Source organism: Hordeum vulgare, chromosome 6H, assembly GCF_904849725.1.
Source record: "Hordeum vulgare subsp. vulgare chromosome 6H, MorexV3_pseudomolecules_assembly, whole genome shotgun sequence".
NCBI classification, from domain to species: Eukaryota; Viridiplantae; Streptophyta; class Magnoliopsida; order Poales; family Poaceae; genus Hordeum; species Hordeum vulgare.
The window spans coordinates 410,163,043-410,235,131 of NC_058523.1; positions in this window are offsets into that span (position 1 = coordinate 410,163,043).

Genomic DNA, 72,089 nt, shown 5'->3' on the forward strand with positions numbered 1-72,089 from the left:
TCTTGGGCAGCGCTGGGGACCGGCAAGTCGCGAGTTCATACCTCGAAGGCGTCATTCTGGCAAATTCAGGAAAGGATAACTTCCTCGTGCCTTACTTTCCCTGGTAAGTTAGCCCCTCATCGCCACGTAACATATGATTTCTTAGATTTTGATCGTCCTTTTTTTCTAGCATTCCGTGTTTTGTGCAGTGACACACGTTGCACACTCATCCTCTTAAGCCTGAAATATTCCACGGCCATGTATTTCGACTCGGACCGTCAGTCAAAAAAAGACTACACAAATATCAAGAAAGTTCTTGATGAAGCTCTTCCCGGCTATGCCATATCTAGAGGCACCTTCAACAGGACAAGTCTCAGGCACGGCAAGTGTGTTCACCCACAATACGACGTTCGCCTGCGTCAAGCAGCCGCCTGGCAGTCAGAAGGATGCCTACTACACCCTCCATCACATGCGGGCGATCATACGGGACAGTAATCACCTTCGGCTACCAAATAATCTCAAAGATTGGGCCGCACGCTTGTCGACAATCCAGGATGCGGACATCAGACAAGAATTCTTTCGCATCCAGTCGGAGTTTGCGGAAATCATCCATCAAGATGTCCTTCATACCTCGGGGCAGTTCTACCTTAGATCTCCACTGTCCAATAGTGAGATAGATAGAATGCTACAAATGCAGGCTGACAACGACCGCAATTTCATGACCATCACAAAAGACGGCGACTTCATCCACGTTCCCGTGAATCGCTACTAATTCATGTTGCAATATTAAACTTTAATGAACTGGTATGTCTCTTTGGTTTGGACAGTCGTTCAACTTATATATAATCGATGCTATTTATTAGTAGGACCATGGATCGTGTTGTTATAGTTGTAATATTAAACTTTAATGAACTTGTATGTCTCTGTGAATTGCTACTAACGTTTTGTTTGGCTAGTGCATAGAGATGCCGTCGTATGTCGTGTACAAGGGTAAGGTTCCCGGAGTCTACGACGACTGGGAGGAGTTTCGGAGACAGGTTCACCGATTCAGCGGTAACAGTTACAAAGGGTACACCACAAGGGCGGAGGCGGAAGTTAGATACGCGCGCTATCTAGCGGGAGAGAGGAGGGAGCGTTGGAGGAACCGGATGAAGACCAGTTTCATTGCGATTATGCTCATCGTGATGACCGCAGCTCTCTTCTATGTGATGGTAGTTTAGATGGTCGATATCGACTTGTAATGTGAAGAAAAACTCGCTACTCGCGGTCTCGAGACTTGTAATGTTCTAACTTTGTTCGGTATTTTAAATTCGGAGACTAATATGATGAATTGTATTCGGAGACTAATCTTCTATTGTATTCGATAAATCTGTTGTTTATATGTTGTGCTATCTATATTCTGTGCAATAATATATTTTGTAATCTGTGCAGATATAAGAAAAAATAAAATAAATACCTAATATTCATACTAGTGGCGCATCACTCAGCACACTAGTGGCGCATCACTCAGCACACTAGTGCGCCATTAGTAAGCCAGAGCATATGGGTAAATATGGCCCTGGGAGGCATACTAATGGCGCACCATAAGCTATACTAATGGCGCACCAGGATCTATACTAATGGCGCACCAGGATCTATACTAATGGCGCACCAGGATCTATACTAATGGCGCACTACTTGGTGCGCCATTAGTATACCAGATACTAATGGCGCACCGTGAGCAATCCTAATGGCGCACTACCTGGTGCGCCATTAGTATACCAGATACTAATGGCGCACTTGCGGTGCGCCATTAGTAAAAAAAATCTAATGGTGTGATGCTAGTGGCGCACCTATAGGGCGCCATTAGTAGCAAAAATAGGTGCGCCATTAGCAAGCCTTTTCCTAGTAGTGAATGCTATGGTTAGACTTTGTCTTAATTCTTCTTTCGTAGTTGCGGATGCTTGCGAGAGGGGTTAATCATAAGTGGGATGCTTGTCCAAGTAAGGGTAGTACCCAAGCGTCGGTCCACCCACATATCAAACTATCAAAGTAACGAACGCGAATCATATAAACATGATGAAACTAGCATGACATAAATTCTCGTGTGTCCCCGGGGGCACTTTTCCTCCTATAAGACTTTGTCCAGGCTTGTACCTTGCTACAAAAGGGATTGGGCCACTCTGCTGCACCGTTGCTACTTTTGTTACTTGTTGCTCGCTACGAATCATCTCACCACACAGTCATTTGTTACCAACAATTTTAGTGCCTGCAGATTTTTCCTTGCTGAAAACCACTTGTCAGATCCTTCTGCTCCTCGTTGGGTTCGACACTCTTACTTATCGAAAGGACTATGATTAATTCCCTATACTTGTGGGTCATCACTATCACACCACTTTGCTACTGATACTTTGCTGCAGATACTAAGTCTTTCAGGTGTGGTTGAAGTGACAATTCAACTGCTAATACTCAAGAATATTCTTTGGCTTCCCCTTGTGTCGAATCAACAAATTTGGGTTGAATACTCTACCCTCAAAAACTGTTGCGATCCCCTATACTTGTGGGTTATCAGGGAGTATTTGACCAATCCCATTCTTCTTATGGCTTGAGGAGGAATTTCATCAACTACATCACAAAGACCACTTTGCTCTACTTGGGAGCCATTATTTTGATCAAACTCCACGTTACACGTCTCCTCAATGAGTCTGGTGGACTTGTTGAGAACACGGTAAGCATGAGAGTTTGTAGCATAACCAACAAATTTGCCCTCTTGAGCTCTAGCTTCAAATTTAGAGAAATGAACACTTTCCTTGAGTATGAAACACTTATATCCGAACATCCGAAAGTACTTGATATTGGGCTTGTTCCCGGTATGAATATCATATGGAGTCTTGTTCAAGCCTTTGTGGAGGTAGAGCCGATTGGATGCATGGCATGTGGTGCTAATGGCTTCGGCCCAAAAGTTGTACGGAGATTTGAATTCTGCCATCATGGTTCTTGCCACGTCCATCAACGTCCAGTTCTTCCTTTCCGCCACACTGTTCTGTTGTGGGAGGGGGGTATAAGGTGCTGAATATTGACACTTGATCCCCTCGTCACTAAGGAACTCATTTAAGGTGTAGTTCTTGAACTCGGTGCCGTTGTCACTTCTAATCATCAATATCTTTGCTTCATGTTGACGTTGAGCTTCATTAGCAAAGTCGATGGAACTTTGTTGAGTCTCACTCTTCCTCTTGAAGAAATATACCCAAGTGTATATTGAGTAGTCATCCACAATCACCAGGCAATACTTTCTTCCCCCAAGACTATCAAAGAAGGAGGACCAAGGAGATCCATGTGAAGGAGCTCCAAAGGCCTTTTAGAGTAAACGATAGTTGTGGGACGATGAGTTGTTTCATGAAGCTTTCCTTCAATACAAGCACTGCAAGCACGATCTCTGGGAAAACTCACATTTTTTAGTCCACGAACATGGTCCCCTTTGAAGAGACTTTGCAAAGATCTCATATTGACATGAGCTAGCCGGCGATGCCATAGCCAACCCACATCAACCTTAGCCATTAGACAAGTCTCCATCTTAGTAGGTCGCTCCGAAAAGTTCACTACATAGAGACCGTTCTCAACATGTCCAACAAAGGCTACTTTAATAGTCTTGCTCCACAAAAGGGCCATGGTATCAAGATTAAAGAATGTGGCAAATCCCATAACTGCAAGCTGATGAACGGAAAGCAAATTGTATGCAAGGGACTCAGCAAGCATGACCTTCTCAATAGATAAATCTTGAGAGATGAACACCTTACCAAATCCCATTACCTTAGATGTTGAAGCATCAGCAAATTGGACATGGGTGGGCATAGATGGTATTGGACGCACATCCACCACCAAGTCCTTGATCCCGGTCATATGATTTGTTGCTTCACTATCGAGCAACCATGACACTCCACCGAAAGCAAACTCCTGCAAGAGATCAGTGCTTGGATTTAGGTACCCATTTTTGAATGAGTCCTTTGATGTTAGAAACAAGGGTCTTAGGAACTCAAATAGCCCACTCAATGTACTCATAATAGGAACCAATTTTTTTTGCATAAACATTCCCATCACTAGCACAGCATAAAACATAAGAGGGGTTAACATCGCCGTCAGTGTCGGTGGAGGTGGTTTTGCCCTTCTTGGCATTGTTACTCCCTTCCTTGTTCTTCATATTCTTATGAGTACTCTGACCCTCTTTGACAAAGATGTCCTTGAGAGGGTAAGATAGCTTGGTCTTGTTTTTATTTTTCTTCTTAGACTTGGGTGCAAACACAAGTCCTTTCTTTCCTGCAACTTCCTTTTGATTACTCAAAAGGTCATTTAGATTCTTCCCACCTTGGATGCACGTCACAAGGCCCTTTTCAAGTTGTTCTTTCAACTTGGCATTCTCCTTCACAAGATGCATATGCTCACAACAAGGGTTAGTCGCATAAGCATTATCAATTAAAATAAAAGGAGGACAAGTAGAAATCTCCTTGGTTAGTTTTACTTGGAGTTGATCATGAGTCTCCTTAAGAGAGCAATGATCACTCTTCGAGACCTTGTGGGCCTTGTCAAGTATGTCAAATTCTTCCTGGAGTCTATCGTGGCCAACCCCAAGTGCAACCTTCTCAGATTTGAGCACACGAGTAAGAACACTAGGATGATTAAGATCTTTTTGTAATTTAGCATGATCAACGTTGTGTGACTCCTCAAGAGCCAAACGAAGACCACACTCTTCTTCTAGAGCAGTGGATAGTTCTGCTATCTCATCGGCATAATCACGACTATGTTCTTGCAACTTGGAGGTAGTATTGTAAGTGCATCTAGTGCCCCTTAGTGATTTTGGTGTTTTTAAGACTTATAGGTTAAGTATCTAATGTGTTCTTGAGTGTACACAGGATCTATAAGTCGCTGAGGAGTTTGAAATATTCGATGAATATCGACCCCTAAAAATGTATATCTTCGGTTGAAGAAATTGGTCTGAAGATGAAGATTTGAATCGCGAAGAATTTGCGATGAAATTGATATTCCTCATGAAGATATTGAAATTGAGGAATTCAGTGTGTCGTGAAGAAAATCATTCCGAAGACTTTAAAGCATGAAGATTTACTCTTTCTGTTTTGTTTTCTTCACACTTGAGTAATAGGAACCCCGTACTGTTAAAGGGGGTCGAGGTAACACATTGGAATGAATTTCCTCATGATGCTCAACCCAAGCCTAATCCTACCAAAAGCCTCAAGTGAGGAATATGAGTGACATGAGACTCTCACAGTTGAGGGTCCCGACCGTTTCGATAGCCACGCCACATCACTGGTCTTATCCACACCAACGGTCATATTATTTAAGGGCATTAATGTCAAATCATGTCGGGATGCTCCCAGGTTATAAATAGCCGCCCCCACAACCATTAGCTGGTTGGCTGCTCCATTAGAAACTGACACTTGTCATAAGAGCAACCCAAATTCCTCAGAGTCTTCGAGAGTAATTCATTAGTGAGGAAATACCCCAAACACCAAACCACAAACCGAGAACCAAGTGATTGAGCATCACTGAAGAAGTTGTTCCCGTGTGGGACTAAAGCCTTTTACCTTTGAGGACTGTGAATGCTCCAGACGGTTAGGCGTCATGGTCTAGAGCAATCTAGCAGTCAATTGTGGATCGCCGGGTGACCAAGTTTGTGAGGGTTTGGAAGTCTGTCCTGAAGACTTACCACGAGGGTTGGGCGAGGACTGTGTGTTCTTAGCCCAAGGAGAATACGGTAGGGACTGTGTGTCTCGGGACTGTGTGTCTTTTGGATTCAATACCAAGCCGCTCCAAACCAGATGTACAACTATCACATCAGTTGGAACTAGGTCATCAACTACTGTCTTCGCTGTGAAACGGGTTCTAATTCCTCAACTCTTTACATTCCTCACATTATGTGTTGATGATTTTCACTGTCACTGTTTGAAGAATTTGCTGAAGACTTTCTCTGAAATTCCTCAACCCCAAATTCTTCACGCAAGTTAATCCTCATATGTTTTCTGCATGTCTGCTTACTGTGCAATCAGTTTTCACATTCTTCATCCTGAAAAACTGCTATAGTGAAACTTTGCATTCCTGATCCTTTACTGTTTTCGCTGTAAGTTAGTCATCAGTGAGGAATTTCCTCAAAAGGAATTTCCTCAGTGATGAAATTATAAAAATCTCCTATTCACCCCCTCTAGTAGATATAACGCACTTTCAATTGGTACCAGAGCAAGGTACTCCCTTGTTCTGTGTGATTTTGGTTTAACCACCTGGAGTTTTAGTTATGTCGACTGGAGGCATGATTAAGGTTACTGCAACATGTCCTACTTTTGAAGGAAAGAACTTTCCCTTCTAGAAGACCAAGTTGCAGATGCATCTACAAGCTATTGACAATGATCTATGGTATATTGTGGAACATGACGTCCCCATCATCTCTGCTAGTATCTCTGCTGCTGATGTGAAGAAATTCAAGCAACTTGATTCTCAAGCGAAGAATATCATCTGTGGCCATCTGAGCCCACGCCAGTTTGGCAGAGTGAGTGCTTGATACGTCCATTTTGCATCAGGCTTTAATGTTGAAATTTATTGCTTCTTGGGCTGTTATATTACTTGTGGTACCATATTTATGCCTTTTCTCTCTTATTTTGCAAAGTTTATTTGAAGAGGGAGAATTCAGGCAGTTGGAATTCTGGACTGGAAAAGGAGCAAATCCTAGTCCACTATTCTCCACATCTCCAAATGCCCTGAAAATTTACGTGGATTTTTTCTGGAATATATTAAAAATACTGGGCGAAAGAACTACCGGAGGGGGGCCACCAGGGCCCCACAAGCTTGCCCACCGCCACCACCCCCCTGGTGGCGCAGGGCAGGCTTGTGGGTTGCCTGAAGGCCCACTAGCCCCCCTCTTTTGCTATATGAAGCGTCCTGGTCTGGAAAAAAATCAACGGGCGCTTTTTCGTGGTTTCGCCGCCGCCACGAGGCGGAACTTGAGCAGATCCAATCTAGAGCTCCGGCACGACGATCCTGCCGGGGAAATTTCCCTCCCGGAGGGGGAAATCATCGCCATCGTCATCACCAACACTCCTCTCGTCGGAGGGGAGGCATCTTCATCAACATCTTCATCATCACCATCTCCTCTCCAATCCCTAGTTCACCTCTTGTAATCAATCTTCTACTCGCGACTCCGATTGGTACTTGTAAGGTTGCTAGTAGTGTTGATTACTCTTTGTAGTTGATGCTAGTTGGATTACTTGGTGGAAGAGTTTATGTTCAGATCCTTGATGCTATTCATTACACCTCTGTTCATGATTATGATTATGTCTTGTGAGTAGTTACTTTTGTTCCTGAGGACATGGGATAAGTCATGTTAATAATTATAGTCATGTGAATTTGATATTCGTTCGGTATTTTGATATGTTGTATGTTGTTTTTCCTCTAGTGGTGTTATGTGAACGTCGACTACATAACACTTCACCATATTTGGGCCTAGAGTAAGGCATTGGGAAGTAGTAAGTAGATGATGGGTTGCTGGATTGACAGAAGCTTAAACCCCAGTCTATGCGTTTCTTCGTGAGGGACTCATTTGGATCCACTAGTTTAATGCTATGGTTTGACTTTGTCTTAATTCTTCTTTTGTAGTTGCGGATGCTTGCGAGAGAGGTTAATCATAAGTGGGATTCTTGTCCAAGTAATGGAAGTACCCAAGCGCCGGTCCACCCACATATCAAATTATCAAAGTAACGAACGCGAATCATACTAACATGATGAAACTAGCATGACAGAAATTCCCGTGTGTCCTCGGGAGCGTTTTTCCTCCTATAAGACTTTGTTCAGGCTTGTCCCTTGCTACAAAAGGGATTGGGCCACTTGATGCACCATTGCTACTACTTGTTACTTATTACTCTTTGCTTGCTACGTTTCACCTCGCTACACAATCACTTGTTACCGCTACTTTCAGTGCTTGCAGTTATTACCTTGCTGAAATCCGTTTATCAGAGCCTTCTGCTCCTCGTTGGGTTCGACACTCTTAATTATCGAAAGGACTACGATTGATCCCCTATACTTGTGGGTCATCAAGACTCTTTTCTGGCGCCGTTGCTGGAGAGTGAAGCGCCTTTGGTAAGTGGAAATTGGTAAGGAAACATTTATATACTGTGCTGAAATTAATTGTCACTTGTCACTATGGAAACTCTTCCTTTGAGGAGTTTTCTCGGGGTATATTCACCATGAATGGAAGCATGAGGAGTTGCTCCTCAACCTGAGGTACCTACAGAAAATATCTTTTATGAAATTCTTTTGGGTATGCTTGAGAAACTGCTGGCTAATCCTTTTACAGGAGATGGATCTTCACATCCAGACTTTCATCTAATCTATGTAGATGAAGTTTGTGGTTTATTTAAGCTTGCAGGTTTGCCCGAGGATGAGGTAAAGAATAAAGTCTTTCCTTTATCTTTCAAGGATAAGGTGTTGACATGGTATAGGCTATGTGATGATGCTGGATCATGGGGCTACAATCGGTTGAAATTGGAATTTCATCAAAAGTTCTATCCTATGCATTTAGTACATCATGATCGGAACTTTATTTAGAAATTTTGGCCTTGTGACAGGGAAAGCATAGCTCAAGCTTGGGGGAGGCTTAAATCAATGCTATATTCATGCCCCAATCATGAGCTCTCGGGAGAAATCATCACTCAAAACTTTTATGCTCGGCTTTCTCATGAAGATCGTACCATGCTTGACACTTCTTGTCCCGGTTCTTTTATGAAGAAGGATATTGATCACAAGTGGAATTTATTGGAGAGAATCAAATGCAACTCTGAAGATTGGGAGCTGGAGGAAGGTAAGGACTCAGGTATGAATTTCCAGTTTGATTGCGTTAAATATTTTGTTGAGACAAACACTTCTAGAGATTTTAGCGCTAAGTATGGACTTGACTCTGAGATAATAGCTTCTCTATGTGAATCTTTTGTTACTCATGTTGATCTTCCCAAAGAGAAGTGGTTTAAATATCATCCTCCTGTAGAAAGCAACATAGCCAAAACCAATCTAGTTGAGGAGAAAATCATAGCTTTTAGTGATCCTGTTGTTCCTTGTGCTTACACTGAGAAACCACCATACCCTGCTAGGATGAAGGATTATTCTAAAGCTCCAACTGTGATATGTAGGGTTTACATTAGACCACTTGCACCCCGTGAGGAGATTAGAGTTGAACCTAGTGTTGCTATTATCAAAGATCTCTTAGCCGAAGACATATACGGGCATGTTATTAAATTCTCTGAGGACTCCGCTAGAATTGCTAAACCTCACGCGAAAGACAAGCACGGACCTGTAGTTGGCCTGCCCGTTGTTTCTGTTAAGATAGGAGATCACTGTTACCATGGTTTATGTGATATGGGAGCTAGTGTTAGTGCGATACCCCGTTCTCTATATGATGAAATCAAATATGAGATTGCACCTGCTGAGTTAGAACCCATTGATGTCACTATTACGTTAGCTAATAGAGACACTATCTGCCCTCTGGGAATTGTGAGATACGTAGAAGTCAAGTGTGGTAAGACGAAGTATCCTACTGATTTCCTCATCCTTGGTACTGCACAAGATAGCTTTTGTCCCATCATATTCGATAGACCCTTTCTCAACACTGTCAATGCTCACATTGATTGCATTAAGCAGGCTGTCACGGTAAGTTTCGAGGGTGTGTCTCATGAATTTAACTTCTCCAAGTTTGGAAGACAACCCCATGAAAGAGAGTCGTCTGGTAGGGATGAAATCATTGCCGTACCTCCTACGGATCCTTTAGAGCCATATCTGCTTGAGCATGAAAATGATATGCATGTGGAGGAGAGAGATGAGATAGATAGAATTGTCTTAGAACAACATCCTATTCTCAAGAATAATCTGCCTGTTGAACTGCTTGGGGATCCTCCCCCACCAAAGGGTGATCCTGTGTTCGAGCTTAAACAGTTGCCTCATACTCTTAAGTATGCCTATATTGATGAGAAGGAGATATATCCTGTCATTATTAGTGCTCTCCTCTCAGAGCGTGAAGAGAAGAAGTTACTAAAAACTCTGAGGAAGCACCGCGCTGCTACTGTATATACTCTTGATGATCTTAAGGGTATTAGTCCTACTCTATGTCAGCACAAGATTAAAACCGAACCTGACTTTAAACCAGTTGCTGATCATGAAAGGAGATTAAATCCTAAGATGAAAGAGTTCGTTAGAAAAGAAATATTAAAGCTTCTGGAAGCAGGAATCATTTATCCTGTTGCTCATAGTGATTGGGTAAGCCCAGTACATTGCATACCTAATAAGGGAGGTATCACCGTCGTTCCTAATGATAAGGATGAACTAATCCCACAAAGGATTATTACTGGCTATAGGATGGTGATAGACTTCCGGAAACTGAACAAGGCAACCAGGAAAGATCATTATCCTTTGCCGTTCATCGACCAAATGCTAGAAAGGCTATCAAAGCACACACACTTCTGCTTTCTATACGGTTATTCGGGTTTCTCGCAGATACCTGTTGCACAATCTGATCAAGAGAAAACCACTTTCACTTGCCCTTTCGGTACCTTTGCCTATAGACGTATGCCTTTTGGCTTATGTAATGCACATGCCACCTTCCAAAGATGTATGATGGCTATATTCTCTGACTTTTGTGAAAAGATCGTCGAGGTTTTCATGGATGACTTCTCCGTTTACGGGTCTTCCTTTGATGATTGCCTCAGCAACCTTGATCGAGTCTTACAGAGATGCGAAGAAACCAACTTTGTCTTGAATTGGGAGAAGTGCCACTTTATGGTTAATGAAGGTATCGTCTTAGGACACGAAATCTCTGAAAGATACATTGAAGTTGAGAAGGCTAAGGTTGATGCAATTGAGAAAATGCCTTGCCCCACAGATATCAGAGGTATACGAAGTTTCCTAGGTCATGCTGGTTTCTATAGAAGGTTCATTAAAGACTTCTCTAAGATTTCTAGGCCTCTTACCAACCTCTTGTAGAAGGATGTTCCTTTTGTTTCTGATGAGGATTGTGAGGAAGCCTTTGAAATACTTAAGAAGGCTTTGATAACCGCACCTATTGTTCAACCACCTGACTGGAACTTGCCCTCTGAAATCATGTGTGATGCTAGTGAATATGTTGTTGGTGTTGTTCTAGGACAAAGAGTTGACTAGAAGTTGAATGTCATTCACTACGCTAGCAAAACTCTAGACAGTGCTCAAAGAAACTATGCCACTACGGAGAAGGAATTTTTAGCAGTCGTGTTTGCATGTGAAAAGTTCAGATCTTACATAGTTGACTCCAAAGTCACTATTCACTCTGATCATGCTACTATTAAGTACCTTATGCAAAAGAAGGACACTAAGCCTAGGCTAATCAGATGGGTTCTCCTGCTACAGGAATTTGATTTGCACGTCGTTGACCGAAAAGGTGCTGATAACCCTGTAGCAGATAACTTCTCTAGGCTAGAGAATGTCCTTGATGACCCACTACCAATTGATAACAGCTTTCCTGATGAGCAACTAAATGTCATCCGCACTTCACTTAGTGCATCGTGGTATGCCGATTATGCAAACTATATCGTAGCCAAATACATACCACCCAGTTTCACCTATCAACAAAAGAAGAAATTCTTCTTTGATTTGAGACACTACTTTTGGGATGATCCTCACCTTTATAAGGAAGGAGTAGATGGTGTTATTAGACGTTGTGTGCGTGAACATGAACAGGGACAGATCCTGCAGAAGTGTCATTCCGAAGCCTACTGAGGACACCATGCTGGAGATAGGACTGCTCATAAGGTATTGCAATCAGGTTTCTATTGGCCCACTATCTTCAAGGATGCCCGTAAGTTTGTCTTGTCTTGTGACGAATGCCAAAGGATAGGGAACATCAGTAAGCGTCAAGAGATGCCTATGAACTATTCACTTGTCATTGAACCATTTGATGTCTGGGGCTTTGATTATATGGGACCCTTCCCGAGTTCCAATGGGTATACTCACATCTTAGTTGCTGTGGATTACGTTACTAAGTGGGTAGAAGCTATCCCCACTAAAAATGCTGATCACCACACCTCTATTAAGATGCTTAAAGAAGTCATATTCCCAAGATTTGGAGTCCCTAGATACTTGATGACCGATGGCGGTTCACACTTCATTCATGGTGTTTTCCGCAAGATGCTAGCTAATTATGATGTCAACCATAGAGTTGCATCTCCTTATCATCCTCAGTCTAGTGGTCAAGTGGAGTTGAGTAATAGGGAGATCAAGTTGATCCTACAAAAGACCGTTAATAGATCTCGAAAGAACTGGTCTAGCAAACTTGACGATGCACTATGGGCTTATAGGACTGCTTATAAGAATCCCATGGGCATGTCACCGTATAAAATGGTTTACGGTAAGGCCTGTCCTTTACCTCTTGAGCTGGAACACAAAGCTATTTGGGCAATCAAAGAGCTCAACTTTGATTTGAAACTTGCCGATGAGAAGCGGTTGTTTGATATCAGCTCGTTAGATGAATGGAGAGCCCAGGCATATGAGAATGCGAGGTTGTTCAAGGAAAATGTTAAGAGATGGCACGATAAACGAATAAAGAAACGAGAATTCAATATAGGTGATTATGTCTTGCTATATAATTCTCGTTTGAGATTCTTTGCAGGCAAGCTTCTCTCTAAATGGGAAGGTCCCTATGTTGTCGAGGAAGTATATCGTTCCGGTGCCATCAAAATCAATAACACGGAAGGAAATTTTCCTAGAGTGGTAAATGGGCAAAGAATCAAGCATTACATCTCTGGTACTCCCATAAATGTTGAGACCAATATCATCAATGTCATAACTCCACAGGATTACATAAGGGATGTTTATCAGCCTGTTTCAGACCTTGAAAACGAAGATGTATCTGTTTCGGAAAGAAACTGGACTCCGATACTTTTCCAATAGGAATTTTTCTCAGTTTTGGAATTTTTGGAAAATTAGAAAAATAAAAATCAGTCCGGAGAGCAAACGAGGCAGCCACAAGGGCCCACTCCGCCACCACCCCCTTGGTGGTGGTGGGCAAGCTTGTGGGCAACTCGTGTGCCTCCCGGACTCCGTTTTTTTGCGGAGGACTCCTTGTGGCCCAGGAAAAAAAATCAATATATAGTTGCCCGAAGGTTTTGACCTCCGTATCGCGTAGTTTTCGTCTGTTTTTGTTTCGAGCTTGTTGTCTGCCGTAGATTTAGAGCAAAGATGTGTCAGGAATCTGTTGGAGAGAATGATCTTCACCAAGTTCATGAGGAAGTAGATGCTGATCTGAAAAGAGTAGAAGTTACGGAAGCCAGGGACCAAGCTAAGGAGAAAACCCAAGATAGGGAGGAAGTTCAACCTATGTTCAACATTGAAGACGTTGAAGGAGTAGACTTTCTCCAACCCTTCCTCCACATGTTGTCTCCATCCTTGATTGAAGTCTTGAGGTTTTGCGAAACAACTCGTGCTCGCAATATTTCTCTTTCTCGTGAAGTTGTTTTGCTGGAAAACCATGTCACAGATCTCAAAGGTATAAATCAAAGGTTGATAGCTCTCTTGGAATCAAAGGCGACAACAACACGACCATCACCACCAAAGGAAGACAATTAAGCATTGGTATGGGAAATTCCCTTGGCTTCTGCCAAGCTTGGGGGAGTTGCCCTGGTATCGTATCACCTTTATATCTTTTTCTTTTACCTTTGTTTTAGTTCTTTGCTTTTCAGTTTTTATTTCTTCTTTTAGAGGAATAAGTCTTTAGTTTTTAGTTTGAGTCTTTTGCTTTTGTCTCTCCCCTGATGTATTCGAGCTTACGAGCTATATAATAAAGAGTGTCTTAGTCAAGGGCTTTGCTTTGTGCCATGATCAAAGAGTATGAAAAGAACGATAGCATGAAAGATCATAAGACGATCTTATGAAAAGTGATAACTTCACTTATGACAAGTATGATGATTGAAACTTGTTGAGAATAAATCAACATAGACATCAGTCATTGTTGCAATTAATAAGAAGTAATAAGGAAAGAGAGGTTCACATATAAATATATCATCTTAGACACTTTTTACAATTGTGAGCACTCACCAAACTATTACATGCCTAGGAGTAGATGTTGGACAAGGAAGACAACATAATGAATTGTGTTTTCTTGGTTCCAAACAATGTTATATGATTAGAGATCCCTTAGCATGTGACGATTGCTTCCACCTCATATTAGCCAAAACTCCCGCACCAAGTAGAGATACTACTTGTGCATCCATAAACCTCCAACCAGTTTTGCCATGAGAGTCCACCATACCTACCTATGGATTGAATAAGATCCTTCAAGTAAGTTGTCATCGGTGCAAGCAATAATAATTGCTCTCTAATATGTATGATCTATTAGTGTGTGGAAAATAAGCTTTGTACGAACCTGTGATAAGGAAGACATAAAAGCGACAAACTGCATAATAAAGTTCTTTGTCAGAGGGGGCAATATAAAGTGACGTTCCTCCGCACTAAGAGGACACACATTCAAACCTCAAAAGCGCATGACAACCTCTGCTTCCCTCTGCGAAGGGCCTATCTTGTACCTCTACTTTTTACCCTTGTAAGAGTCATGGTGATCATCACCAATTCCCTTTTTGCCTTTGTCTTGGCTACCGTCACATGCTTGGGAAAGATCTATATTCATATATCAACTTGGAGTTGAGTACTCATGCTTTATTATTGTTGACTTTACCCTTGAGGTAAACCGTTGGGAGGCAAAACTATAAGCCCCTATCTTCCTCTGTGTCCAGCTGAAACTTTGACACCATGAGTACCACGTGAGTTGTAACAATTGTGGAAAACAAAAGAGATGATTGAGTATGTGGGTTTGTCATACAAGCTCTTATTTGACCCTTTCTGATGTTGTGATAAATTGCAATTGCTTCAATGACTATGGACTATTGTTGGTTACTTCTCGGTAAGGTTTTTGCTCCATGCTTTGCTTTGTGAAGGAATTGTTACTTTCCCATAAGAATCTTCATGATATATTGCTGTTCTATGTGTGATCATGATGCCCTCATGTCCGTATTATGTTTTATCGACACCTTCGTCCCTCAACATGTGGACATGTTTATGGAACTTGGTTTTCGCTTGAGGACAAGCGAGGTCTAAGCTTGGGGGAGTTGATACGTCCATTTTGCATCATGCTTTCATGTTGATATTTATTGCTTCTTGGGCTGTTATATTACTTGTGGTACCATATTTATGCCTTTTCTCTCTTATTTTGCAAGGTTTATTTGAAGAGGGAGAATTCAGGCAGCTGGAATTCTGGACTAGAAAAGGAGCAAATCCTAGTCCACTATTCTGCACATCTCCAAATGTCCTGAAAATTTACGTGGATTCTTTCTGGAATATATTAAAAATACTGGGCGAAAGAACTACCGGAGGGGGGCCACCAGGGCCCCACAAGCTTGCCCACCGCCATCACCCCCTGGTGGCGTAGGGCAGGCTTGTGGGTTGCCAGAAGGCCCACTAGCCCCCCTCTTTTGCTATATGAAGCATCCTGGTCTGGAAAAAAAATCAATTGGGAGCTTTTTCGTGGTTTCGCCGCCGCCACGAGGCGGAACTTGAGCAGATCCAATCTAGAGCTCTGGCAGGACGATCCTGCCGGGGAAATTTCCCTCCCGGAGGGGGAAATCATCGCCATCGTCATCACCAACACTCGTCTCGTCGGAGGGGTTGCATCTTCATCAACATCTTCATCAGCATCATCTCCTCTCCAATTCCTAGTTCATCTCTTGTAATCAATCTTCGTCTCGCGACTCCGATTGGTACTTGTAAGGTTGCTAGTAGTGTTGATTACTCTTTGTAGTTGATGCTAGTTGGATTACTTGGTGGAAGAGTTTATGTTCAGATCCTTGATGCTATTCATTACACCTCTGGTCATGATTATGATTATGTCTTGTGAGTAGTTACTTTTGTTCCTGAGGACATGGGATAAGTCATGTTAATAATAGTCATGTGAATTTGATATTCATTTGGTATTTTGATATGTTGTATGTTGTTTTTCCTCTAGTGGTGTTATGTGAACGTAGACTACATAATACTTCACCAAATTTGGGCCTAGAGGAAGGCATTGGGAAGTAGTAAGTAGATGATGGGTTGCTGGAGTGACAAAAGCTTAAACCCCAGTCTATGCGTTGCTTCATGAGGGGTTGATTTGGATCCACTAGTTTAATGCTATGGTTAGACTTTGTCTTAATTCTTCTTTTGTAGTCGCGGATGCTTGCGAGAGATGTTAAGCATAAGTGGGATGCTTGTCCAAGTAAGGGCAGTACCCAAGCGCCGGTCCACCCACATATCAAACTATCAAAGTAACGAACGCGAATCATATGAACATGATGAAACTAGCATGACAGAAATTCCCGTGTGTCCTGGGGAGCGTTTTTCCTCCTATAAGACTTTGTTCAGGCTTGTCCCTTGCTACAAAAGGGATTGGGCCAGTTGCTGCACCGTTGCTACTACTTGTTACTTGTTACTCTTTGCTTGCTACGTTTCACCTCGCTACACAATCACTTGTTACCGCTACTTTCAGTGCTTGCAGTTATTACCTTGCTGAAATCCGTTTATCACAGCCTTCTGCTTCTCGTTGCGTTCGACACTCTTACTTATCGAAAGGACTACGATTGATCCCCTATACTTGTGGGTCATCAGTGCTTTGGGCTCAGCGACACTTATCTGGGAAAGACTGTCCAAAGTAAATGAAGGAGTATCAACCCAGCGTGATTCTCGTGTTGATGTTCTTCACAATCTCTTCAATCGCTTCAAGAGGTTCGACAATGAAAGCTGCCAAGATACCTTTGATCGCCTCACTGACATATCAAATGAACTGCAAGCACTGGGAGCTCGAGACATTACTGATCACGAAGTTGTGAAGAAACTGCTAAGATCTTTGGATTCTTCATTTGATACTTTAGTTCTGATGATTCAAGAAAGACCAGCAAGATGCTTGATCCAGCTGATATACTCGAAAGACTCAATACTCATGAATTCCAGCAAGAAGAAAAGAGAGATCTATATGGACCAAGCTATTCTAGAGCATGTGCACTGAAGGCTAGAGCAATTTCCTCATCTGAAGAAGAAGACTCAGATGATAGCATTTGTGATCCTGAAGAATTTGGACAGGAGCTTGCAATGCTTGTGAGGAAATTCCAAAGGTTTACACGACGTGGCCAGTTCGGTAAATCTTCAAGAAGAGATACGAGGAAATCAGAATCTTCATCTGAGGATTACAAGAAAAGAACCTGCCACAAATGCAAGAAATCAGGTCACTACATTGCTGATTGCCCCCGTTGGGGAAAGGAATCAAAGAAGAAGAAATACAAGGATGACAGTTCTGATGACTCGAAGAAGAAGAAGAAATCCTCAAAATCCTCACCTTCAAAGTCCTCATCGCACAAGAAGACCAGTTTCAGAAAGGCTCAGGCACTTATTGGCAAGGAAATGGATTCCGAGGCAGAATCAGAGGAATGTGATGAAGAGGAGGGTTCTGATGAAGACTCAGAATCCGGACAGGCTAGTCTTGCACTTGCAACCACTTTCGTCAGCAAGTCAATCTTCAACCTTGAAGAAGATGATAACACCATCCACACTGATGACGATGGTGATGACTTCGCTCCAACCTATTGCTTCATGGCAAAAGGTTCAAAGGTACCGAATGACGCTTCCTCCTCTGATTCAAGTGACTATGAACGAGATGATTATAAAAAACCCAGTTACAGTAAACTTGCTATCATTTCCACTAAACAACAAACTGCCCTTGAAAAACTTCAGAAACTGCTAGATAGAAGCGATGATGTGTTGAATGATGAAATGAATCTTACCCAAATCCTCACTAATGACATGGAAATTCTCGAGTCTAAATTTGATAATCTTCAAGATCGTCATGTTGCACTCCTCAGTGATCATGAGAAACTTTCCTATGAATTTCTTCAAAGGAAGCTTGATCTAGAGAAGTTGAGGATTTCTCATGATGAGCTTCGAACGGAAAATGATTCATTACTAGCTCAACAGATCAACGCTTCTCAAGCTGAATTCATTCCTCCATGTCTTAAATGCATTGTACGTGAAACTGCTAATTCTTCACCAGAATCATCAAATGCTTCAATTGCTACAAATTCTTCAACTGCTCCTGTAGTGTCAAATTCCTCACTTGAAGAAAACATAAATGTCACTGATGAAAATGCAGGGCTGAAGGAATTGTATGTGACAGGCATATACAGAAGCCTCAAAGGACATCAAATCCTTTGTGATGTGCTCAAAAAGCAGATCTTGAACACAAACCCAAGGAAAGAAGGAATTGCCTTTCAGAGGAAATTGAATGCTGATGGATCTTATTGGAAACCTGAGCAGTATCCCAAAACCTCATGGGTTGTTGCTACTCGGCCTCCTTTTGATCCATCCAATCTAACTGGCTTTTCATGTGAATTATCCTATTCCTCAGATGAGTCATTGAACTCCAACTATAAACTGTTCAAAAATCAATCTGGTGAAGTATTTGCTCGATATGTTGGAACTAACTGCAGGAATGGCCCTCCCCTGTGAAATATCTGGGTTCCCAAAAGTTGTCTTGAAAATCTTCAGGTGAATGTCCTCATGACACCACCAATGAAGAATCTGAACCCTAGATTAAATTCCTCAGGAGGACCAAAGTCTTCAAGAGGATCAAAATCCTTAACTGGTCAAAACTATGCTCGTATCCGTGCTAATGCTTCTAACATGCAGGGAAACTACAAGGAATATGAATATGAGCGTTACTCTTCAAATCATTCTGTTCATAAATCCTCAAACCAGTTCTCTGCATATTCATATGAGTACTTTAACCCCCTACTGTTAGGAGAAATGCATTAGCTTCAATGCCCCCTTTCTCATATGGTGCTCGCAGGATGATGAATGCTTTACCACCCCTTCAGATGTGGGTGGTGAAGAAATTGAACTAATTACTTCCGCAGGTCAGGTCTCCAGATGAAAATCATCATCTGAAGAAGTTGCTGGAGACCTGAGGAAATACTTGATAGGACGCAAGCTAATATTGATGAAATAGAAATATTTCACACGTCCTTATAATTCTGTTATGATGAAATTCCTATCTGATGAAATTGATATCATATTCTTCAAGTCTGAAGCATATGAGATGGTAAGCTGTACTAATTCATCTGCAGGATGACAAACCCAAGAGTACTGAGTGGGTTCTTGATAGTGGCTGCACACATCACATGACTGGTGATACAATCTTGCTGATGAATATGCCACTAATTGCATCACCTCTGAAGCAAATCACATATGCTGACAAAGGTAAAAGCAAGGTATTGGGACTTGGCACAGTGGCTATTTCCAAGGATAGGCATATGGACAAAGTGATGCTTGTTGAATCCTTGGATTTAACCTCATGTCAGTCTTGATGCTTTGTGTTCTTGATATGATTGTTATCTTTGGTAGATATAGATGTGTTGTGATCATGGAATCTGAGAAATCCAAAGTATTCGAAGGTGTCAGAAGAGGGGATTTGTACATTGTTGATTTCTCTACAGGTCCTCCACCAGCCACTTGCTTACTAGCAAAAACCTCAGAAGGGAGGCTGTGGCATCAAAGACTCGGTCATGCAGGCATGAGGAATTTGCACACGCTCGCGAAGAAGAAGCATGTCATCGGCATCGAATCAGTCAAATTCCTCAAGGATCATCTTTGCGGTGCATGTGAATCTGGGAAAATGACCAGATCCAAGCATCCTTTAAAGACTTTCATGACCACTACTCGTCCATTCGAATTGCTTCACATGGATCTATTTGGACCTACTCACTATGCCACACTAACAAATGCAACATCTTTATATGGCTTCGTCATAGTTGATGATTATTCTAGATATACATGGGTGGATATCATCTTACAGAAAACTGAAGTGCAGGAAATCTTCAAACGATTTTCTTCAACGGCCTCGACGAACTTCGGCATCAAGATCAAACATACCAGGAGTGATAATGGAACAGAGTTCAAAAACACTGGTCTTGATGATTATCTTGATGAACTTGGTATTACTCACGAATTATCTGCTCCTTATACTCCTCAACAGAATGGTGTCGTCGAAAGGAAGAACGGGACTCTGGTTGAGATGGCAAGAACCATGCTTGAAGAATATCAGACTCCTCGTCGCTTTTGGCCTGACACAATCAACACTGCATGCCATATCATCAACAGGGTATATCTTCACAAATTCCTCAAGAAAACCTCATATGAACTCCTCACTGAGAAGAAACCCAATGTAAGTTATTTCAAAGTCTTCGGTGCAAAATGTTGGATTAGAGATCCTCACCATAGCTCAAAATTCGCACCTAAGGCACATGAGGGTTTTATGCTCGGTTATGGAAAGGACTTGCACACCTACAGAGTCTTTAACAACTATCACAACAAAGTTGTTGAGACTGTAGATGTGCGGTTCGATGAAACTAATGGCTCGCAAAGAGAGCAATTGCCTTCTGATCCAGATAAGTTGTCTCCTGAGGAAGCAATAAAGCTCAAACCTACTGAAGACATTGTTCCCACTGAGGAAACTGATGAAGAAATCATCCCCATCACTGATGAAAATCAAGAAGGTGCTCCTGAGGAAATTGCTCTAGAACCAATTCCTCAGCCCAGACGAAATCCTCAACCAGCTCATCCGAGGATTGCAAATGAAGTGGAACTTGACAAAATCCTCAATGACATCAACACACCAGGTCCTCTCACTCGCTCAAAAGCTTCACACTTAGTTAAATTTTGTGGGAATTTCTCCTTTATATCTATCAGAGAACCCTCAAAAGTTGTGAGGCTTTCCTGGAACCGGAGTGGATCCAAGCTATGCAAGACGAACTTATTCAATTCAAGCTGAATGACGTATGGGAGCTTATCAAACGACCAGATCCTCGCAAGCACAATATCATCGGAACCAAGTGGATTTTCCGAAAGAAGCAAGAGGAGGATGGTCAAATGGTGAGGAATAAGGCATGACTTGTAGCCCAAGGCTACACCCAGGTTGAAGGAATAGATTTCGATGAAACTTTTGCACCTGTTGCTAGACTTGAAGCTATTCGAATACTACTTGCTTATGCTAATCATCATAACATCATCTTATATCAAATGGATGTGAAAAGTGCATTCCTCAATGGTAAGCTTGAGGAAGAAGTATATGTTGCTCAGCCCCCGGGTTTTGAGGATCCAAAGAATGGAGACAAAGTCTTCAGACTCAAAAAGGCGCTCTATGGTCTCAAGCAAGCCCCTCGGGCATGGTATGATACATTGAAGGAATTCCTCATGAAGAAAGGCTTCAAACTTGGTTTACTCGATCCAACTCTTTTCACTAAATCCTATGATAATGAGCTATTTGTGTGCCAGATATATGTCGATGACATTATATTTGGCTGTACTGATAAACGATACAATGATGAATTTGCTTACATGATGAGTGAAGAATATCATATGTCTATGATGGCGGAGCTGAAATTCTTCTTAGGTCTTCAAATTCGTCAACAACGCAATGGAATCTTCATATCACAGGAGAAATACCTCAAGGATGTTCTGAGGAAATTCGAGATGCATGAATGCAAAGGTGCCAAGACTCCAATGCCTACCAACGGCCACCTCTGCACTGACGAAAATGGTAAAGAATTCGATCAGCAGGTATATCGCTCTATGATTGGCTCTTTATTGTATTTATGGGCATCTAGGCCATATATAATGCTTAGTGTTTGCATGTGTGCACGTTTTCAAGCAAAACCGAAGGAATCACACCATAAGGCTGTGAAGCATATTCTTCGATACTTAGCTCACACACCAACACTAGGATTATGGTACCCCAAGGGCTCAAATCTTCATCTGGTAGGGTATTCTGATTCTGACTATGCTGGTGACCGTGTGGATCGCAAGTCAACCTCTGGCACATGCCATTTCCTCAAAAGATCACTAGTCTTCTGGTCCTCAAAGAAGCAGAACTACGTATCACTCTCCACTGCCGAAGCTGAGTACATTGCTGCTGGTTCATGTTGTGCTCAATTGCTATGGATGAAGCAAACCCTCAAGGACTACGGCATCAACATGAAGAATGTGCCTCTCTACTGCGACAATGAGAGTGCAATCAAGATTGCATACAACCCAGTACAACACTCGAAGACCAAGCACATCCAGATTTGTCATCATTTTCTTCGGGACCATGTCCTCAAGGCCAATATCCTCATCGACCATGTGAAGACTGATGATCAACTGGCCGATATCTTCACTAAGCCCTTGGATGAGAAAAGGTTTTGCAAGTTGCGGTGTGAGCTAAATATCTTAGAATCTTCAAATGTTTTGTAAAAACATGCACACATCCTAACACTTATGCAAAATTGATGACTTAGATCTTCAACACATGATGAATCGATTTTCTTCAACTAATGAAGAATATCACTCTGAGTGTGAAGAAATCAACGAAAATTTGATTCTCACAGCCCTACGACAATTGTACGCGGCGTCTCTAATCAACATTCTTATATGGTGGGTCACGCCACCGCCCAACGTGAAATTCCTCAAGTTGATTTTCTTCAAAGTTTCATTTCCTCAAAATCGTTTTCTTCAAAACTGAAATTCATCATAGTGATGATTTATCATAAAATCCTCGTGGTTATTCAAATCTTCAAAAACACTTGATGATTTTCGTTTACCTAGATAGACTGTGATTTCAAGTCCTCAACAGCATTCACTTATAGCTATTTCTTCAATTTGATATTTCATCTAAGTGAATGTGATCGGACCCTACTTTCCCTCTATGCTATTCTCATCCAGTCTATTCAATTCTTCATATGCGTTCTACTTGAAACTTTGTTCAAAATCCTCACTGCATCCTTGTTAGCTGATGATTTTGTAACAAAATCCTCAATCTTCAAAAATGTTTTTTAAGGAAGAGTAACTGAACCCCACTTTCCTCGTTCGGATAACCACGATATCCATCGCTTCTCTCGTGAGCTACACATGTCCCGCGGAGTCGTAGAAGCAGGGGCTATTTGGTCCGATATTTTCGCGCCAACAGTTACCACATGGCTATAAATATGTCCCCATCACCCTCGGTAAAATCTTCTTCATTCCATCGCCCTCCTGCTATAGCAAAGCTCCGAACCCTAGCGCCACCGCTGGAAGTCTCGACGCCGGCGAAGAAGAGCTTTACTGCCTCGACTTTTCCGTCACCGAAACCACGCCGGAGTCGGACCATCCTCGTCCGCCGCCGTCGTAGACGTCCTCTGCTGCCAAGTTAGGGCGCATTGGACACGCACCGAAAGAGCTTCTCCTGCTACTCTTCTCTGTTCTTCGTGCGCGCCATCTAGGGTAAATAAAAACCCTATTTTTATAGCAAGTTTGATCCACTATTTTACCTCTGAGATGTGAAATTTGTTTTTCCTCAAGAATCCATCCGTTAGTTTTCCTCAAACACTGCCTATCACCAAACTATTGATGAACTTCACTAAGCATCTAAGATTTTCACGAGATTCCTCAGTTGTGCGAATTTTCGGATCTGTGCAACTCTGGAACCCAAGAACAGTATGCTTAGGCAAATTCCTCAACCACTAGTCAAATTCCTCAACTGACAATTTTTTTCATTTTCTTCAAATATGAGAACGCATATGACCTCTCCAAATTCCTCGCAACTATACTCTATTCACAGGTACACACATGTCAGCTGATGAATCTCTCGGTTCTCATCAAATTAACTCATTTGCAGCATTTCTTGAAGAAAATCTTCAAGTCTCATCAGAATCCTCAAGAGTTCAATCTCATCAGCAAAATCCTCAGCTGAAGAAAATGGAGGATGACAGGAAGCAAAAGGGAGGCAAGAAACTTGAGCAGAATACTGCCGCACATATCCCTGAGGATATATACCTGGATTACTGCACTCCTGATGAAAATGAAACTATGCCCAAGAGAAAGATTCGGCTTCAGAAGATAGAATGCCGCTGGGCTAAGGAGTGGAAGGAGTACAGATTCGTCACTCCCAAATATGCGAAGAAATTCGCTCTGAAGCCTCCTGGCAAACGGCCTCCTCTTGAGGACTTTCAAGCAGCACATCCCTCAAGCCTTAGAACACTTGATGATTATCCTGAAGAAAAGGAAAAACACTTGGAAAAGCTCAAGAAGCAGGCAGAGGCTGCTGTGAGGAACGAATCATCTGCTGCTGCTTCAACTGCCGCTACTTCCTCTGCTGCTGAGACTTTCGGTACGACAATTCCTCAACAAAAGTATGTGCCACCAAAACCAAAGGCTTCAAAGCCTCAAGAGAAAACAGCTCCAGCATCAGCACCAAAACCATCAGCGCCAAAACCCTCAGCACCACCACAGGCTTCAAAACCTAAACAGAAGCCGGTAGTGAAGTCACTGCCCGCTGCCTCCAGCTCCTCACTCCCATCTGCAACAAGCTCGGAGACAAAGTCTTCACCAACTCCTCTGAAGACTAAGGTGACTGCTCGGAGAGGAACAAGACCCAGCCCAAGCAAAATCATCACGGTCCCTTCTGCATCAGAAGGTAGTGATGAATTTGAAGATAAAACTCTGCAAGCAATGATCAGAAACAAGCAAGAGAGGGTAGCTCAAGCTTCTGGCAGCTCCATTCCTCTGGCCATGGACCCAAAAGTCCTCCTCGACTACATCAATATCTGGTATGAGGACCCCAACACTCCACTTAATGATTTGAAACTTCCCCCAGGCATCAGCCACATGGTGGCCACATTCATCAACGAGGCCAAGTGGAAGGAGCAGCAAGCCAAACAGGCCAAGGTTGCTAAGCTCAAGAAGGAGAAATTCCTCAGGCATAACCTCCTCAACCTGACGCCTGATGACTTGGTGTCAACAGAGGTAGAGTTGAAGACTTTGACAGATCAGTACTCCAAGGTTTTTGACCGTCAAAGTCTCAAAAGCAGTTTCATCAAACTTGCTATTGACGCTGTTAACAATTACAACAAGAAAGCTACCCCTCCAGTACCAACTCCTCAACCTCTGATTGAAGAACCAGCTGATGAAACTGCTCATGCTGAGGAAATCCCTCAAGGAAGCCGTGTGGATGAACCGGCAATTGAGGAAATCACCACGGAAAATCCAGCTGATGAATTTGCTTCAAAGCTAGCTGATGAATCTGTTCCGGTTGCTGCTTCAAAGCCAGCTGATGACTCTGCTCCAGCTGGTTCCTCAAAGCCAGTTGATGAATCTGTTCCAGCTGCTGCTTCAAAGCCAGCTGATGACTCTGCTCCAGCTGGTTCCTCAAAGCCAGCTGATGAATCTGCAGAGAAAACACCTTCACCAAAAGCTTCAAAGGTGAAGAAGATGACTCCGTCTGCATCAGACGTGAAAAAGACAAGGGCTACTGAAAAGGAAGCCAAGAAGAGAAAAGCCTCTTCAGCAGAAGAACACACTGAGGCCAAGCGCCTCAAAGCACTTGAAGAAAATGCTCCTCTGGATCCTGTGCCTCTCAACAGCGCTCCTTCTTACCAAATGGTTACCTTCGCAAGCGAAGACCAGGAGCAAGGGCCAGATGAGGAAATGAAGGATGCTGAATCTGAGGAACATACTGACGAGGAAATTCGCATTGACGACAGTCCTCAGCCTTCCATTCCTCATGAAGAAACTGCACAAGGATCAGCTGCACCAGGTGATGAATCTGGCTCCATCACCAAGCAAGCTGAGGAAGAACAAAGTGAAAATCCTCAAGCTGAGGAAAGTCATAGTCCTGAGCAAAATCCTCAACCTGAGGATCAGGCTGACCCAACTCCTCCTCCTGAGCAAGATCCTCAAGCTGAGGATCAAGATGAACCCATTCCTCCTCTGGAGCAAAACCCTCATCAGGATGCTCCAGTTGACGACATTCCTCAGCCTGAAGCTCAACCAGACCCCATTCCTCAGCCTGAAGCGCAACCAGACCATATTCCTCAGCCTGAAATACAACAAGAGCATGCTCCTCAGCCTGAATCTCAAGCTGATGAAATTCCTCACCCTGAGGACCATGCTGAGGAAAATGCACCAGACCCAGACAATGCCTTCGTCGTCCTCAAGCCAGAGTCTGCAATAGTTGTCTCCCCTCAGGTCCAACAACAAAACCTTGAGCCCATGCAGCGTCAGCCGTTCTCCAAGCAGCCAAAGTTACAAAAGGAGTCCTTCTTTGAAGAACACATGTTCTTCACCGGAGAAAATCCTTATGACAAGCCTCGCATCAGGCATCTGAAGTTTTGGACGAGGACACAACTCAATTACTATGCCTCTGTGCTGTGTGGAAGAAATAAGATTTTCCAGCACAGGCATACTCCTCATGTTGAGCTTGAAGAAATACGATGCCTGGCTCCAGTCCTCGACGTCCTTCATGAAGCTGAACTCCTCCCAATGTGCTCAGATATCTGTGATTGGAACACTGAGCTCATTCTTCAATTTTATGCAACTCGTCACATATCAGGAGATCCCACAGACATCAACACATGGGTGTTTGACTGGATGACGCAAACAACACACTACAAGGCTCCTGCCATGAGCTACTGCGTGAACTACCAGTGTCAATTACCTCAGAGCAGGCCGTGAAGCTTTATGATGAGCGTGAGCTGCCTAACAAGATGATGGAAGTTCTCATGAAGCTGCCTAAGGGGCAACCACCAAGAAAAACCTTCCTCATGCATGAGCTCAAATATGAACCAAGGACAGTTTACAGAATCCTCTGCAGCGTTCTTGCGCCCATCAAGGGCCATGATGATGAAGAAGATGTCGTAGGCATCATGAAGAATATCCTCTTCAACATCATCCATGGTATTCCTATCAACATCCATGATTTCTTCTTCAGGACTTTGGCCGACAATGCAATGTGTCCTTTTGACCACAAGATATATGCTCCATGGATCATGAGATTCATCAGAACAAGGTCAGGCATCAACTATCACGCTGATTTCAACAACCATGTTGGTTATATGCCTCCTATCACGGTCAACAAGAAGACTTTCGAGCCTATTGAAGGAAAAGGAAAGTCTGTCATTGATGAAGGCCATAGGCCCCTTGATGGCCAGTTCAGACAGCCCGAAGCATATTCTTCATGGGATGATACTGAGACTCATCCTCCAAGTCATGTTGCTCCTCGGGTGTTTAATAGCAGAGAGCTTCTTCTCAGTCTTCACCAGAAGGTGGATCGGAATCACAAGTGGGTCAAACGCTAGTTCGGCGCCATGGTGAAAACCCTCAATGAAACACAGAATGCTGTGAATCTTAACCATCATTATCTTCATGAGGTTTTTGATCGCACCTGGGCTACACTTGCTCATCTAAAGACTCCGGCAGAACTTGAAGAATTGGAGTTTGTGCGAGACTTTGACTGGTCGTGGACACCAAAGAAGAAATTCAGGCCAATTCCAGTTCCAGACCTTGAGGACAGTTCTTTTTCTTCATTCCGCACTGCTGAATCTGATGAAGAACAACAAGACACTACCACCGGTCCAAGGAAGAAGACTACTCCCAAGAATCCTCACGCGTCTTCATCAACTACCAAGGAGTGAAAGTCTTCACGGGCGTTAGTCCTCAGTTTGTCCCTTTTTGTCACTTGATGACAAAGGGGAGAAACTTGAGAGTTAGTCTTCACGCGGGATATTTTGGGGCTTATGAACTATATTTAAGTTACAAACTCTTGCCTCTTCTGAAGTGTTTTATGTAATGAGTTGTAACTTAAGCCCGATGGTACTCTGACGCTTTTGAACGTTTTTCTTCGCATGCTTATTCCTCAAAATCTTAATGCACGCATGCTGGAATTCGTCAGATACCATTTGTCATCATGCATCCTCAATTTCTTCATACTATATGTCATATGTATGCATGATTTACAAGACTCAGGGGGAGATCTCCATGATACAAATCATCAATGTGCATTTGCTATGAGAAGCAAAATCCTCAAGATATGCACATCTTCAGGGGGAGTCTCTTTGAATCTTGATTTCAAATTCCTCAAATGAGTATTTACACTTCATATTTCTATCCCTATTGAAGACTTAACCTAATTGTCATCAACCACCAAAAAGGGGGAGCTTGTAAGTGCATCTAGTGCCCCTTAGTTATTTTGGTGGTTTAAAGACTTATAGGTTAAGTATCTAATGTGTTCTTGAGTGTACATAGGATCTATAAGTCGCTGAGGAGTTTGAAATATTCGATGAATATTGACCCCTAAAAATGTATATCTTCGGTTGAAGAAATTGGTCTGAAGCTGAAGATTTGAATCGCGAAGAATTTGCGATGAAATTGATATTCCTCATGAAGATATTGAAATTGAGGAATTTGGTGTGTCCTGAAGAAAATCATTTAGAAGACTTTGAAGCATGAAGATTTACTCTTTCTGTTTTGTTTTCTTCACACTTGAGTAATAGGAACACCGTACTGTTAAAGGGGGTCGAGGTAACACATTGGAATGAATTTCCTCATGATGCTCAACCGAAGCCTAATCCTACCAAAAGCCTCAAGTGAGGAATATGAGTGACATGAGGACTCTCACAGTTGAGGGTCCCGACCGTTTCGATAGCCACGCCACATCATTGGTCTTATCCACACCAACGGTCATATTATTTAAGGGCATTAATGTCAAATCATGTCGGGATGGTCCCAGGCTATAAATAGCCGCCCCCATAACCATTAGCTGGTTGGCTGCTCCGTTAGAAACTGACACTTATCATAAGAGCAACCCAAATTCCTCAGAGTCTTCTAGAGTAATTCATTAGTGAGCAAATACCCCCAAACACCAAACCACAAACCGAGAACCAAGTGATTGAGCATCACTGAAGAAGTTGTTCCTGTGTGGGACTGAAGCCTTTTACCTTTGAGGACTGTGCATCCTCCAGACGGTTAGGCATCATGGTCTAGAGCAATCCAGCAGTCAATTGTGGATCGCCGGGTGACCAAGTTTGTGAGGGTTTGGAAGTCTGCTTTGAAGACTTACCACAAGGGTTGGGCAAGGACTGTGTGTTCTTATCCCAAGGAGAATACGGTAGGGACTATGTGTCCCGGGACTGTGTGTTTTTGGTTTCAATACCAAGCCGCTCCAAACCAGATGTACAACTGTCATAGCAGTTGGAACTGGGTCATCAACTACTGTCTTCGCTGTGAAACGGGTTCTAATTCCTCAACTCTTTACATTCCTCAGATTATGTGTTCATGATTTTCACTGACACTGTTTGAAGAATTTGCTGAAGACTTTCTCTGAAATTCCTCAACCCCAAATTCTTCACGCAAATTAATCCTCATCTGTTTTCTGCGTGTCTGCTTACTGTGCAATCAGTTTTCACATTCTTCATCCTGAAACACTGCTGTAGTGAAACTTTGCATTCCTGATCCTTTAATGTTTCCGCTGTAAGTTAGTCATCAGTGAGGAATTTCCTCAAAAGGAATTTCCTCAATGATGAAATTCTAAAAATCTCCTATTCACCCCCCTCTAGTCGATATAATGCACTTTCAAGTATCCTCATGAGTCTCAATGAGATCATTGGCTTCACCAAGTTGTTCCAAAAGAGCAACAAAGTGTCTTCTGGTTTCGCCTTTGATATTACACATGAATTTATCAAACTAATTTTCATCAAGCTCCACTACCTCACTATTATGAACACAGTCTAACAAATAAGGAGAGGCAGTGAGAGTGGTCTTTATGCCGGGGGTTACCTTATTGATAACTTTGTCCATGAGGCACTTGGCGATACGGTTCTCGTTGGTGGCGCCGAAGAGAGATACCTTGGGGGAGGAAGTGGCAATGTCCACGGTAGACGTTGCCACCCCGCATCGCCTGTATCGTCTTCGTCATCATCGTAGGTGTACTCTTCATGGGCCACCAAGCCCCTTGGATGATTCTTCTTGGTGAAGGTGTTCTTGCTAGGGAAAGACTTGGGTTTGTCCTTGCGATTGAGCTTGCCACCGTTGTCTTCCCTCTTCTCATAAGGACAGTTTGCTACAAAGTGACTCACATTGCCGTAGTTGTAGCATGTCCGTACTCGTTGCTTGTTCTTGGACCCACTTGAGTTTTCCTTGCACAAGTTGAGCCTTGAGTTTCTCTTGTTTCCCCAAAACTGCCTTGAAGCAAGAGCCATGTGCTCATGATAAGCGTATTTTGTGTCTTCGGGGCAACCATCTTCTTCCTCTTCTTCTTCATCAACAGTGGCCTTGGTTCTTAAGGCAAGGTTGGGTGATGCTGTCTTTGACCGGACACGAGCAAGAGCATTGTCGGCGGTCTTATTCATAATATCCATAGCAGTGAACTCATCCAACACTTCGCCTGAGATCAAGGAGTGTAAATCTGGTCTTTGCCGAATGACGGAAGACATGGCTTTGTTGAAAGGCATGATGGCCTTGAGAAACTTGCGCTTGATCCAAGTGTCGTCCGTATCTTTTCTCCCATGGTCTTGGAGAGCAACAACGAGGGCAGTCACCCTTCGAAGAGATGACGGGGGTCCTCATCTTCTAGCATCACAAACTCATCGGTCTGATCAAGGACCACTTCAAAGTTAGACCGTTGAATGATTGAGCTCCCTTTGTACAACACCATGATGTGCTCCCAACAATCATTTGCACGAGTGAAGGGGCGCAGGTGAGGAAGATCTTCTGGAGGAACCGCGGATTGAAGGATGAACAACGTGGAATGATTGTATTGGTTGTCCGCCTCTTCTCTTGGAGTAAGGTTCCTTGGATCATGAGCGTAATAGCCTTGTTCGATGATTCTCCAAATATTTGTTGAGATGTAATTCAAATGAGACTTGATGGAAAAAAACCCAATTAGCGAAATCACCTTTAACAAGTTTAGGAGGAGGACCTAGGTTATTAATATGCGGTGTAGGGACCGGTCCTCCATAGAACGGGGGAGGAGGAACCGCGGCAAAAGTCTCTGTCCCATTCTTGTCATGAGGGGAGGAAGTTTGAGTACCTTTAGCCGCTTCCTTGTCGGAATTGGCCTCCGACTCTGATGAGGTGGGTTTAACCACAAGCAACGGATCGGGAGAATTCTTCATCTCCCCAAGTAATTCTTTAAGCATGGATTTGACTTCGATCGTCATGGACGTCTTGAGTGAAGCCATGGCCTCATTCAAGTCGTCATGTATGATAGAAACCAACTCCACGGCCTCGGACCCTTCGGGCCAAACCTCATCATCGTCAACCATACACTTCGGGTGGTGAAACCCTTAATAAAGATGCGTGGCTCTGATACAAATTGAAAGGATCGATATGGTTGACTAGAGGGGGGTGAATAGGCAATTTCCAATTTTTAGCTTGCCTTAACAAATTAGCGTTAGCAACAAAAGGTTCTCTATTTGAACAACTAAGTGAGCAACCTATATGATGCTAACCACAAGGATAACAAGTGCAAGCAAGGAATACACCACAACCAAAATAAGTACAAAGTAAAGGTAAGAGATAACCGCAAGTGGAACCGATGGAGACGAGGATGTGTTACCGAAGTTCCTTCCTTTTGACAGGAAGTACGTCTCCGTTGGAGCGGTGTGAGGCACAATGCTCCCCAAGAAGCCACTAGGTCCAATGTATTCTCCTCACGCCCTCACACAATGCGAGATGCCGTGATTGCACTATTGGTGCCCTTGAAGGCGGTGACCGGACCTTTACAAATAAGGTTGGGGCTATCCCCACACAAAGCTTGAACGCTCCCAAGAAGACCACGAAGCTTCACCACAATGGTATGGGCTCCGAGGTGACCTCAACCGTCTAGGGTGCTCAAACACTCAAGAGTAACAAGATCTGCAAGGGATTGGTGGGGGGAATCAAATATCTCTTGGTGGAACTGTAGATCAAGGCTCTCTCAAGCAATCCCTAGGAAATTAACAAGTTTGATGGGCTGGGGAGAGAGACCGGGCAATAATAAGCTTTTGGAGCAACAATGGAGCTTGGGGAGGTGAGAGGTAAGCTTCTCAGGGAAGAAGACACCTATATATAGTGGGGGGGGGTACAATCCAACCGTTACCCACCCACCAACTGCACTAGCCAAGCGATACTACCGCTCCTAAGAGCGGTACTACCGCCCGACAGCTCACCAACCACACTAGTAAGAAAATACTACTATGCCTACCACTCTAGGGGAAAAGGATCTGCAAAAAGTTCGACGGAGTAGTAGTAAAAAACTACTACCGCCCCGAGGGCGGTAGTACCTCTCACGGAGCGGTAGTCAAAAATTACTACCACCCTTAGAGCGGTACTACCGCTGTGCCAGCGGTAGTCTTTTGCACATGCATAAAAAAATAGGTAGGAGCTCCATTGTAACAAGGGAAAGGTGGTGCACTAGAAATGTGTACGTGATGATTCCACCCAAACCTTTCCGACGCAGACCCCCTCTTAATAGTACGACTTTCCTACGACTCAAATCCACCAAAGAGAAACATAGAAAGCAACCGTAGTCGAAAGACTCTGAGGGGCATCGAATCGTCTTGTGCCTAGTCATGAACTATCTGAAATGCTCAATGCACACGATTAGTCCGCACACGCATTATCGTGAATCACTAAAACCACTTAGGGAGAAATATGCCCTAATAAACCCGAGACCGACACTCCACAAGATTCCCCTTTTATTCCATTGCCGTTGTGCGAGTAGATTGTCTGTCGCATTCACCGTCGCATCACGTGCATCATCTGCATTGCATCGGCACTCCATTGCCGCCAGTTTTCAAACATGCATATGTTATTACTTGCCGGTTCTCTCTGTTTTCGTCGTCGATCGTTTTGAGACCAACCACACACGCACGCGCCCGCGGCATCGTTAAAACCATGTTTTAAAAGGTGTGTATAAAACATTCTCGGATTGAGTTGAAACGTGGCATGCGGTCTTAATATAGTGTAGTTAGGCCGGTTGCCAAATTTCGTCGCAATCGTAGTTCGTTTGATACCCGAACGGTCGACCCAAGCGGTACCGTCATCGGTTTATCGTCGGATGTTTTCGGTGTTTATAACTCTCATTGCCGGGTAGCAACCCCTCTCTCTTCCCGCCTAGCTTATTCTATACAACCTAATAACCTAGCCTAACCCCTAGCCATCGCCAGAGCCGTTCGATCGCGATCCTACGGTCCGAATTCGGGCGAAATCTACAAACACCGGCCCGTGTCTATATATAGACAACAACCAACCCTGCCTCGGGATCCGTGCCCCCCCCCTCAAACCCTAGCCGTGCAGCCTCTTCTCCCACCTCAGCTGCCAGGGCACGTCATGCCAGATCCAGGCCCTCCTGGGCCCATATGGAACCAGCCCGCAACCTCCTGCCTAAGCTGGCCCCTCCCTCCACCTACCCGAGCACCAACCAGATTCCGCATGCGGCCACCGTCGTGCTGAGCTTCGTTGGCGAGCCGGAGCCCCAACAGTTCCGTCGCCATGTCATCGCCGGCCACCTTTGCAGCTCGCCCTACCGGAGCACTAGAGAGCTCCGCCGCTGCCAGCTGAACACGCAGGTCGAGCCGGCCCCGATCTGGTCACTACTCGATCTGCCGCTGCCGGAACTCCGCCGTAGGCCCGCCTTCGGCCAGATCTGGCCACCTCCTCGGTCGCCCTCGCCACTAGCCCGTTCCTCGCTGGCAGCTCGCCCCCTCTGTCACCGGCTGCCAGCCGCGCCGCCGCCTCCTCTTCGTCTCGAGCGGGATCAGGATAGAGCGAGCGAGTTGCTTGTTGGCGTGGGCCGCGCCCGGCCCACATGGGCCGCCATCCGCCGCCTAGGCCCAGCTGCCCCTCCCCTCCAGCCAGCCCTTCGGCCGAGGGCCATGCAGGTGAGCAACCGCTCCTTTCCAGCGCCCGAGCGCTTCTTAGTTAATGTGCACCCATGCCATGCTAGGCCCAATAGAGCAGATTCGGCCCGTAGGATTTTTATTAATTCCGACGAATTTATTAATTTCAGAAAAACATGCATATTTTCAAACACGCGTAGTTTTTAAACCATGCGTCAGATCGCGACAAGTTGTATATGTAAAATGTGTAGATTTTCACGTGGATTAATATTTTACACCTCTCATGCATATTTAAAGCTGTTTGGCGTGCTGTTTGCATTGGTTTGCGTGCCGACGTGTTAAAAACTGTTTATGTCGCAATTAATTAACCGTAGCTCCGTTGGAGATGAGCCATATATGTAAATGGACTAGAACGACATGTAGAATCACGTGTACAACTTTGTTTTCCCATTTAACAAACTTAAAATATGGTTAGGACAGATCTGGACAGATTACAAAGTTAACACATGGGGTCATTTCGGAGATGCTATATGATGTTTCCGGCCTCATTTAAAATGCCTAGATAGGTAGTTAATTTGTGCTTCACCCCTTCTCATGTTTAACAACATTTAATATTGTCGTGAAAATAAACGGGTGTGAACTAAATAATTAAACATAGAGTTTCGTCACTATGCAACTCATTGCATATTGAGCTCCACTTAACGTGTAGTGTTTGATGTTGTGAATTGGCATGTCGCGCCTTGCATAATTGAAATGGACATGCATCATATTAGGGTATGCATCATGTCGTGTATGTGCCATGGTGAATATTGTGTGTTGATTCTTGTTTCCGGTTCTCTTCGTCTCGATAGAGTTCCACAAGCGTGTCGGAATGTGAGGATTCGTTTGAATACATCGGTTCGTCTGCTTCACAGAGTTTTTCTTCCTCCAAGCGGGATCTCAGACAAGATGATCATTTCCCCAGATACCATTACTATCCTTGACATGCTAGTTGTTTCGTTTCTATCGCTATGTCTCGCTACCTACCACCAACTAAATGTCGGCCTCTTAACATTGCCATTAAAACCTCTAACCTTTCCACAACCTAGCAAGTCACTGATTGGCTATGTTACCGCTTGCTCAACCTTTTGATAGCATTGCTAGTTGCAGGTGCAGTTCCTTCCATGTGCAAACATGAGTTTCTTGTTATATCACCTTATTAATGCTATTTAAATTAATGCACCTATATACTTGGTAAAAGGTGGAGGGCTCGGCCTTCTAGCCTTGTGTTTTGTTCCACCTTTGCCACCTTAGTTTCGGCTACCGGTGTTATGTTCCATAAATGAGCGCTCCTAACATGCTTGGGGTTGTTATGGGGACCCCGTAGTTTGTCATTTTGGGATAAAGCTCGTTTGGCAAGTCCCAACATTGGTACTATATTTGCCAACATAATAATTCTGTTAATACTAAAAACATAGGGCGTCATGAACTTGAGGAGTAATTCAACATAATACAGGGAGGGCTAGTGTTGATGGTGTTGGTTCAAAACAGAACAGTATGCGGGGCCAACCCGGGGCAACTCGGGAGATTTCTATCAGGCCACCGCATGCGTCGCTCATCCGTCATGTCCTGAGAACGACATATGCGGCTCCTATCGGGATCGTCGACACGCCGGGCGGCGTTGTTGGACTTGTTTTACCTTTCTCGAGCGTCTTGTGCGAGGGATTCCGAGGATGCTTTGGGTTATCTCCAGGATCAAGTTTTCCAATAGGAACCCGAGGAGATCACGGGTTTCCCTTATCGAGGTCATTCCATCACAACGTGTGGTAGTTTGTGATGGACTAGTTGGAGCACCCCTGCAGGGTTAAATCTTTCGGAAAGCTGTGCCCACGGTTATCTGGCAACATGGAAACTTTGTTTAACATCCGGTTCTAGATAACTTGAAGTAAACTTGATTAACAACTGCCAACTGAGTGTGTAACCATGACTGTCTCATTCGTGAGCTCCTTCTCCAATTGAGGACACCTTGGGGTTATGTCTCACATAAGTAGGTGTTCAGGATCATTCATTTGATCATCAATAGTTCACGTCCGTTATGCGTAGATCGTCCCCCTCTTTTATTCTTGTACTCGTAAGTTAACCACCTCACATAAATGCTTTGTCACTTGCCGCAACCTCACCACTTAACCATACCTCAACCATTAAACTTTGCTAGTCTTGATACCTTTGGAAATGATATTGTTGAGTCCATGTGGCTCACAGATTACTACAACACGAGTTGCAGGTTGATACGTCCAAAACGTATCTATAAATTTTTTATGGTTTCATGCTACTTTTATGCTTTTGATAATTGTTTTTATATTAAGTTTATGATTTATTTATACTAACCTACTAATAGTTGCAAAAGTGCACAATGTTCTTGTTTTACACTTTGATGTGTAGGAACTATCAAAAATAGAAGAGGAAACCTTGTTGGAGTGCGACTCTGACTTTTCTGAAATCTGTCTCCCTTACAAATTTTAGAGATCGTCTGTTTCCACCTCAAAGATGACGTCACATGAAAAAAAATAATAGATCCAAAAGTTGTGGCTAATTTTATGTTTATAATTATGGACATGAAATTTGGCCCATTTGGAGTTCGGACACTCCAGAAAGCCTGTTTTACTGAAGAGCAAATATCTAATTACACGATTACAGAAACAAGTGACGTGATTGAGTCCAACTCTTATCATATTAGAGGGATTCGGCCAATCCACGAGTTGGGGACCTCATTAGGGATGAAAGGGGTTCCTACGAAGGTTCTAGAGGTGCCCAAGAGCCCTTGGATCAAAGGGGCATCCATCGGAGGGCCAAGGATGATTGTCCCGACTAATATAATGAGAGGAAAAACCTCATTTGTGGAGAGCCACAAAGAGCTACAAGATTTCCTCCTCCCATGCAGCCACCTTGGGGTGGAGAACCACCTCCATACTAGCACCATCTCCAAGGAAGAAGGGGGGCAAGGACCGCCGCACCAAGGGCCGTGGCCACCGCCGTGGCCGCCGACGGCCGCCATATCCTCTCCGGGCTGCACCTCTCCATCAACCTCTTGCTCACCATAGCCATGTGTGAGTAGTCTCTCTCGGGGCTGAGGTCTTCTTCGTGTATCTATGTGGTCATATCTCTCTCCCATGATGTGATCTGGATTGTGATCATAGGCTATGTTAATCTAGGGTGATCCGATGATGTTTCCCCTTCTTCTATCTATTGGATTGATGTACTTACTTGATCTTATCTAGTATAATCCCCGAGACCATGGTGATAGCGGTTTATTGGACATGGATTAGAAGAATAGTTTCATGACTGATCTCCTCTTTTGTGAATTGATTGAAGATTGATAGTCTCTTGGTGCTTGTCTTTGACTATCCTTGAGATATGTTGTGGTGATTGTGGTACTCGCTTTGGATGGCGGCGGTGACATTGGGAAATCCATAGATGACAACTACGAACTTTGAGGTGTGCTTTTGTAGCCCTACATAATTCTCGTCCTCTCTTGATCACAAAGGAATGACCTCCAAGTACGTCTCCATTGCATGTTTTAATGGAAATATCATGTGATTAGAATATGTTAATGTTGTTGGGAGTTTCCACTAGTGAAAGTATGAAGCCTAGGCCTTGTTTTCCACCATTGAACACTGTTTACTTTCAGTCTTGTTTCATGTTTGCTTGCTGCCATTTTTATTTCAGATTTACAATACATTGTTTTACCATCCATATCACTTGCCTTTTAACATCTCTTTCCCGAACTAGTACACCTATACAACTGACAATTGTATTAGGTGTGTTGGGGACACAAGAGACTTCTTGTATCTTAATTGCAGGGTTGCTTGAGAGAGACCGTCTTCAACCTCTACTTCCCTAAGTTTGATAAACCTTAGGTCATCCACTTGAGGGAAATATTTGTTGTCCTACCAACCTCTGCGCTTGGAGGCCTAACATAGTCTACAAGAATAGAAGTGTTCGTAGGCATCAAGCTATTTCTGGCGCCGTTGCCGGGGAGGTGAGTGCTTGAAGGTATATCTTTATATCTTGCAATTAAATCTTTTCGTTTATTTTTTTATTTTCAATACTTAGGCTTATGGAAAACTGCACTCTTAGTTCGCTGCTTGCGGAATGCCGCTTTACCACACCCATGGTAGAGAAGTCTCCTCCACCTACTGAATGTATCCCATTCGAAATACCACTTGGGATAATTGAAATAATTAGGAAAGATTGTTATGCAGGAGATGGAACAGTCGATCCTAGTATTCATTTGTTGAAACTTACAGAACTTTGTGAGTTGTTTAAGATTTCAGGTTTGACAAGAGATGGAGTCATAAAGAAATTATTTGCCTTGTCACTGAAAGGAAAAGCATTGGAATGGTATAGGCTACTAGATGATTCTCACCTACGGGATTGGGAAGAGATCAAATCTCTCTTTTACTCCAAGTTTTATCATCTTCATGAAGTCCATGAGACTAGGAACTATGTTTATAATTTCTATCCTCATAACGGAGAGAGCATAGCTCAAGCTTGGGGGAGACTGAAAACTTTAATGCTAAAATGTCCTAACCATGGGCTCCCCAAAGATATGATTATTACTAATTTCTATGCGAGGATCTCTCGACAGGATAAAGACTTGCTCGATGCTTCCTCTATGGGTTCTTTCACAAACGAAAGGATTGATGCTAAATGGGAGCTCCTTGAAAGAATTCAACGCAATACTGAAGATTGGGAGATCGACAAAGGTAAAGAGTCAGGTATAAATTATGAGTATGATTGCATTAAGGCCTTTGTTGAAAGTGCAAGTTTTAACAAGTTTAGTGCTAAGTTCGGGCTTGATTCTCAACTCCTTGTTGATTTCCTCAAATCTTTTGCTTCACATCTTAATATGCCTAAGGAGAATTGGATCAAGCATAATGAACCTTTTAAAGAGTTTTGCAAAGAAAATGAAATTGTTAATCAAAATTTCAACATGCATGATCCAATTCACGAAAATGAAGTTTTATATAAGCATGTTAATTTTTGTGGAGTAGATAGACCTTGTGAAATGCCTATGATTGAAGAAGAGAAGTATTGTAAGCAACATAAGCATGAAAGAACAATCACTTGGGTTAGAGATTCAAATGAAATTGCTAGAGAATTGTGTGACCTTTATCCTTTTACTTGTGAAGTTTTTGGTATAGAGGGTCACTTTAATTTTCAATGCATGTACTTTCAAAACAAAACTGTTAACCAGTTGTGTGATAACATGATCACTTCTGATCTTTATGATAAACTTATGTTATTTTTGATGTGTGAAGAGTTATCATAAAAAACTTCTTGGCTAGATGATAATGCCTTAGGAATAAACGACACTTTGCAAAAATGCCATCTCTATTGTCTTGTTAATTGCCATGAACATGATTACATAAGTAAGATTAGAAAAGAGGGAACTTTACCAAAGCATAAAAATGTCTCTTATGTTTCCACTAATAAAAAAGGAGAGTTTCTCCCAAGTTTCCCCTATTGTTTCTAATAATAAACCAGAATATTAGGAGAATCTTCCACTCCAACCACTCCCTCGTAAGGTGAAGAAGAAGAAAAAGAAGAGGAGGAAGAGGAACAAGAAGGAAAAAGAATGGGTATCAACCTGTCTTGAGCATATTCCTCGCACCAACTTTTATCCTAACAGACATAAATTTATGGAGGACGGTGAGATTGATTGCATTCATAATTATCTTGATGATAAGTCCGTAGGTACTATTGAAGATGATTTTGATTATGATATGCATGTTACTTATTGTGATTGGGGAGATGATGATAATGCTACTTATGATCTTGAAAATCTTTTTGGTACCAACTTTGAAAATGATGATATGGAAAGCTCTAAGCTTGGGAATGAAAGGATTGCAAGTCCTTTACCCATTAGTGATGTGATAATTGATAATTCTTTTGTTAGTAAGAATAAAGACAACATGTTTAAAAATATAGTTGCTAGCAATAATAATGCTCTTCTCTACCATGATGATGTTATAACTCCTATTTATAATGATTGTAAAGATACCTATGACATAAGGAGAAATTATCCATATGAAACTAGTCATGATCATGGAGGGAATTACTCCCTTTCTGAACACCATCTCCCCAATACACAATTAATCTATAGTGTTTAGGCTGTTTATGATAGTCCTACTCCCACTATTACCAATGAGAAAGATTATGCTTATGTGGAGAGTAAGAGTACCTTTTTGCATGTGGATCATGGTAACAATGCTTTATGTGATACTTATATTGTTGAGTTTATTCATGATCCCACTGAAAATTATTATGAGAAGGGAACATATGCTTATAGATATTTCAATAATATCAAGTTCCCTCTCTTTATGTTGAAGGTTTTGAAGCTGCACTTGTTTTGCCTTCCTATGTTTATTGCTTTGTGCTTCAATGAATTACTCTATTGCAATATTCCTATGCATAGGAATCATGTTAGACTTAAATGAGTTTGGTATTTTCTTCTTGATGCTCTCTTTTGTTCTACAACTATTATCCCTACGAGAGCATCATTAAAATCTTAAGCCTATGTTTATGGCTATAAAGAAAGAGCTCTAGGGAGACAACCCTTCTTATCTTTACTTTGACTTTTTAATTTCAGTTTTTAGTGGTATTTATGTGTGTTACTACTGTAGCAACATCATTGTATCTTTATTTTTAAGATTCGTGCCAAGTTTGAGCCTCCGATTGCAAGAAAGTTCAAAAGTTATGACATGCTGTCTAGAAATAGATTTTGTCTGCTTAACGGAAAAATTCATCAAAAATCACCAGATCATCTTTTTGATCTGAATTTGTTTGAAAATATGATCTATACAATTGGATTTCTGGCGTATGTTCCGAGTTTTTTGATTTGAGTTGCAGAAGTGCCCTGAAAAAAATATTTACTACCTGCTGGTATGTTTTTCACACATTCTGCCACGTTTTGCGTTTTCATCATTTTGCAAATCTTAAGCTTGCTTTTTCTTTGCAAAAAACTTTTTCGAAATCTTGAGAAACAGTAGATTTTTATGAAAATATTTATTTCCAGTGGATAAAAATATATTTTATTATGGGTACTAACCACTCTAATCAGCTTATGATGAGTTTCGTATGAAGGGAGTTTTCAACTATACGATGGAAGATGATGAAAGAAGATCCAGGAGTGTCAAGCGCTCAAGCTTGGGGATGCTCCCATTCACCCCAAATAAATATTCAAGGAGACTCAAGTGTATAAGCTTGGGGATGCCCCCCGTGCATCCCCTTCTCCATCAACAATCATTAGTTCGTCCTTCTCCATGCTATATTTTTATCACTTCATATGTATGTGCTATGCTTGGAGCGTCCCGCTCTTTACTTTTTAGTTTGTTTTAGTTTTGCTTGCTGGTCATAAATAAGTTACATACTATCATTCTTATTTGGGAGAGAGACACGCTCTGTTTTAATTGCTTAGAACACTTTGGTTTTCACTCTTATTGTTGTGTGAGTGTTCACTTTTTGCTAGTAGTACGTTTAGCTCTTGTTTTCCACTCATATTTTGTTTAAAGCTTGTTAGTTTGCTTCAGTTATATATGATTATCTCTCTAGTATTTAATTAATATTATTTATGAGAGTTGTTTCAAGAAAGTTGATTGGTGTTGGAGAAGAGTAAAATATTTCATGCTTATAGTGGTGCAATAGGAAGCTTGTTTAGACTGTGGCTTAGACTTTAACATGTCATGTTAGATATTATCTTAATTATATGCTTAGTAGTTATCGATGTAGCATGACTTGTCTCAAATAGCAGAGAGTGCTTAATGTGCCATTGAAAGAATCATGTGTTGTTTTTATCATATCGAAGCATAATATTGTGGTATTCTCCTTTATTGCATCATTTGGGTTGACTTGGCGCATGCTCACACCATGTTATGACTACAAACCAGTCACCTCTAGCCTCTATGATCATTTAGTTTTGACTTGTAATATTATTTATGCTTTGATTAATAATGTTTTGTCGCTATGCATGATTATGGCCGTTATTGCTCTCTTAGTTGGTCGCTCCGAGTCTCTTTGCTAGCCTCCACCTGTATTGAGTATGTGCTCTACTCGTGCATCCAACTCCCAAAAAAACAAAGTTTGCCAAATGTGTCCACCATACCTACCTACATGTGGTATTTAACCGCCACTCCAAGTAAATTTCTCATGTGCGACCTTTAAAACTTTCAAAATTATTCCTGTTTTGTGCCTCTGTTTTAGCTCATGAGGAAGTAGTAGATAATTCATGATCTTCTAATACTTGACAAGCTTTATCTTGGGTTTGCATGTCTAATCTGCGAATCCCTAATACGAGGAAGGACTGGCATGAGTGCGCCCAGCTCATAAAATATAATAGCAACAAACAAAACCTCCTTCACGCTTTGTTCATGAGAAATCAGAATAGTGATAAACAAAGGAGACTAAGGGGATGTGATCCTCCCCATTTTGGGAGCCGTTCCTCAAAACTTGTCCAGCATGAGAAGTATTGGGCTATCTGCTAGCATTCGTTGACGAATTATGCACCTCCCAAAAGCTTGTTTTACAATCTTATTGATTTCAAAAATCTCTAAAAGCTCTATCACATGAGTAATCCCTGCTTCCCTCTGTGATGGGCCTTTCTTTTACTTTTATGTTGAGTCTTCATCTTCTAACTTTATGCACCAATTAAGATAGCATAGTTGTCATTCTGAGTATAATGTGCATAGTCCCAAAATTTATTATTGATTGATTCATGATTATGTTATTACTTGTTCTCAAATTATTTGTATCTTGTCACCACTTGAACTTCAAAGGTGTCCTAGCATTTATGTTTTGCCCCACTTTGCTATGTTTTCTTTATGCTCGAAACAAACGTATAGCTTTCAAGTGCATTCTTATTCATGATCTTTTGTTTGTGTTACTTTTCATGTTGCAACATGGTTGATCAGTTTCATTGTTAGAATTATATCTATCATGCCTATGTTTAGAGTGCTATGATCTCAGCTTACAAATGCTTTTACAAATATGATGATCAAGATTATCTTGGTAGCATGTCACCTAAAAAATTATTTTGTTTTTATTGTTTCACCTACTCGAGGACGAGTAGGAACTAAGCTTGGGGATGTTGATACGTCCAAAACGTATCTATAATTTTTGATGGTTTCATGCTACTTTTATGCTTTTGATAATTGTTTTTATATTAAGTTTATGATTTATTTGGACTAACCTACTAATAGTTGCAGAAGTGCACAATGTTCTTGTTTTCCACTTTGATGTGTAGGAACTATCAAAAATAGAAGAGGAAACTTTGTTGGAGTAGGACTCTGACTTTCGTGAAATCTGTCCCCCCTACAGATTATAGAGATCGTCTGTTTTCACCTCGAAGATGACGTCAAATGGAAAAATACTAGATGCTAAAGTTGTGGGTAATTTTATGCTTATAATTCGAGATATAACATTCGGCCCATTTAGAGTTCGGACGCTCCAGGAAAGCCCGTTTTACTGAAGGACAAATATCTAATTACAGGATTACGGGAATCGGTGGCGTGATTGAGTCCAACTCTTACCATATTAGATGGATTCGGCCAAGCCACGACTTGGGGACCTCAGTAGGGCTGAAAGGGGTTCCTAGGAAGGTTCTAGAGGTGCCCAAGAGACCTTCGATCAAAGGGGTATCCATTGGAGGGCCAAGGATGATCGTCCCGACTCATATAATGAGAGGAAAAAACTAATTTGTGGAGAGCCACCAGGAGCTACGAGATTTCCTCCTCCCATGCATCCGCCTTGGGGTGGAGAACCACCTCCATACCAGCACCGTCTCGAAGGAAGAAGGGGGCAAGGACCGCCGCCCCCAAGGGTCGTGGCCGCCGCCGTCGGCCGCCGTCTCCTCTCCGGGCTGCACCTCTCCATCAACCTCTTGCTCACCATAGCCATGTGTGAGTAGTATCCCATGGAGCTGAGGTCTTCTATGTGTAGCTATGTGGTCATCTCTCTCTCCCATGATGTGATATTGATTGTGATCATAGGCTATGTTAATCTAGGGTGATCCCATGATGTTTTCCCTTCTTCTATGTATTGGATTGATGTACTTACTTGATCTTATCTAGTATAATCCCCAAGACCATGGTGACAGCGTTCTATTGGACATGGATTAGAAGAATATTTTCATGAGTGATTTACTCTTTTGTGAGTTGATCGAAGATTGATAGTCTCTTGGTGCTTGTCTTTGACTATCCTTGAGATATGTTGTGGTGATTGTGGTACTTTATTTGGATGGCCGCGGTGACATTGGGAACTCCATAGATGAGAACTACGAACTCTGAGGTGTGCTTTTGTAGCCCTACATAATTCTCATCCTCTCTTGATCACAAAGGAATGACCTCCAAGTACGTCTCCATTGCATGTTTTAGTGGAAATATCATGTGATTAGAATATGTTAATGTTGTTGGGAGTTGCCACTAGTGAAAGTATGAAGCCTAGGCCTTGCTTTCCACCATTGAACACCGTTTACTTTCAGCTTTGTTTCATGTTTCTTTGCTGCCATTTTTATTTCAGATTTACAATACCTTGTTTTAGCATCCATATCACTTGCCTTTTAACATCTCTTCGCCGAACTAGTGCACCTATACAACTGACAATTGTATTAGGTGTGTTGGGGACACAAGAGACTTCTTGTATCTTAATTGCACGGTTGCTTGAGAGAGATCATCTTCAACCTCTACTTCCCTGAGTTCGATAAACCTTAGGTCATCCACTTGAGGGAAACTGTTGCTGTCCTACAAACCTCTGCGCTTGGAGGGCCAACATAGTCTACAAGAATAGAAGTGTGCGTAGACATCATAGGTACAGGTAAAGAGTTACTTTGACGTGAGCGTGCCGATTGTACTAATTGGAGTTTCTTCTTATTCTTCTTCATCAATCTAGGATGGGTTCCAGGGCGGCAGCCTGGGATAGCAAGGATGGACGTCGTTCTTTTATCGTTTATTTTCCTCCGTAGTCGGACCCTGCTCTTCTCCATGATGATTGTTTATTGTTGTATTGATGTGACTGTGATGTAGCTTGTGGCGAGTGTAAGCCAATTCCATATACTCATATTTTAGTACATGTACTTGTAACGATATCCATTCCTGCAAAACAATGAGATGCGTTTCTATTCCTGTCGAGGCCCTCGCGCCAAAATAAGGATAGGATCACATCTTGGGTGTTACATGTTGCTAGGGCATGTGAGTGCATGTGGAATGCAAGTAGGACATACCCGAATGTGAAAAATAGTTTGTGCAAGTAGAACATACATGATCATAATTGGACATGTGAGTGGTGGCTTGATCTATCATTGGTAGCTCTCATCAGGGTAGCTTTGATCACTGTTAGCATTGATCATTGTTAGCTTTGATTAGTGCTATCATTGATCATTGATACGTATGATCAGTGTTAGCACTGTTAATTGTAAGCAGTTCTCATGTGTTAGTAGTGATCATTGTAAGATGTGTTCAGTGAGCATAGATGATGTCCTACTTGTTAGCTTTGATCATGTGTCATATGTTCCTAACTGATGTCCATCTTGTTGACAAGATAATGAAGATGGAGTGCAACAGAGCCGGCGGTGGTGCACAGGTCATCGCCAACGTAGAGGGGGCGGAGGACCTCATCCCCACGGCCTGGTGGCTAAAGAGGGTGGTGCTCCCTCGCAGTGTGTCGTGTGCTGAAAAATGGGTGGTAAGTCCACCACATTTGAAAAGGATGAGAAGATCAAGTACTTGTGCACAACCAAACAATTTTGCTTGTATCTGCTCACACCCGAAGCACAAACACATGCAACCAAACAACATGCACCCAGCCGGGCCTTGATGCAATGCAGGCAACCAATCAATATGCATATGTTGGGTTTTTGCCTGCATATGCTCAGCGAGGCCCAATTGGGTCAAGCATGCAAATGGGAACAAAACGGTGGAGGTAACCAAACGCGCCTAAGCTTCATTGGACAAAGATAGAACTTGAGAACAAAAAACGTGCAACAACGACGTCCCCTTTGCAGGATGTTGTCGTGGACAAACACTAAACATACTAGAGCACACACTCGTGATTGACAACATCCTCTGACTCGTCAACGTCCTGTGAGGATGGCGATCGACATGGGATATGGGATAAAGCAAGGTACCATTAGTTCAATCATCGTCCCGCCCCAACTTTCTCGGGCGGCGAAGAAGTCAAAACTCCTTTGGGACATGAACCGGAAACACAGATCTAGTGTTCTTTTGCCCTTCCTTGGCCAGTATACCCATGACAATACCGATGCGGATGCCTCCTGCTATCAAACCCTAGAAAAGATACCTAACATATGCCAAAATAAGTCTATTTAATGAAGGCCCTTAAGAACATAATTTAGTTTCTCCCATGATTATCAAAAAATCTTCTTTCATGTTCAAATTATATGTCTCACATCTTTCTATATGTTTGAATCTTTTAGCAAACAAGTATGTGCATGCAAAAAAGAATGGTATGGGCATTTTCGTGTATGCTAGTAATAAAGTAGTTGTGGGCTTAAAAAAGTTGTCAACTGCATTTTTCGTGCATCTAGAAAAAAATATAAGGCCCTAAGACATGTTGGATATGAAGGGAGTTGAAGTATGTTTGCCATATTTTGCTTTTGAACACAGTAAAGACACATATACTCATAGATACACACATACACTCGTAGATTGATGAAGTCGAACAATCAATATTGGTGCAGATGACGTACGTTGAGTGTATATGAAGATGCACATACACCCATTGACGGGGTTGAACATTAGGGGTAGTCCTACGGACCTGCATCCCTAGGCCTACCCAAAACCCTACATGGAAATCAGTGTCCCAAAAGCCACCTGTGCAGTCGTGACTTCACTCGGACAAGTGTACCATCACTCGGCCCGCTGCAGGTCACTCGGATCGTCTCACATCAGTCGAATGTACCTCTAAACTCGGACTACAACAAGGCGCGAACAATGAAGGGAATGCAACGGCTACAGACTTAAACTAACACATGAAGTGAAGTGAAAACATGCGTTACCAGTAATGCTGAAGTTAGGGTTGCGGTTACTAGTAACTCCCGTAGTTATTAGCATTTACTCGCCCTTGTAATGAGATCTGACTAGTTGTGGCACACTCTATATAAGCCATCCCCGCACTCGTGACCAAGGGTTCACCATTCTGTAACATCACATATTCTATAAGCAAACACCAGCCACCGAGGCTCAAGACGTAGGGTCGTTACCACTCCCAAGTGGGACCCGAACTCGTACATCTGAGTGTATCCGATGTACCCTAGCTAGGCTCCACCCTCATTCGTACCCCTGGCATTATTATCAAGATCATTCCCACGACAGTTGGCGCCCACCGTGGGGCTACATGTTTAGCAAATCCGACATAGTAGGAGTTTTACCTTTTTTCTTCATCATGATGACATTCGACGGAGAGATCCTCTTCGGCTCCCTTAGCTTTGTCGTCGATGATTCAGATGGTTGCAGGACGCGCTGCTAGACACTGATTCCCTCCTTGCTCGAGGTACGTTGCATTTTAGCATGGTCGCGCACGGGGTCCTGATCCAGCAGCCATCGGTACCGTACCAGTTGGTACCCCCACGCCCCGCTGCGATTCTTCTCAAGCGCCCCAAGCGCCCACGGTTGCAGCGGTGGATCAAGAACGCAGGGGCCCACCAGGACACTTCAGGACTAGTGGCTATGCGCGGTTACGATGAGCCCACCGTCAACCTCTTCCTGTCATCGAGTGATTAATCTCTCGGCGACTCTGACTGCGAAAGTAGTGGAGATGCCGTTGAGGTCTTGATGGCCGACACAACGAGGGGAGTGGCCCTGGATTCGCCGCGGAGAACTCTCCTGGGCATGATGACGAGAGCGTCGCCACGGTGATGATAGTCACCACATTCCGCACTCATGGAGCAGCAGCAGGAGGAACTTCGGTGGAGGAGCGAGCAAGCTCTTTGTAACCCCATCACCGGGAAAGCCCCGGAGGAGATAGCGTTGGAAAACGCGCGTCAGGCCACTTTGGCCGAGCACGAGCGTCTCGAGCGGCTCTAGCAGTCACTCGATGCTCGAGCCGCAAGGGATCAGGCCGACTCCAATCACAATCGCTGTGATCTGTTTCCGAACAACTGCCCTCGCCATATTGAGGTGATCCAAACACCTATTTTAAATTTGGCCGCTGCCACTCAGATTGTTGATTCCATTCACCCGAGTGAGTCTGCGGTCGGAGAAGGCATTCGACACATCCAGGCTCTGCTGAAGACCACCATGCAACAAAACTCTGCGGTGTCACAGTCCCCGACATCGCATCCATAGATGATTCATCCAAGAGAACACATTGTAGTCGGCTCACAGCCCGCATGCACTCGAAAGACGTCAAAGATCTCCTCCTCCTCCGAGAGGCCCACACAAAGATTGACGACATGATCATCGGGTTCGTAGCAGAACACCTCCTCCGAGGGTGGCTCACTTAGACACCGGCCCCATGACCGCAGGCCAAGACCCAATTGGCACAAGGGTTATGGGAACGATGGCTATTGGCCCCCTCAATTATACCCGAGATCCATAATCATGTAGAACATGGTCGACCGATCATGCGCAGGCCGTGGAGTATCTGGCCTCAAGTGCTTCAGTCGGCACATCCATGAAGCATAGATCCCCTCCAATTACCGATTGGCCACGGGGATTGGCAAGTTCAAAGGTGAGTCCAAGCCAGAGACCTGGCTCGAGGATTACCGAGTGGCCATCCAGATAGGCGGTGGTGACAACTTCGTCGCAATGAAGCATCCGACTCTCATGCTAGAGGGATTGGCTAGGGCATGGCTCAACGAGCTTCCCTCCAGCAGTATCCATAGCCGGGGAGATTTGGCCCGAGTGTTTGTCAAAACATTTGAGGGCACTTACAAGCACCTAGGTGGCCTAACTGAGCTACATCATTGTGTTCAGAAGAGCAACGAGACCCTCCAGGAATACATCCAGCGTTGGACCATGTTGCACAACACATTGGAAATTGTCACTGAGCATTAGGTCGTGTGCGCTTTCAAAGCGAGCACTCGGTACCGGGAACTCATCCTCAAGTTTGGCCGATTGGGGGCTCTGTCCCTCAGTTGGGAAATGGAAATCGCCAATCGGTAAGCGAATGGCGAAGTAGAAGACCGCCTTTGCAGTGGCAAAGGCTGAGCCATTTAAGCCCCTCAGCCGGGCAACGCCAGGAAAAATCAAAAGCGAAAGGGCGGCCCATTAGGCAAAGCCGAAGTAGCTGTTGTCCCGGGGTAGAGCCAAATAAAGCCCAAGAAGAAGAAGAAAGATTGGGCAGGCAAGAAGAAGGACGAGTCCAAAAACTCGAGTCTGTCGCCTGATCCCGCATGAGATAGGCGGAGAACCCTCCGGGGATAAAAATGATGAGGACAATCAAGAGGCTACCCCTGAGTATCCAAACATAGAGAAAGTTCTCATGATCTTCGGTGACGTCGAGAGCAAAAGCCGATTGATAGTCATCAATCGAGAGGTAAACATGGCGGCTCCAGCTTGTTGGGGATCGTAGTAATTTCAAAATCTTCCTACACCATGCAAGGATCTATCTATGGAGAAACCAGCAACGAGTGAAGTAGTAGACCATCTTCATACCTTTGAAGATTGCTAAGCAGAAGCGTTGCTAGAACGCGGTTGATGGAGTCGTACTCGCAACGATTCAGATTGCGGTAGATTCCGATCTATGCACCGAATGATGGTGCCTCCTCGTTCAACACACGTACAACCCGGTGATGCATCCTCCTTCTTGATCCAGCAAGGAGAGAGGAGAAGTTGAGGGAGAGCTCCGATAGCACGACGGCGTGGCGGCGGTGGAGCTATGTGGTTCTCGTGTAGGGCTTCGCCAAGGACTGTAGAGGAGGAAGAAGAGAGAGGTAGGGCTGCGCCGTGGGAGAGAGATAATTGTTGTGTCTCAAAAATCACAAAACCTCAAGTATATATAGGAGGAGGGAGAGGGAGGGCTGCCTTGGCCCCTTCTCCAAGGAGGAGGGGTTTGGTCGAGCTAAGGGAGGAGTCCACCTCCAAGAAGGGAGGTGGATCCCTTCCTTTTAAACCTCCTTTTGCTTTATCTCCTTATCCGTAACCGCATGAGACTTTAGGGAAGGCCTTCGCCATCCCAATAAGGGCTGGTCCACCTCCTCTAACAGCCCGTGAAGTCCTTTGGTCGTCACACCCCTCCCGGGAGTCCTCTGGCATTCTCCCGGCACTCCCGATACACTACTGATGAGCCCGAAACTTTTCCGGTGACCTAAACAGGAGTTCCTATATATCATTCTTTACCTCCGGACCATTACAGAGCTCCTCGTGATGTCCGGGATCTCATCCGGGACTCTGAACAACCTTCAGTAACCACATAGTATTCCCTTTACAACTCTAGCGTCATCGAACCTTAAGTGTGTAGACCCGACGGGTTCGGGAACCATGCAGACATGACCGAGAAACCTCTCCGGTCAATAGCCAACAACGGGTTCTGGATATCCATGTTGACTCCCACATGTTCCACGATGATCTCATCGGATGAACCACAATGTCAGGGATTCAATCAATCCCGTATGCAATTCCCTTTGTCTACCGGTATGATACTTTCCCGAGTTTCGATCGTCGGTATCCCCAATGCCTTGTTCAATCTCCTTACCGGCAAGTCTCTTTACTCGTTCCGAAACACAACATCCCGTGGCTAACTCCTTAGTCACACTGAGCTCAATATGATGATGTATTACCGAGTGGGCCCAGAGACACCTCTCCTTCACACGGGGTGACAAATCCTAGTCTCGATTCGTACAACCCAACACACACTTTCAGAGAGACCCGTAGTGCACCTTTATAATCACCCAGTTATGTTGTGACGTTTGATACACCCAAAGAACTCCTACGGTATCCGTGAGTTGCACAATCTCATGGTCTAAGTAAATGATACTTGACATTAGAAAATATTTAGCACACAAACAACACGATCTAGAGCTATGCTTAGGATTGGGTCTTGTCCATCACATCATTCCCCAATGATGTGATCCCATTATCAATGACATCCAATGTCCATGACCAGGAAACCATGATCATCTATTGATTAACGAGCTAGCCAACTAGAGGCTCAGTAGAGACACATTGTGATCTATATATTCACACATGTATTATGGTTTCCGGTTAGTACAATTATAGCATGAATAATAGACAATTATCTTGAACTAGGAAATATAATAACTACCATTTTATTGCCTCTAGAGCATATTTCCAACAGTCTCCCACTTTCACTAGAGTCAATAATCTAGTTACATTGTGATGAATCGAACACCCATAGAGTTCTGGTGTTGATCATGTTTTGCTCGTGGAAGAAGTTTAGTCAACGGGTCTGCGACATTCAGGTCGTGTGTACTTTACAAATATCTATATCTCCGTCCTGGATGTATCCACGAATGGAGTTGAAGCGGCACTTGATGTGCTTGGTCTTCTTGTGAAACTTGGGCTCCTTTGCAATGGCAATAGCTCCAGTGTTGTCATAGAACAGAATCATCGGGCCCGACGCACTTGGAATCACTCCTTGGTCGATGATGAATTCCTTCATCCAGACTCCTTCTTGTGCTGCTTCCAAAGCATCTATGTACTCCGCTTCACATGTAGATGCCGCCACGATGCTTTGCTTGCAACTGCACCAGCTAACTTCCCCATTATTCAAAATGTACACGTATTCGGTTTGTGACTTGGAGTCATCCGGATCTGTGTCGAAGCTAGCATCGACGTAACCCTTGACGATGAGCTCTTCGGCACCTCCATAAATGAGAAACATATCTTTAGTCCTTTTCAGGTACTTAAGGATGTTCTTGACCGCTGTCTAGTGATCCACTCCTGGATCACTCTCGTACCTCCCTACCAAACTTATGGCAAGGTTCACATCAGGTCTGGTACACATCATGGCATACATGATAGAGCCTATGGCTGAAGCATAGGGGGTGGTACTCATATTTTCTCTATCTTTCGTCGTGGTCGTTCGTTGAGTCGCACTCAACCTCACACCTTATAATACAGGCAAGAACCCCTTCTTAGCCTTCTCCATATTGAACTTATTCAATATCTTCTCAAGGTATGTGCTTTGTGAAAGACCAATGAGGCGTCTCGATCTATCTCTATAGATCTTGATGCCTAATATGTAAGCAGCTTCTCCAAGATCCTTCATTGAAGAACTTTTATTCAAATAGGCCTTTATGCTTTCCAATAGTTCTATATAATTTCCCATCAACAATATGTCATCTACATATAATATGAGAAATGCCACAGAGCTCCCACTCACTTTCTTGTAAATACAGGCTTCTCCATAAGTTTGTACAAACCCAACGCCTTTGATCACCTCATCAAAGCGAATTTTCCAACTCCGAGATGCTTGCACCAGCCCACAAATGGAGCGCTGGATCTTGCATACATTGTTAGCATTGCTAGGATCGACAAAACCTTCCGGCTGTATCATATAGAGTTCTTCCTTAAGAAAGCCGTTCAGGAATGCTGTTTTGACGTCCATTTGCCAGATTTCATAATCATAGAATGCGGCAATTGCTAACATGATTCGGACTGACTTCAGGATCGCTACGGGTGAGAAGGTCTCATCGTAGTCAATCCCTTGAACTTGTGGATAACACTTAGCGACAAGTCGAGCCTTATAGATGGTCACATTACCATCCGCGCCAGTCTTCTTCTTGAAGATCCATTTATTTTCTATGGCTCTTCTATCATCGGGCAAGTCCACCAAAGTCCATACTTTGTTCTCATACATGGATCCTATCTCGGATTTCATGGCTTCAAGCCATTTGATGGAATACGGGCCCGCCATCGCTTCTTCGTAGTTTGAAGGTGATACGTCTCAAACGTATCTATAATTTTTGATGGGTTCACGCTGTTATCTTGTCATCTTTGGATGTTTTATGTACCTTTTATATATTTTTTGGGACTAACTTATTAATTCAGTGCCAAGTGCCAGTTCCTGTTTTTTCCTGTGTTTTTGGCTCTTTTCAGATCTGATTTTGGAACGGAGTCCAAACGGAATAAAATCCCCGAAATGATTTTTTCCCGAACGGAAGAAGATCAGGGGGCCCACAAGCCCCCACTCCGCCACCAGGGGGAGGCGGCAGTGGGCAGGCTTGTGGCCACCCTGGTGCCCCCTGACCTAGATCTTGCGCCTATATATTCCCTAAAAATCAGAAAAAAATAAAGGGAGCCTCGAAAATACTTTTCCGCCGCCGCAAGCTTCCGTTTCCGCGAGATCTCATCTAGAGACCCTTCTCGGCGCCCTGCCGGAGGGGACTTTGGAGTTGGAGGGCTTCTTCATCATCATCATCGCCCCTCCAATGACTCATGAGTAGTTCACTTCAGACCTACGGGTCCGTAGTTATTAGCTAGATGGCTTCTTCTCTCTCTTGGATCTTCAATACAAAGTTCTCCATGATCTTCATGGAGATCTATCCGATGTAATCTTCTTTGGCGGTGTGTTTGTCGAGATCCGATGAATTGTGGATTTGTGATCATATTATCTATGATATATATTTGAGTCTTTGCTGATTTCTTATATGCATGATTTGATATCCTTGTAAGTCTCTCCGAGTCTTGGTTTTTTTTTGGCCAACTAGATCTACGATTCTTGCAATGGGAGAAGTGCTTGGTTTTGGGTTCTTACCATGTGGTGACCTTTCCCAGTGGCAGTAGGGGCAGCAAGGCACACATTGAGTGGTTGCCATCAAGGGTAACAAGGTGGGCTCTGTCGTTGATATGAGATTGTCCATCTACATCATGTCATCTTGCTTAAGGCGTTACTCTGTTCTTTTGGACTTCATACACTAGATGCATGCGGGATAGCGGTCGACGTGTGGAGTAATAGTAGTAGATGCAGAAAGTATCAGTCTACTTGTTTTGGACGAGATGCCTATAGATATAATCATTGACATAGATATGGTCAGGACTTTGCGCGGTTCTATCAATTGCTTGACAGTAATTTGTTCACCCACCGTCTACTTGCTTTCATGAGAGAAGCCACTAGTAAACACTACGGCCACGGGTCTATTCACATCTATCGTTTACACCTCCGCTTTTACTTTGCTTTGTTACTTTGTTGCTTTTAGTTCTTACTTTGTGAACAATCTATAAGGGATTGACAACCCCTTCATAGCGTTGGGAGCAGTTTCTTTGTGTTTGTGCATGCACTTGTGATACTCCTTCACTGGATCGATACCTTGGTTCTCAAAACTGAGGGAAATACTGAGGGAAACTATGGCTACATCACCCTTTCCGCTTCGAGGGAACACCAATGCAAGGCTCCAAGGCCACAGGGAAATCCTTTGGATATTTTCCTAGGAAGTCCCTAAAGGCGTAGCCATAGCAGAAGGATTCCTGGTGCCGTTGCTGAGGAGAATTAAGACAAGAATAGTCTCCCATCAGCATGTGTTTCTAGCGCCGTTGGAAGGTCTTTTGTTGCAGTAGCAGAAGTATTTTTGGCGCCGTTGCCGGGGAAGGAGAGATCTATCCAAGTAGGTCTCACAAACTCATCTCCTGCATTTACTTTTTTGCTAGTTGCCTCTCGTTTTCCTCTCCCCACTTCACATTTTCCGTTTTCATTTGCCTTTCTCCTTTGCCTTTTTCGTTCGCCCTTTTCTCTCGCTTGCTTTCTGTTCGCTTGTGTGCTTTGTGCCTTCATTATGCTTGCATCTTTGCTTGCTGAAAATCTATTGATATGGATCCTCATCCACTAGCTAATCTCTTTTAAGAGACCCACTTATGTGGAACGAATTGCTAGTGAGTTGAGTGCACTTGACTATCTTTATGGAGTTTTGCTTGAGATGCGTGAATCTGAAAATCATGATGAAGAAATTCATGAAGTGATTCACGAGGGCTCCTTGGATGAAAAGCATGATTGCAATGGTTTCACTATAAATTCTATTAGTTACAATCATGCTAAAATTATGCAAAACCCTAAGCTTGGGGATGCTAGTCTTGCTATGACCACTACTTGTTGCAAAGATCATGATTGGGGTGATGATTTTTCTTTTGATCTTGAAAATTTGTTCAAGCGTCAAGATGAATATGATATTTGCAATATTATTGAAAGTGGGTTTGGAGACGTCATGACTTTAGTTGATGATAATCCCACTATTTTTGAAGAGCGTCAACTTTGCATGCATGTGGATCATGAAAAGAATATCCTATGGGATAGCTATATTGTTGAATTTGAATGTGATCCCACATGTAATTGCTATGAGAGAGTAAAATATTTTGGTAGAAACTTTCATATTACCAAATCATCTCTCGTGATGTTGAGATTGCTCTTGTCTCTTTCTTCTTCCTTGCATATGGCAGCTATTGGTTGTCTTGGCAATTTGTTTTCCTATAAAATGCCTATGTATAGGAAGTATGTTAGACTTAGATGTGATTTTCACATGCTTTAGGATGCTCTTGTTGTGCTTCAATTCTTGTCTTTTGTGAGAGCATCATTGAATGCCTAGCTAAGGGCGTTAAACAAAAGCGCTTGTTGGGAGGCAACCCAACGAATCTATCCTTTTTCTTTCTGTTTTGTGTTTTCCACACTTTCATAATTCTGTTATGATTGTGTTTCTTGTGTTTCTTTTTGCATTTGTGCCAAGCAAAACCGTTATGATTAGTCTTGGGGATGATCGTTTGGTCATGCTGGAAAAGACAGAAACTTTCTGCTCACGAAAATAATTTTCATTTTTTTCAGTAAGAGCTTTTGAGTTGATTATTTTTGCTGCTGATTGCTACGCAAATTATTCAGACTGTCGTAATTTTTCAGAATTTTTGAAGTAGGAGAAGTATACGAAATATACAGATTGCTACAGACTGGTCTGCTGTTAACATATTATGTTCTTGTTGTGTTGGTTGCTTATTTTGATGAAACTATGGATAGTATCAGGGGGTATTAGCCATGGAAGATTGAAAATACAGTAACCCAACATCAGCACAAGTAGAATTTAAGTTTGCTACAGTACTAAGGAAGTGGTGGTTTGCTTTCTCATACTAATGTTATCATGAGTTTTTGTTTAAGTTTCGTGTTGTGAAGTTTTCAAGTTTTGAGTGAAATTCTTATGGACAAAGAGATAAAGAGTGGCAAGAGCTCAGGCTTGGGGATGCCCAAGGCACCCCAAGAGATTCAAGGATGCCGTAAAAGCCTAAGCTTGGGGATGCCCCGGGAAGGCATCTCCTCTCTCGTCTTCAATACATCGGTAACGTCACTTGGGGCTATATTTTTATTCACCACATGTTATGTGTTTTTTCTTGGAGCGTCTTGTATCGTAGGAGTCTTTTATTTTTGTTGTGTCACAATCATCCTTGCTGCACACCTAGAGAGAGAGACATGCACTCACCGTGATTTTGTCGAGCTTCACTTATATCTTTTGGTAGACAATTCAGCTCACATGTGCTTCACTTATATCTTTTGAGCTAGATACTTTTTCTCTATGTGCTTCACTTATATCTTTTAGAGCATAGCGGTGCATTGCTTGGTAGTTGATCTATGCTTTGAAAGTAGTCTCAAAAGGGGTAGTTATCCAAAGGGATACGAAAACTTCCACCTTCATGTGCATTGAATAGTTAGAGAAGTTTGATTCATCTCAATTATTTTTGAGTTGTGGTTATGGTAATATTGAAGTCATGCTAGTAAGGTGTTGTCGAGCTAGAAATACTTGTGTTGAAGTTAGTGATTCCCGTAGCATGCACGTATGGTGAACCGTTATGTGATGAAATCTGAGCATGATTAGTCTATTGATTGTCATCCTTTGCGTGGAGGTCGGGATCGCGCGATGGTTTATACCTACCAACCCTTCCCCTAGGAGTATGCGTTGAATGCTTTGTTTCGATTACTAATAAAACTTTTGCAACAAGTATATGAGTTCTTCATGACTAATGTTGAGTCCATGGTTTAGATGCACTTTCACCCTCCACCATCACTATCTTCTTAGTGCCGTGCAACTTTCGCCGGTGCACAAAACCCACCATTAGCCTACCTCAAAACAGCCACCATACCTACCTACTATGGATTTTTCAAAGTCATTCCGAGATATATTGCCATGCAACTACCACCATGACATGTGTCGTCACGTCTACATTGCCATTGCATGATCGTAAGATAGCTAGCATGATGTTTCCATTAATGTCTATGCCATGCTAGATCATTGCCACGGTACACTACCGAAGGCATTCCATATAGAGTCATAGTCGCTCTAAGTTTTGAGTTGAGAGTGTGATGATCATCATTGATGGAGCATTCTCCCATGTGTGGAAATAAAAGAGGCCAAAGAAGCCCACCAAAAAAAGAGGCCAAAGAGCCCACCAAAAAAATTAAAAAGAAAAAAGAAAAAAAAGAAAAGGGACAATGCTACCACTTTTTCCACACTTGTGCATATTAAGCACCATGATCTTCATGATTGAGAGTCTCTCGTTTTGTCACCACCATATAGCTAGTGGGAAATTTTCATTATATAACTTGGCTTGTATATTCCAATGATAGGCTTCCTCAAAATTGCCTTAGGTCTTCGTGAGCAAGCAAGTTGGATGCACACCCACTAGTTTTCTTTAAGAGTTTTCACTTACTCTTAGCTCTAGTGCATCATTTGTATGGCAATCCCTACTCATTCACATTGATATCTATTGATGAGCATCTCCACAGCTCATTGATATGCCTAGTTAATGTGAATATCTTCTCTTTTTTGTCATGCAAACTCCACCACACTACACACCATCTATAGTGCTATAACCATGGCTCACGCTCATGTATTGCGTGAGAGTTGAAAAGGTTTGAGAAAGTAAAGGTGTGAAACAATTACTTGGCCAATACCGGGGTTGTGCATGATTTAAATTCGTTGTGCAATGATGATAGAGCATAGCCAGACTATATGCTTTTGTAGGGATAACTTTCTTTTGGCCTTGTTATTTTGAAAGTTCTTGATTACCTTGCTATTTTGATTGAATTATTATTGTTTCCACGTCAATAGCAAACTATTGTTTTGAATCTAATGGATCTGAACATTCACGTCACATAAGAGGAGTTACAAAGGACATCTATGCTAGGTAGCATGAAAGCATCAAAAATTCATTCTTTATTACTTCCCTACTCGAGGACGAGCAGGAGTTAAGCTTCGGGATGCTTGATACGTCTGAAACGTATCTATAATTTTTTATGGTTTCACGCTGTTATCTTGTCATCTTTGGATGTTTTATGTACCTTTTATATCTTTTTTGGGACTAACTTATTAATTCAGTGCCAAGTGTCAGTTCCTGTTTTTTCTATGTTTTTGGCTCTTTTCAGATCTGATTTTGGAACGGAGACCAAATGGAATAAAATCCCCGAAATGATTTTTTCCCGAACGGAAGAAGATCAGGGGGCCTGTGGGCCAAGCCAGGAGGGCTCCAGGGAGCCCACAAGCCCCCACTCCGCCACCAGGGGAGGCGGCGGTGGGCAGGCTTGTGGCCACCCTGGCGCCCCCCTGACCTAGATCTTGTGCCTATACATTCCCTAAAAATCATAAAAAAAATCAAGGGAGCCTCGAAAATACTTTTCCGCCGCCGCAAGCTTCCGTTTCCGAGAGATCTCATCTGGAGACCCTTCTCGGCGCCCTACCGGAGGGGACTTTGGAGTTGGAGGGCTTCTTCATCATCATCATCGCCCCTCCAATGACTCATGAGTAGTTCACTTCAGACCTACGGGTCTGTAGTTATTAGCTAGATGGCTTCTTCTCTCTCTTGGATCTTCAATACAAAGTTCTCCATGATCTTCATGGAGATCTATCCGATGTAATCTTCTTTGGCGGTGTGTTTGTCGAGATCCGATGAATCGTGGATTTGTGATCAGATTATCTATGATATATATTTGAGTCTTTGCTGATTTCTTATGTGCATGATTTGATATCCTTGTAAGTCTCTCCGAGTCTTGGGTTTTGTTTGGCCAACTAGATCTACGATTCTTGCAATGGGAGAAGTGCTTGGTTTTGGGTTCTTACCATGTGGTGACCTTTCCCAGTGACAGTAGGGGCAGCAAGGCACACATTGAGTGGTTGCCATCAAGGGTAACAAGGTGGGCTCTGTCGTTGATATGAGATTCTCCATCTACATCATGTCATCTTGCTTAAGGCGTTACTCTGTTACACTAGATGCATGCTGGATAGCGGTCGACGTGTGGAGTAATAGTAGTAGATGCAGAAAGGGTCGGTCTACTTGTTTTGGACGTGATGCGTATAGATATAATCATTGCCATAGATATCGTCACGACTTTGCGCGGTTCTATCAATTGCTCGACAGTAATTTGTTCACCCACTGTCTACTTGCTTTCATGAGAGAAGCCACTAGTAAACACTACGGCCCCCGGGTCTATTCACATCTATCGTTTACACCTCCGCTTTTACTTTGCTTTGTTACTTTGTTGCTTTCAGTTCTCACTTTGCGAACAATCTATAAGGGATTGACAACCCCTTCATAGCGTTGGGAGTAGGTTCTTTGTGTTTGTGCAGACACTTGTGATACTCCTTCACTGGATCGATACCTTGGTTCTCAAAACTGAGGGAAATACTTACCACCGCTGCGCTACATCACCCTTTCCGCTTCGAGGGAACACCAACGCAAGGCTCCAAGGCCACGGGGAAATCCTTTGCATATTTGCCTTGGAAGTCCCTAAAGGCGTAGCCGTAGCAGAAGGATTCCTGGTGCCGTTGCTGAGGAGAATCAAGACAAGAACAGTCTCCCGTCAGCACGTGTTTCTGGCGTCGTTGGAAGGTCTTTTGTTGCAATAGCAGAAGGTTCACTGTTGTCCAACAACATGATTTCCATGACAGGGTTGCCATACCACTTTGGTGCGGAATGTACCCTTGTCGACCTTCGAGGTTCAATAGCAACTTGATCCGAAGTGTCATGATCATCATCATTAAATTCTTCTCTTGCTGGTGCAGGCGCATCAGAAACACTTTCTTGCGTTGCGCTACTCTCCGGTTCGAGAGGAGGTACAATTACATCATCAAGTTCTATTTTCCACCCACTTACTTCTTTCGAGAGTTGCTCTTTCTCTAGAAAGGATCTGTTCCTAGCAACAAAGATTTTGCCTTCGGATCTAAGATAGAAGGTGTACCCAATAGTTTCCTTAAGGTATCCTATGAAGACGCATTTTTCCGCTTTGGGTTCGAACTTCTCTGGTTGAAGTTTCTTGACATAAGCATCGCAGCCCCAAACTTTCAGAAACGACAGCTGAAGTTTCTTCCCAAACCATAATTCATACGGTGTCGTCTCAACGGATTTAGACGGTGCCCTATTTAAAGTGAATGTGGCAGTTTCCAATGCATAGCCCTAAAATGATAGTGGTAAATCGGTAAGAGATATCATAGATCGTACCATATCCAATAGAGTGTGATTACGACGTTCAGACACCGTTACGCTGCGGTGTGCCATTCGGCGTGAGTTGTGAAACAATTCCACATTTCCTTAGGTCTGTGCCAAACTCGTGACTCAAATATTCTCCTCCACGATCGGATTGTAAGAACTTTATTTTCTTGTCACGTTGATTCTCCACCTCACTCTGAAATTCCTTGAAATTTTCAAAGGTTTCAGAATTGTGCTTCATTAAGTAGACATACTCATATCTACTCAAATCATCAGTGAGGGTGAGAACATATTGATAGCCTCCGCGAGCTTCAACGCTCATTGGACCGCATACATCGGTATGTATTATTTCCAATAAGTTGGGTGCTCGCTCCATTATTCTGGAGAATGGTGTCTTGGTCATCTTGCCCATAAGGCACGGCTCGCATGTGTCAAATGATTCAAAATCAAGAGACTCCAAAAGTCCATCAGTATGGAGTTTCTTCATGCGTTTTACGCTGATATGACCAAGGCGGCATGCCACAAGTATGTGGGACTATCATTATCAACCTTACACATTTTGGTAGTCACACTATGAATATGTGTATCATCACAATCGAGATTCATCAGTAGTAAACCATTTACCAGCGGGGCATGACCATAAAACATACACTCATTTAAACAGAACAACCATTATTGTCATATTTAAATGAGTAGCCATCTTGCATCAAGAGGGATCCCGATACAATGTTCATGCTTAAAGCTGGTACTAAATAACAATTATTTAGGTTTATAACTAATCCCGAAGGTAGATGTAAAGGTAGCGTGCTGACAGCGATCACGTCGACCTTGGAACCATTCCTGACGCGCATCGTCACCTCGTCCTTAGCCAGCCTACGCTTGTTCCGCAGTTCCTCCTTAGAGTTGCAAATGTGAGCAACAACACCGGTATCAAATACCCAGGAGCTACTACGAGCGCTGGTAAGGTACACATCAATAATAAGTATATCACATATACCTTTGACGTTGCCGGCCTTCTTGTCTGCTAAGTATTTGGGGCAATTCCGCTTCTAGTGACCGGTTCCCATTTAGTAATAACACTCAGTCTCAGGCTTGGGTCCTTTCTTTGACTTCTTCCCGGAAACTGGCTTATCGGGCGTGGCAACTGCTTTGCCGTCTTTATTGAAGCTTTTCTTACCCTTGCCCTTCTTGAAACTGGTGGTCTTATTGACCATCAACACTTGATGCTCTTTCTTGATTTCTACCTCCGCAGATTTCAGCTTTGAATACAACTCGGGAGTAGTCTTTTCCATCCCTTGCATGTTGTAATTCGTCACAAAGCCTTTATAGCTAGGTGGAAGTGAGTGGAGGATTCTATCAATGACCGCATCATCTGGAAGTTCAACTCACAGCCGAGTCAACCGGTTGTGTAACCCAGACATTCTGAGTATGTGCTCATTGACAGATACATTCTCCTCCATCTTACAGCTAAAGAACATGTCGGAGACTTGATATCTCTCGACCCGGGCATGAGCTTGAAAAACAAGTTTCAGCTCCTCGAACATCTCATATGCTTTGTGATGCTCAAAACGCGTTTGGAGCCCCGGTTCTAAACTGTAAAGCATGCCGCACTGAACAAGAGAGTAGTCACCACTCCACGACTCCCAGGTGTTCCTAACGTCCTGGTCTGCCTCGGGAATGGGAGGATCACCTAGCGGTGCAGTAAGGACATATGCCTTCTCGGCAGCATTGCTGATGAGCTTTAAGTTACGAGCCCAATCTGCATAGTTGCTCCCATCGTCTTTCAACTTGGTTTTCTATAGGAACGCGTTGAAGTTGAATGAGACATTTGCATTTGTCATTGGATCTACAATATTTGTAAAGACAATTTTAGATTAAGTTCATGATAATTAAATTCATCTAATCAAATTACTAATGAACTCCCACTTAGATCGACATCCCTCTAGTCATCCAAGTGACACATGATCCACGTCGACTAGCCCGTGTCCAATCATCACGTGAGACGTACTAGTAATCAATGGTGAGCATATCTATGTTGATCGTATCAACCATACGAATCATGTTCGACCTTTCGGTCTCCCGTATTCGAGGCCATGTCTATACATGCTAGGCTCCTCGAGTCAATCCTAAGTGTTCTGCGTGTGTAAACTGGCTTACACCCGTTGTATGTGAATGTTATAATCTATGACACCCGATCAACACGTGGTGCTTCGAAACAACAAACCTTCGCAACAGTAAACACTTAGGGGAATACATATTTCAAAATATTAATGAGGGATCATCTTATCTTTGCTACAGTGGTTCTAAGCAATAAGATGTAAAACATGATAAACATCACATGCAATCATATAGTGACATGATATGGCCAATATCATCTTGCTCCTTTAATCACCATCTTCGGGGCACCATGATCATCATTGTCACCGGCATGACACCATGATATCCATCATTGTGTCGTCGCGAAGTCGTCTCGCCAAGTATTACTTCTACTACTATAGCTAACTGTTAGCGATAAAGTAAAGTAATCAACATGGCGTTGCATCTCATACAATAAATTAAGACAACTCCTATGGCTCCTGTCGGTTGTCATACTCATCGACATGCAAGTCGTGAATCCTATTACAAGAACATGATCAATCTCATACATCACATATGTAACATCACATCCTTTTGGCCATATAGCATACCCTGCAAAAACAAGTTAGACGTCCTCTAATTGTTGTTGCAAGTTTTACGTGGCTGGTTAGGGTTTCTAGCAAGAACGTTTCTTACCTACGTGACAGCCACAATGTTGATATTCCAATGCTATTTACCCTTCATAAGGACCCTCTTCATCATATCCGATCCGACTAAAGTGGGAGAGACAGACACCCTCTAGACACCTTATGCAACAAGTGCATGTCGGTTTGTGGAACCAGTCTCACGTAAGAGTACGTGTAAAGTCGGTCCGGGCCGCATCATCCCACGATACCGCCAAATCAAGGTAAGACTAGTAAGGACAAGCAAATTGACAAATCAGTGCCCGCAACTTCTGTGTTCTACTCATGCATAGAATCTATGCATAGAACCTTGGCTTGGATGCCAACGTTGGGGATCGTAGTAATTTCAAAAATCTTCCTACGCCATACAAGGATCTATCTATGGAGAAACCAGCAACGAGTGAAGTAGTAGAGCATCTTCATACCTTTGAAGATCGCTAAGCGGAAGCGTTGCTAGAACGTGGTTGATGGATTCGTACTCACAACAATTCAGATCCCGGTAGATTCCGATCTATGCATCGAACGACGGTGCCTCCGCGCTCAACACACGTACAGCCCGGTGACATCACCTCCTTCTTCATCCAACAAGGAGAGAGGAGAAGTTGAGGGAGATCTCCGACATCACGACGACGTGGTGGCAGTGGAGCTATGTGGTTCTCCGGAGGGCTTCACGAAGCACTGTAGAGGAGGCAGAAGAGAGAGGTAGGGTTGCGCCGTGGGAGAGAGATCATTGTTGTGTCTCAAAAATCCCAAAACCTCAAGTATATATAGGAGAAGGGAGAGGGAGGGCTGCATTGGCCCCTCCTCCAAGGAGGAGGGGTTCGGCCGAGGTAAGGGAGGAGTCCACCTCCCACAAGGGAGGTGGATCTCTTCCTTTTAAACCTCCTTTTGCCTTATCTCCTTATCCCTAGCCGCATGGGCCTTTAGGGAAGGCCTTGGCCAGCCCAATAAGGGATGGTACACCTCCTCTAGCATCCCATGAAGTCCTTTGGTCGTCACACCTGTCCCGAGGGTCCTCTAGCACCCTCCCGACACTCCCGGTACACTACCGATGAGCCAGAAAGTTTTTCGGTGACCAAAACAGGACTTTTGATATATCAATCTTTACCTCCGGACCATTCCGGAGCTCATCGTGACGTTCGGGATCTTATCCGAGACTCCGAACATCCTTCGGTAACCACATACTATTCCCTTTACAACTCTAGCGTCATCGAACCTTAAGTGTGTAGACCCTATGGGTTCGGGAACCATGCAGACAAGACCGAGACACCTCTCCGGTCAATAGCCAATAGCGGGGTATGGATATCCATGTTGGCTCCCACATGTTCCACGATGATCTCATCGGATGAACCACGATGTCAGGGATTCAATCAATCCCATATGCAATTCCCTTTGTCTACCGGTATAATACTTGCTCGAGATTCGATCGTCGGTATCCACAATACCTTGTTCAATATTGTTACCGGCAAGTCTCTTTACTCGTTCCGTAAAACATCATCCCATGGCTAACTCCTTAGCCACACTGAGCTCAATATGAGGATGAATTACCGAGTGGGACCAGAGATACCTCTCCGTCACACGGAGTGACAAATCCTGGTCTCTATTCGTACAACCCAACAGACACTTTCGAAGATACCCGTAGTGCACCTTTATAATCACCCAGTTACGTTGTGACGTTTGATACACCCAAAGCACTCCTATGGTATCCATGAGTTGCACAATCTCATGGTCTAAGGAAATGATACTTGACATTAGAAAAAATTTAGCAGACGAACAACACGATCTAGAGCTATGCTTAGGTTTGGGTCTTGTCCATCACATCATTCCCCAATGATGTGATCCCGTTACCAATGACATCCAATGTCCATGATCAGGAAACCATGATCACCTATTGATCAACGAGCTAGACAACTAGAGGCTCACTAGGGACACATTGTGATCTATATATTCACACATGTATTACGGTTTCCGATTAATACAATTATAGCATGGATAATAGACAATTATCATGAACTAGGAAATATAATAACAACCACTTTATTATTGCCTCTAGGGCATATTTCCAACAGAGCTACCACAAAATACCTCGATTTGGCAAAGACGCCCGTCACGTTCGACCAGTCGGACCACCGGGCCAACATCGTCACCCCTGGGAGGCATGCGTTGGTCGTCGATCCGTCTGTCAATAGGGTACGACTGTGAAGGGTCCTCATGGACGTCGGCAGCGGCCTCAACATCATCTACGTCGACATGCTGAGGGCGATGGACATATCGTTGTCCCAATTGAGCAAAAGTAACATGCAATTTCACGGGGTCATCCCCGAGAAGAAGGCTGAATCACTCGGTCAAATAACCGTGAATGTCGTATACAGCGGTGAGAACATTTATAGGAAGAAAGACTGACCTTTGAGGTCGTAGACTTCAAAAGCACCTATCACGCCATCCCGGATAGGCTTGCCTACATGTGTTTCATGGCCCGACCATGTTACGTGTATCTTACACTTAAGATGCCAGGGACGAAAGGCATGATTACAGTGACCAGCAATCAGAAGATCGTCGAAGAATGCCTACAACAGGGCTCTCGGATTGACAACAAGCAAGTCTTGGCAGTCGAGCTTGAAGGATAAAAGAAGGCAGTGGACACTGCTTACTTGCTTAGGTCTAAATAGCCGGCTACTGAGTCAGCCTTTCAATCAGCCAGTGAGACCAAGTAGGTTCACATCCACCCTACCGACCCGAGTGCGTGCGGGACAAACATTTCCACTTCACTTGGCGATAAATAGGAAGCCGAGCTCATCCAGTTCCTCCGTGAGAACTCTGACATCTTTGCATGGAAGCCTTATGAGATGCCGGATGTTCCCAGGGAACTAGCTAAGCACCGCCTCCGAGTGGACTCCAAAGTCAAGCCCGTCAAGGAGCACTTGCGTCGCTCCTGTGTGGATAAGCGCTAGGTATTTGGCGACGAGATTGCTCGACTCCTAGCTGCCGAGTTCATCTGTGAGGTGTACCACTCCGAGTGGTTGGCGACGTGGTCATGGTGCCCAAGAAGAACAATTTACTCCGAATGTGTATTGACTTCAAGCATCTCAATCGGGCCTGCCCGAAAGACCATTTCCCTTTACCTCGAATAGATCAGATCGTAGATTCGACTGCTGGATGTGAACGCCTATCGTTCCTGGATGTGTACTCCGGGTACCACCAGATCTGAATGTATGGACCTGATGAAATAAAAATGGCCTTCATCACCCCCATTCAGGTGTTTTTGCTACATCACCATACCATTCGGCTTCAAAAACGCTCGGGATACTTTTAAACGCATGATCTAGAAGTGTCTGCAGGAACACATGAGTCGGGATGTTGAAGCATACATGGATGACATCGTTGTCAAGTCCAGTAAAGGTGCCGACCTCCTGACCGACCTTGCTAAAACCTTCACGAACCTCCGGCGCTTCGAGATCAAGCTCGATCCGGCCAAGTGCACTTTCGGAGTGTCGGTCGGTAAGTTACTCGGTTTCCTCGTTTCAAAATGAGGTATTGACGCCAACCCCAATAAAATCGGCGCCATAGTCCAAATGAGACATCCAGAGCGCATCCATGATGTGCATAGGCTTCCGGGTTGCCTCACGGCCCTGAGACGCTTCATCTCAAGACTCGGCGAGAAGGCATTGCCTTTTTACCGATTTATGAAGAAAGCTGACATATTAGAGTGGACAAACGAAGCGCAAGTCTCTTTCGACCAAGTCAAAGCTTTGCTATCCACCCAGTCGGTGTTAGCTGCTCCGAGCAGCCAGGAGCCCTTACTCATGTACATTGTTGCCACTAGCCAAGTGGTTAGCACCGTTCTCATCGTGGAGCGGGAATAAGCGGGCAAGCCGTACAAGGTACACACACCCATTTATTACAACTCTGAGGTACCGACTCCCTCCAGGCAGAGTTATCAGCACTACCAAAATCCGTTTTACGGTATTTATGTGACTCTTAAGAAGGTAGTCCATTACTTCCAAGATCACTCGGTCACCATCATCAGTGACGCTCCCTTGGCGGAAATCCTGCACAACCTGGATGCTACTGGCCGAGTGGCTAAATGGGCGATTGAACTCCTCCCGCTAGAGACCAAGTTCGGAGCCAAAAAGGGGATCACACGCCTTGGTCGACTTCCTTTACGAATGGATAGATCAAGAGGAGCCAGCTCTCGGCGTCCCCGAACATCGGACCATGTTCTTCGATGGATCCAAGATGCTTCATGGTTTAGGGGCTTGAGTGGTTCTCGTTTCCCCGAGGGATACCGACTGAACTATCTGCTCCAAATCCACTTCGACTCATCTAACAATGAGGCCGAATACGAAGCCCTCTTGTACAGACTCTGCATGACCATCTCTCTCGGTGTGCGATGATTGATGGTCTACGACAACTCAGACCTCGTCATTAATCAGGAGATGAAGGAATGGGACATTCGAAGCCCGACCATGACAGTCTGCTGGAATGAAGTTAGAAAGCTAAAGAAGAACTTCTAAGGGTTGGAATTGCATCACGTACCCCAAGCCAAGAATCAAGCGACTGATGAGTTGGCAAAAATCGGATCCACTTGGAAAGTCATTGCAAAAGGCGTGTTCCTCGAACACCTGCGTGCCCCCTCAGTCAAAGAGGACCCTTTTAGAGCTGAGCCTCCGCAAGCAATCAACCCGTCAAATCCGGCTAAAATCGATGTCCCGACTGTGGTCAACCTAATCCACGAGATGATGGTCATCACGCCCGTATGGACTCAGCCTTATTTGGCTTACTTGCTCCAGCAAGAACTCCCCAAAGACGAAGAGGAAGCCCGCCAAATCATTCGGTGGTTTAAAGCTTTCGAAGTCCTCAGAGACAAACTATACAAGAAAAGTCTGAGTGGAGTTAGTCAAAAAAGCATTTCCCTAGAGGAAGGAATGCAGATTTTGCACGAGATTCACCCGGGAACCTATGGACATCATGTGTCCTCTCGGACACTGGTGGCCAAGGCCTTTTGAGCGGGGTTTTATTGGCCCCGAGCCAATGAGGCGGCAAGAGACCTAGTCGAGCTCTGTGTCGGATGCGAGTTCTACAAAAATCAGTCACACAAGCCTGCATCCACGCTGAAAATGATTCTGCTCACGTGGCCATTCGTCGGGTGGGGTTTTGAAATGGTCAGACCTTTGCAAACCGGGACGAGTGGATTCACCCACCCGCTAGTTGCGGTGGATAAGTTCACCAAGTGGGTCGAAGTTAAGTGTTGGGGAACGTCGCATGGGAAACAAAAATTTTCCTACGCGCACGAAGACCTATCATGGTGATGTCCATCTACGAGAGGGGATGAGTGATCTACGTACCCTTGTAGATCGTACAGCAGAAGCGTTAGAGAACGCGGTTGATGTAGTGGAACGTCCTCACGTCCCTCGATCCGCCCCGCGAACAATCCCGCGATCAGTCCCACGATCTAGTACCGAACGGACGGCACCTCCGCGTTCAGCACACGTACAGCTCGACGATGATCTCGGCCTTCTTGATCCAGCAAGAGAGACGGAGAGGTAGAAGAGTTCTCCGGCAGCGTGACGGCGCTCCGGAGGTTGGTGATGATCTAGTCTCAGCAGGGCTCCGCCCGAGCTCCGCAGAAACACGATCTAGAGGAAAAACTATGGAGGTATGTGGTCGGGCAGCCGTGAGAAAGTCGTCTCAAATCTGCCCTAAAAGCCCCATATATATAGGAGGAGGGAGGGGGACCTTGCCTTGGGGTCCAAGAGATCCCCAAGGGGTCGGCCGAGCCAGGGGGGAGGACTCTCCCCCCCCCAAACCGAGTCCTACTTGGTTTGGTGGGAGGGAGTCCTTCCCCCTTCCCACTTCTTCCTTTTTTTTTCTTTCCTTTGATTTTTTCTTTCTTGGCGCATAGGGGATTGGTGGGCTGTCCCACCAGCCCACTAAGGGCTGGTGTGACCCCCCAAATGCCTATGGGCTTCCCCGGAGTGGGTTGCCCCCCTCCGGTGAACTCCCGGAACCCATTCGTCATTCCCGGTAACTCCGAAAACCTTCCGGTAATCAAATGAGGTCATCCTATATATCAATCTTCGTTTCCGGACTATTCCGGAAACCCTCGTGACGTCCGTGATCTCATCCGGGACTCCGAACAACATTCGGTAATCAACCATATAACTCAAATACGCATAAAACAACGTCGAACCTTAAGTGTGCAGACCCTGCGGGTTCGAGAACTATGTAGACATGACCCGAGAGACTCCTCGGTCAATATCCAATAGCGGGACCTGGATGCCCATATTGGATCCTACATATTCTACGAAGATCTTATCGTTTGAACCTCAGTGCCAAGGATTCGTATAATCCCGTATGTTATTCCCTTTGTCCTTCGGTATGTTACTTGCCTGAGATTCGATCGTCAGTATCCGCATACCTATTTCAATCTCGTTTACTGGCAAGTCTCTTTACTCGTTCCGTAATACAAGATCCCGCAACTTACACTAAGTTACATTGCTTGCAAGGCTTATGTGTGATGTTGTATTACCGAGTGGGCCCCGAGATACCTCTCCGTCACACGGAGTGACAAATCCCAGTCTTGATCCATACTAACTCAACTAACACCTTCGGAGATACCTGTAGAGCATCTTTATAGTCACCCAGTTACGTTGTGACGTTTGATACACACAAAGCATTCCTCCGGTGTCAGTGAGTTATATGATCTCATGGTCATAGGAATAAATACTTGACACGCAGAAAACAGTAGCAACAAAATGACACGATCAACATGCTACGTCTATTAGTTTGGGTCTAGTCCATCACGTGATTCTCCCAATGACGTGATCCAGTTATCAAGCAACAACACCTTGTTCATAATCAGAAGACACTGACTATCATTGATCAACTAGCTAGCCAACTAGAGGCATGCTAGGGACGGTGTTTTGTCTATGTATCCACACATGTAAATGAGTCTTCATTCAATACAATTATAGCATGGATAATAAACTATTATCTTGATACAGGAATTATAATAATAACTATACATTTATTATTGCCTCTAGGGCATAATTCCAACAGTCTCCCACTTGCACTAGAGTCAATAATCTAGCCCTCACATCACCATGTGAATTACATTGTAATAAATCTAACACCCATACAGTTCTGGTGTCGATCATGTTTTGGCCGTGGAAGAGGCTTAGTCAGCTGGTCTGCTACATTCAGATCCGTGTGCACTTTGCATATATTTACGTCCTCCTCCTCGACGTAGTCGCGGATGAGGTTGAAGCGTCGTTTGATGTGTCTGGTCTTCTTGTGAAACCTTGGTTCCTTTGCTAAGGCAATGGCACCAGTGTTCTCACAGAACAAGGTTATTGGATCCAGTGCACTTGGCACCACTCCAAGATCCGTCATGAACTGCTTCATCCAGACACCCTCCTTAGCCGCCTCCGAGGCAGCCATGTATTCCGCTTCACATGTAGAATCTGCTACGACGCTTTGCTTGGAACTGCACCAGCTTACTGCACCCCCATTAAGAATAAATACGTATCCGGTTTGCGACTTAGAGTCGTCCGGATCTGTGTCAAAGCTTGCATCGACGTAACCTTTTACGGCGAGCTCTTCGTCACCTCCATACACGAGAAACATCTCCTTAGTCCTTTTCAGGTACTTTAGGATATTCTTGACCGCTGTCCAGTGATCCACTCCTGGATTACTCTGGAACCTGCCTGCCATACTTATGGCCAGGCTAACATCCGGTCTAGTGCACAGCATCGCATACATGATAGAGCCTATGGCTGAAGCATAAGGGACGGAGCGCATATGCTCTCTATCTTCATCAGTTGCTGGGCACTGAGTCTTACTCAATCTCGTACCTTGTAACACTGGCAAGAACCCTTTCTTGGACTGTTCCATTTTGAACCTCTTCAAAACTTTATCAAGGTATGTGCTTTGTGAAAGTCCTATCAGGCGTTTTGATCTATCCCTATAGATCTTAATGCCTAGAATGTAAGCAGCTTCTCCTAGGTCCTTCATAGAGAAACTTTTATTCAAGTAACCTTTTATGCTCTCCAAAAGCTCTACGTTGTTTCCAATCAGTAATATGTCATCCACATATAATATTAGAAACGTCACAGAGCTCCCACTCACTTTCTTGTAAATACAAGATTCTCCAACCACTTGTATAAACCCAAATGCTTTGATCACCTCATCAAAGCGTTTGTTCCAACTCCGAGATGCTTGCACCAGTCCATAAATGGATCGCTGGAGCTTGCACACCTTGTTAGCATTTTTAGGATCGACAAAACCTTCGGGTTGCATCATATACAACTCTTCCTTAAGGAAACCATTAAGGAACGCCGTTTTGACATCCATCTGCCAAATTTCATAATCGAAAAATGCAGCTATTGCTAACATGATTCTGACGGACTTAAGCATCGCTACGGGAGAGAAAGTCTCATCGTAGTCAATTCCTGAAACTTGTGAAAAACCCTTTGCCACAAGTCGAGCTTTATAAACGGTCACATTACCGTCAGCGTCCATCTTCTTCTTAAAGATCCATTTGTTCTGAATAGCCTTTCGGCCCTCAGGCAGCATCTCCAAAGTCCACACTTTGTTCTCATACATGGATCCTATCTTGGATTTCATGGCTTCTAGCCATTTGTTGGAATCTGGGCCCACCATTGCTTCTTCATAATTTGCAGGTTCATTGTTGTCTAACAACATGATTGATAAGACGGGATTACCGTACCACTCTGGAGCAGCGCGTGATCTCGTCGACCTGCGTGGTTCAACAGAAACTTGAACTGGAGTTTCATGATCATCATCATTAACTTCCTCCTCAACCGGCGTCGCAATCACAGAGGTTTCCCCTTGCCCTGCGCCACCATCCAGAGGGATGAGAGGTTCGACAACCTCGTCAAGTTCTATCTTCCTCCCACTCAATTCTCTCGAGAGAAACTCCTTCTCGAGAAAAGTTCCGTTCTTAGCAACAAACACTTTGCCCTCGGATTTGAGATAGAAGGTGTACCCTAACTGTCTCTTTTGGGTAACCTATGAAGACACACTTTTCCGCTTTGGGTTCCAGCTTTTCAGGCTGATGCTTTTTGACATAAGCATCACATCCCCAAACTTTAAGAAACGACAACTTTGGCCTTTTGCCATACCACAGTTCGTATGGTGTCGTCTCAACGGATTTCGATGGTGCCCTATTTAAAGTGAATGCAGCTGTTTCTAATGCATAA